We start from the raw sequence: 60,994 nt of genomic DNA on the forward strand, positions 1-60,994 counted from the left end.
TGTGTTCACACAGTAACATCGGTTTTGTTTTAGTTTTCGACAACCATGGGATCCAAAACAATCTCATCCATCCTAAGGCCCAAACGATATACCCTTTATTAAACAATTGGTTTTATATCAAACCCAATTAACTAAAAAGCCCAAGCATAATTAAAACCCAATTAATTATAAACACCCCCAAAATTGATAAATACCATTTCAATATTTCATTAATAAAAAAAAGCTCATTATACACATATATATATATATATAACCAATAAACACGCCAACCTTATTAATATCATACGTACTTCCACGTCCCCTAACTCGTTAAAAAGTAACAAGATTAATTTGGTCGACAAGTTAATCCAAATTGAGGTGCTCAATAGATTAACAGGGGTTTCCCCGCATGTGGGCTTAAGGGGTACTGCTTTCACGGTGGGCCAGGCTGCTTTAAAGGTTGCTTCGAGCAAAGTGACCAAACATGAGAAAGCGTGCCTTGACAACCAGCACGTGTTTATCCCCTTTGCTTTTGCTACTTTCGGTTTCTTGGCGCCAGAGGTTATGGACCTACTTAGTCGAGTTAAAAGGGTCATGCATAGTAATGTTATGACCCCGAGATCTATGGGCGTAGCTTTTAAAAGACTTAGTTTTGCTATTCAAAAAGGGGTAGCGGCGCAGCTTGTTGCTCGTTTACCATCTATCTCGATGTAAATTCATAACACGATAATATTATTAAATTTGTTTAAGAAGTTAACTACGATGTATGCGATTTATTAAACCAACCGGTTGGGCTAGATGGTTACCTTAGCAGAAGCTTGGTATAATACCATCATATTGTTATTAAAACTACTCCCTTTAAGGTAATTCATAGACAACCTCCTCCACTTCTGGTGATAGTATTAGTGAAAAATTATATAGACCGATTCGAGATGGTCAATCTTCCAAGACCCGTAAAATGGGTTAAACTCCAAAGAAAACAAGATAAGCAATAGAACAATCCAAAATTTTCTGCTTTTTAATTCTTTTCTACTAAAAACAAACTTTAATTTAAATACCAGAAAGAATGTCCAAGAAACGTAACACGATAATGGTTGGTGAAATGGAAGCCTACTTCACCTGCTATCAGTGGCGCACCCAGGAATTTTTCCATAGGGGTGTGGAACATTTTTAAAAAATTTAGGCCCCTAGGTATATAAGTAAAAAAATCGGTTCGTATCAGGTCGGGTCATGTAAAACAAACGAACATCAAACTAAATTTATATAATCATCAAAAACATGTCAAATCTTGTTACAAACATAATTAAAACGTGACGCCCTACGGGTTTTCATTTTTTGAAATCTATCCAAAACATCATCTAAACTAATTTCTTAAGCAATTCTTTCTCTATATAACATAAGTTCATCGCTCCATAAAATAATGTTTCAATTTTAGTTTTAATTTTCAACTATTCAAGCCCTAGAAATCATAACGTAAGTTGTAATCACCCTAAAAATATATAAACAACATAATCACCCTAAAAATCATCTAAACAACCATAAAAAACGTCAAAACACACAAAATTTCAAACCTATTTAACAACTTTATTACCCTTTTTTCTCCTATAATATCAACCAAAATCATCAAAATAACAAAGAAACTTACCCGTGTTCGGATTCCGGTTAGATTTGGTGTCAAACGACGGTGGTATGGTGGCTGATTACAGTGGTCGCCGGCTGCTGGACTGTTGTCATTGGGTGATGTTGTTCGTTGGCAGTGCATGGACGCAAGAGAGAGAGAGAGAGCGGGAGAGAATTTCTAAAGGTTTTTGACTTTAATTATGTTATTATAGTTTAAAATATTGTTGCGTTTGGTTAATGGGCTAATACTTAGTGGGCTAGCTAGTTAGGAATTATAAGTGGGTAAAGGTATGTGTATTTGGGTTTAGTTAGTTAGGTATTAAAAATTATATAATTTAGGTAGTTTTTTTTTAATAAGAGTTTACTAAAAAATTTTAAATATAAACTGATAACACTTTTTACCTAAGGGGTGCGGGCGAAAATTTTCAAGGGTGCGATCGAAAAACTCCAAGGGGTGCGGACGAAAAATTCCAAGGGGTGCGGACGGGATTTTCGACGGAACTTAGCACTAAATTTTTTTTTTCTCCGGGGGAACTTAGCACCTTGGACTGGGCTTGGGTCCGCCCCTACCTGTTACTTGGGAAAATGTAGAGTTAGTTACCACTTGGTTTCCTTCATTTGATCCTTGGTTACAAGGATCTTTTATGTGTATATCGGTTTATTGAGTTCTTAGAACTCTGTCATGAACTCAAGGTAATGTTCCTTTCTAACTTCAAAGTATACATCGATTAATATGTATTAGAAACAGTGTACAAGTCGATTAGGTGAGCTTTTAAGTGTCCATAGTATGTACTGATTACGGACTAGTTCCTGTATCAATATTGTAATTTTCGGGATAAAAGATTAAAGTACACGGATGGCCCTCTAGTTTATTAAAACATTGAATTTGCTCCCTAGCTTTCCTAAAAGTAAACAGATGGTCCATGTAGTTTGCACTTTGTAATGCTTTAGTCCCCGGCTTTTTCCAAAAGTGCATGGATGATCCATGTGGTTTGCACTTTCTTGGCCTGTAAACGAACCAAACGACCACGAACATATAATCAAACACAATTTTGTTTGTGTTCGTTCATTAAGAAATTGGGCATGTTCGTGTTCATTTATGTTTGTTCGTTTAAAAACTAAACGAACAGTTCACAAAGATAAACAAACACAAAGGAACATATACAAAAAAAAAATTAACTGAACATATTTGAATAAACATAAACGAACATAAATTAACATGACTAAAAAACATAAATGAACACAAATGACCGTGATTAAACAAATATAAACAAACAAAATTGAACATTAAACAAACAAGTCTAATATATTACAATTCATCCGAAAACATATCTAAGTTAGGGTTCATAGATATACTAAAATTAAGTAGTTTTTTTATATAAATATTAAGTAAGTGATCAGTTACAATCAAATTTTAATTTTTTTATTTTTATTTTTTATTACTAGAAAACTCAATTACTAATTAGTTATATTTATATAAGTAGTTAAAAAACCTAATATTTATACAAATATAACCATTTATGTATTTATTAAAATTTAAACGAACGGACATTCACGAACATAAATGAACGAACACAAGGTATGTTCATGTTCGTTCATTTAATTAAACGAACTTCCCGCCCAACAAGTTCACAAACAGTTCATGAACGTCCGGTTCATTTACAGGCTTAACACTTTGTAATGCATATAGACCCTAACTTGGATCTGGTAAAACCTTTAGATTTGTTGGCTGAGAAATAAATGTAAAGGGTTAATCTTGATATAGGAAGGAGTAATTAAATAGTTAGAGATATTATTAGTTTAAAGTATTATGTTTATCTAGTTACTTTATTAATTGGTTAATAAGTATTAGAGTTGGTATTGGTTTAGGATACCTTGTTTAGCAAGTAATTAGTTTAGTATAAATGGATGGGTTAGGTTATGTAATTACTTGGATGTTTTGCTTTGTTCTTTAATAATATATAAAAGAGTCGGGAGGAGTTCTCACAAAATCGTTGTGTTGCTGCGTTTTTGATCCAGTTGATTCCAACAATTGGTATCAGAGCGTGTAACGATCAAGGGGGAGCAAGAAGAATCAAAGCAAATCAACCGGTGAAGTCGAAAACCTTCGTGGATCGACAAGGAGAAAGAAGTCGAAAACCTTCGTGGATCGACAGAGAGAAGAAGACTCGAAACCTAAGTGGATCGAGCAAGAAAGTCGAAACCTAAGTGGATCCACAAGGAGAAGATCGAAGACTCGAAATCTGAGTGAATCGAGCAGAGACGAAGACTCAAAATCTTAGGGAATCGAGTAGAGTGGTCGAAATCTTAGTGAATCGACGGAGAGGTGTGAAGGTAGGTTGCAATCTTACTGAAAGCAACCAAAGAAGAATGACTACTGTGTATGGCGGAGATATTTTTGAGTTTGACGAGGACGACGAAATCAATCCTCTTAAGTTTGTGATAAAACTAGGTGTTTGAAATTGTTGTTGATGTGAGTATCTTGTCGCTCACGTAAGTATAGAAAAAGGAATAATAGTGGGATTCTATTGTGAACGTGTCTTTTGGTCAACGTGAAGGAAAAAAAACCTAAAAGACAAAAGCAACAGAATTAGAATAAAAGGAAGCTATTGTTTTGAAACATATAAACGAAGAACAAGCGGTGTGATTTCAGTGTGGTTTTCAACAATCGATCAAAGTAAAAAAGGTGACAAAGATGGCAGGAGAACAACCAGTTAATATAGGGATTGTTCAAGTACGAGAAAACAACAATACCTCGTTTCAAGTTCCACGATTGACGTCAAAGAATTACAACACTTGGACTATCTTGATGGAGTCGGTATTAGACGCTCAAGGACTTTGGGAGGTGATTGATCCGGTAAAAGGTGATGCCGTGGATGAGAAGAAAAACAAAGTTGCTAGGGCGGTTATTTTTCAAGCGCTACCGGAAGACATACTTTTACAAGTTGCTAAAAACCAAAGTGCGAAAGATATTTGGGAAGCTTTACGAGTAAGATTTCTTGGCGCTGACAGGGTTCAAAAGGCTCGATTGGCTACGTTAAGGAGAGAATTCGAGCAGCTTCGAATGAAAGAGACAGATTCTATAGAAAACTTTGCTGGAAAGATTAGCGGATTTGTTTCAAGATATAGCAGTCTTGGGTCAAGTCTTGATGATGAAGCATTAGTTCGAAAGTTGTTAGATTCTGTACCAAAGAAGTATCTTCAAATTGTTGCTTCTATTGAGCAGTATTCGGATATCGAAAGCATGCCATTTGAAGAAGCAATAGGCAGGTTGAAGGCCTATGAGGAACGAATCAAAGAGCAAGACGAGACGAGTGATAATGATCAAAGTAAGGTATTATTATCTAAAACTGATGGTCAAAGTTCTAATACCAATGGACAAGACTCTAAAACCGATGGTCAAGAGAAGAATGAAGAGTCTGTTTGTAAGTATTGTGGACGAGGATGGTCTACCCAAAGTGATCGTGGTCGTGATCGTGGTCGAGGAGGACGATACCAACGGGATAAAAGGTATATCGTATGTTATAATTGTCAAGAAAAAGGTCATTATGCAAGTGAATGTCCTAAGAAGGAGTCAAAGGAAGAAGTAGCAAACTTGGCTCAAGAGTATGACTCGTCACTATTTTGAAGAATAACGTGTCCATATCAAGATTAAGGGGGTGAATAAAGGATTAATCTTGATATAGGAATGAGTAATTAAATAGTTAGAGATAATTATTAGTTTAAAGTATTATGTTTATCTAGTTACTTTATTAATTGGTTAATAAGTATTAGAGTTGGTATTGGTTTAGGATACCTTGTTTAGCAAGTAATTAGTTTAGTATAAATAGATGGGTTAGGTTATGTAATTACTTGGATGTTTTGCTTTGTTCTTTAATAATATATAAAAGAGTCGTGAGGAGTTCTCACAAAATCGTTGTGTTGCTGCGTTTTTTGATCCAGTTGATTCCAACAAAATGTGTTACAAAGTGCAAACTACATAGACCATTTATGTACTTTTAAAAAGTTAAGAACCAAAATCCAAAATGTTGGTAAACACAGGAACCATCCGTGCTCTTGATAAAAAGAACAGATTTGGGTGGATTTGATTGAATGCAAGTCAATGACTGATTTCCATGATGCAGATAAGTAGTTAAATGTTTATAGAGAAAAAGAAAGGTGTGAGACATGGGGTTTAATCATATATGGGCATGTGCTTTACAGTTATAATATAACTTTAGAATCAATTGGCATGTGCTTCACAGTTGCCTTTTCTTCCTTTGTATTACTTTTTTATTTCAAAGCTCCTAAGAAGATAATATAAACAATTTTTTTGTAGAGCGGAAATTTTCAGCGTTAAGATGTATATCATTTGATTTTAACATTTTTGGGTCAGGTCAAAAATAATATACCAAATCTATTTTGAAACGCTTTGGGTCGGGCAACAAAGAAGAGACGAGTACATAGTTTAATTCTACAACTAAGGGGTTAAATTGGGTAAACTAAAAGGTAAACGGGATAGAAATAACCAGTTTTCTAGTTAGAGCAAGAGATCACAATCATAAAATATCATAATCATAGTCAGTAAATCTCATCAATAGTAAAGTTAAGGTAAGGTTTGAGGAGGGTAAGATAAAGACAGCCTTACCTTTACCCTGTAGGACTAGAGAGGCTGCTTCCAGTGAGACCCCCAGCTCGATAGTAGTTTTGTATCAAACATTGGACATAAGGCACATAACACTCAGCAATTGAGACAAAACCCGATTAGTGCACGTACCCCTTTGTCTTTCGGCTATCAACGCCACTACATGATGCATGATTAACCGTCCCTCGCTTTTTAACGTTGTTTTCACGAAATTAGTCAAATAACGTTAAAATTAGTGCACTTTAACTTTTGCCCCCTGAGGACCCACACATATGTACATTATATGGCCATACTGCAACGGGGCGTAGTTAGAGGAGGAGATCATATCTACAAACATTGTAACAACTTTTATTGGAGGCATCAAACACATGGGCTAATAATAATCTATTGGAGTTGGGGCAGGGGCACAGCTTCCTTGGGGCGGGAGGGGGCGACCGCCCCTCCCCCCCCCCCCCCCCCGAACTTTTCGACGCGTAGTGTTATGAACAGTATCTTCGTATAGAAATTTTTAGATATATACGTTTTCGCCACCACCACCCCTCCCCCCCCCCCCCCCCCGGAATTGGGAAAAATCGTCCCCCAAACTTCGCCGATGGCTATATGATGATGACATTGCATCAGTCTATTATTGTGTTATAGATCTGATCAACACACAAGACAAGACCGCAAAATTGCCCTAAAATACCAGAAATTGATTTTCATCTCAGTTTTTAGTTTATCAAACACATGAAAAGAGTTCAACACAGCCAAATTCTCACTATTATACGCCCTTTAAAACCCTAAAAAGTCCCACTCAATGCAATTAATCTGAATACTTCAAGCTCAACAAAATCAATCAAGCAAAAGAAACGCTCACCACAATTGTATATATGTGAGTGTGTGTATAGATAATTAAATACTTTCAGTTGTAGTCAATAACTTGATTATGTAAATGATTTTTGTCAGAGAATTAAGGTTAAATTTTTATGGAAATTTAGGGGTTTTTTTGAACCTTTTTCAGTTAAGATTCTTTTTTTAATGACATGTTTCCTTTACACACCTATAATACTAAGTTATTCACCTTTGTCAAGGTTTGAATCTCGGACCTTCTTTTTAAAAGGCATGTGCTTCTAAGTTTTTATTGAACGAAATTCTAACTAATCCTAAACGTGAAAAAAAATATATTGGAATAAACGAAATAGGTAAAAAAACCCCCTCGATGGTCATACAAATTAATCAACGAGTTGGAACAATATTTTAAAAAACAACGAAAAGAACAAGGCATAATGCAAGGACTGGATCACCAGCTTCGAACAAGAAAATTTAAACATATAGCTTTTTTAACGCGTTCCGAACGAAGTTTTAAGAAGTCTCATTTCAAGAATTATAATCTTTATAGAAAATTTAATAGAGATTCGGGTTTTATAAGTTATTTGGAAGAATCGGATTTTCGTCGAGCCGTAATCAAAGATTCTATGCGTGTTCAAAGGCGTAAAATGGTTATTTGGGGACCATCTCAAGGAAATCCCCATTCCCCCCTTTTTTTGGAAAAAATGGAAGATTTTCCTTTTCCTATATCCGATTAAATGAAACTTTTTTTTAATATTAGAGATTGGTTAGGTAAAAAGTCAGAATTCGAAATTTTAGATCAACAATTCCAAATAAAAAAATAACTAGGAGAACGTAATAGAATTCTAGGAGAACATTCCATATGCACAAAAATCAAGAAGTGTTCTGTTACTAGCTCAATCATTTTTTAGAAGATATATTAAATTACCCTTATTGATAATAGCTAAGAATATTGGTCGTATTTTATTACGACGATCTCCGGAATGGTACGAGGATTTTCAAGATTGGAATAGAGAAAGTTATCTAAAGTGCAACTATAACGGTCTTCAATTCTCCAAAACGGAATTTCCTAAAAATTGGTTAATCGAAGGTTTTCAGATAAAAATCCTATATCCTTTTCATTTGAAACCTTGGCACAGATCTAAGCTACGACTCTCTGATAGAGATCGAAAGCAACAAGATGATTTTGATTCTTGTTTTTTAACAGTTTTGGGAATGGAAACGGAATATCCTTTTGGTCCTCTGCGAAAAACACCTTCCTTTTTTGAACCCATTTTTAAAGATATAGACTATAAAGTCGAAATCAGAAAATTCAATTTTAGAATTCGAAGAACTTTAAAAAAATAAAAAAAGAAGCAAAAGTCTTTTTCTTTGCAAAACAAATACTAAAAGAACTTTTAAAAGGAAAGAAAATTCCATTATTTATAACGAGGGAAATATATGAATCAAATGAAACTGAAAGAGAAAAGGATTCTATAATCAGCAATAAGATAATTCATGAATCACTTAGTCAAAATCGACCTAAAGGTTTGACAAATTATTCACAGACAGAAGAAGAAATGAAACATAGAATTAATAGAAGAAACACAATGAAATCAAATAGAAATAATGAAAAAAAATAAAAAAACAGTAACGCTGAAAAAAAAAATAAATAAAAAGAATAATGGAGAAGCACTCCCAAAAATTTGGAAAATATTAAAAAGAAATAATATTGAATTAATAGATAAAATTTTCATTGAAAAAATATACATAGATATCTTTCTATGTATCATTAATATGCGCAGAATCGCTCTATAACTTTTTATGGAATCATCAAAAAAAATTATTGAGAAATACATTGACAATAACGAAACAAATAAAGAAAAGATTAATAAAACAAAACAAAATCAAATTGACTTTATTTCGACTAGGACTATAAAAAAGGCTTTTGATAATCTTAGAATAATAAGCGGAAGTCAAATATTTTTTTTTTTTTTTTTGAGTTATCTTACTTGTCACAAAAATATGTATTTTTAAAATTATCACAAACCCAGGTTATTAACTTCGATAAGTTAAGATCCATTCTTCAGTACAATGGACCGTCTCTTTTTCTTAAGAATGAAATAAAGGATTTTTTTGGAAGACAAGGAATCTTTGATTACGAAGTAAGACATAAGAAACTTCCAAATTATGGAATGAATCCATGGAAAAACTGGTTAAGAGGTCATTATCAATACGATTTATCTCAGATTACATGGTCTAGATTAGTCCCACAAAAATGGCGAAATGGAAAAAATCAATGCCATCCATCTCAAAATAAGGATCTAAATAAATGGTATTCCTATGAAAAAGACCAATTATTTGATTACAAAAAAAAAAAATTGAAAGTCTATTTATTATCAAATAAAGAAGAGAATTTTCAAAAAACTATAGATATGATCGTTTATCATATAAATATATTCATTCTGAAACTAATAAGAAGTCCTATATTTATAGATATCAAGTGGGCTACCCTACATTGACTTTTTTCGGTTAAGATCCTAATCATAATCAGATGTGTTGTTTAGTGTTGCGTTGACTTTAGCTCATTCAGGGGTTGTTTGTTTAGCTCTTAATGATTTAGACCTTTTACTGGTTCAACACTTAATGGTTAAGCTGTTTGTTTCGCGAGCAGGTGTCTGAATGATTCAGACATTTGTCTCTGAATGGTTAAGCATTATAATGAGTTTGAATGGTTAAGACCTCTTATCTGAATTTGTCAGACGTTTGTCTCTGAACGGTTAAGCATTATACTGAATTTTAATGGTTCATACCTTTTTACTAGTTCATACCTCTTACTGGTTCAACACTTACCCATTTAGAAGTTGCCAAACAGCCCCTTAATCATGGTTTTTGTTGCACTGGTGGGTGGGGTAAGCATATGTAGATGGGAATTATTGAATTGATTAGATTGTAGTTTGTCGCTCTTTCATTTAAACAAATTCTTAACATTTTAAACGAAGAATCACTCCAAGTCGCAAGTTTGATTGGGGGCACAACATTGAAAAAACCAACTATATGTCTCCTTACTTTGCACGCTAACCCGTGAAATCTTAAAACGATGAGCCATCACAATCCTAGTGACATAAGCTCAAGCTTGTCCTGCATTTTAGTATTGGAAAAAATCACACAAATAAACATGTTGATGCCAAAATAAACATGGAACGTTTTATTGCTTGTGTAAACATTGACTAGGTGAGCCGATTAGCATTTGACAAGTAGCCTGAGTTGGCACAAATTGATCAAGTATTTCTACAACTCGACCGTAAGCAAAATACATTAGCGGGGCTTAAAGTTCAAGCCCCTTCCTTGGGCATTATCTGACATGTGTTGTCCTAGTCAGCAAAGGGGCATTACAGGTCTTGAAGTTAAAAAGTATATGTCTCCTTACTTTGCACGCTAACACGTGAAATCTTAAAACGACGAGCCATCACAATCCAAGTGACATAAGCTCAAGCTTGTCCTGCATTTTAATTTTGGAAAAAATCACACAAATAAACATGTTGACGCCAAAATAAACATGGAACGTATTATTGCTTGTGTAAGCATTGACTATGTGAACCGATCAACATTTGACAAGTAGCCTGAGTTGGCACAAATTGATCAAATATTTCTACAACTCGATTGTAAGAAAAATACATTAGTGGGGCTTAAAGTTCAAGCCCCTTCCTTGGGCATTATCCGACATCTGCCGTCCTAGTCAGCAAAGGGGTATTACAGGTCTTGAAGTTAAAAAGGGGTATAGCGGTGTAGTGGGGCTTAGAGTTCAAGCCCATTCCTTGGGCATTATTCGACATGTGCCGTCCTAGTCAGCAAAGGGGCGTTACAGGTCTTGAAGTTAAAAAGGGGTATAGTGATATAATGTCGTATAATGCCCCAACAATGAGTACTCAATTATTATTATTTTTTAGATAAATAAAACAAGTTATATTACATGGAATACTTGGAAATTTCATGTTGGCCAAAGCAAAAGTTCTCTGGCGTTTTAAAGGAGCCCCAGGGGCAGTGTACTTGGGCGTGGTGCAGCGTTTTGGGGCAAAAAACGCCCAAATCGTCTACCACTACGGGTGATCTTATATTGAAAAGAACTAAACACCAGAGGGTCTTATGAGTCATAACTCAAACACGACCGAACATGTGGTACACATATTTGTTTATTGTGTCATTATACACTATTTGTCAAATGTTGATTAGTTTGTTTTGGTAAATGCAGGGTCGTTCCTACATTTTTGGAGACCTTAAGCGAACTATGAAGTGGGGGCCCTAATTTCGCCGATAAACTCTCCTCCAATCCTGACGCCATGGGTGATTACCCTTACTTTTTTCGGCTAGTGATAGCCGATTGCCTAGAAATTGAAAGCAAGTTGCGATAGGAAGTGGGAACGATGATTGCGGCTGTATTGGGGACTTTAGGCTGCTAAATAATGATGATTAGGTCGATGGTGGTTGTGTTGTAATAGCTAGAAATCAAGGCGAAATGAGCTTTAAAACTTGGTCCTTTTTGCTAAACAATCTTTACTTTGGACTCCTTCAATGAAAAACTTATTTAGTTTTGAAATAAATGTATTTATTTGGGTCTAATACATATACTATATATAAAAACTTTGTAAAAACTTAAAGGCTCTAATTTTTTGGTGATCCTAGGGCAGTGCCTAGGTTGCCAAGCCTATGAAGTTGCCCGGGTAAATGTATACGGACTATAAAGTTGATGTTTGTTTTGATAAAAAAAAAAAAGGTTTTATTTAAATGTATAATTGATTGATTTTACCTTTTTTATTCCCACCTTTTATTTTCCATACTACCAAACCAAATAAAGAAGCAACAAGTTTGTGCATATGTTGATTGTACATATGGCTTTGGGAGTCTTTCAAAAAAAAAGAAAATTTTTATTTTTAACCCTAAAGTTTTAATGTTTGACAATTTAAGTATAAACTTCTAATCTTTGTTTCATTTTAACCCTAAAGTTTAAATATTTGATAATTTACCCTAAAGTTTTATTCTTTGACAATTTAAGTTTAAAATTTTTAATCTTTGTTTCCTTTTTAACCCTAAAGTTTTAATCTTTGACAATTTAAGTTTAAAGTTTTAATATTTGGTAATTTAACCCCTTTGATTAATTTGATTTTTTACTTCTAATTCAAAAGTTTTCATTTTTTGCGATTTAACCACTTTGATTTTTTTTACTTATGTGTTGTAATCTTGACTTTGGGGGGTTTTTAAAAAAAATGGTTATGCATATGGTTGCTGTAACCTTGGCTTTAAGGGTTTTTCAAAAAAAAAAAAAAATTTTTGATTTTTTTACTTTTCACCCAAAAGTGTTTCATAAATTACTTTTAATCCAAAACTATTTGTTTTTTTTTACTTTTAACACAAAACTTTTTATCTTTTGCAATCTATCTTGTAAGACCCTAATACGTATTTGACTAAAAGTCGCAGCGGAAGTTCAAGCCATAAACTTTCTTTCATTATAAACACCTTAACTTATTTAAAAATTATCTTTAACATAACTCTTTCACATAAATCCATCAATCGACTTATTTACTAAGTAGAAACATAGCTTATGTTTACTACATTATATACATCAACGTTCCCGTACAATCTCACTAGTGACTCGATCCTCGATCTCTGTTCCTTGATGATCCTCATGACTCGTACTACCTGCGCTCACCACATTAAATTCATAACATTAGTACGCATTATAAACATACAAGATTTATTCACGTTTGCTTTTTGTTCCGTTAATTCTTTACATCCCAGCTTTCCATTTGATCGTACATTCCGTGGAGAGACTTTCTCATTGTACCTGCGTTACACTTCGTTCACAAGGCACACTATTATTATCGTCAATACTCAATTTCATTGAATACATGCGTATATACTTTCATACATACTTACATATGTGCATCCGTTCACACATAACTGCTTACAAACCTACGTACCTACATTCATACGTACGTTCCTACATACGTGCATACCTACATACATACATGCATACATGTCTACATACATACCTATTACATGCCTTCTCACAACCCTACATACGTGCACACACTTTCGTACATACTCACTTGGATATATATATACACATACACATACTACCCACATACACACCTACATGCATACATACATACATACATTCATACATACCACTTATATTCACACATACATACATACATACCTTCATACGTATCTACTTAAGGAAATTCTTAACTTAGAATCCCACATTTAGGTACCATATTACTACATATTCTTTAGGATCCCACCTTTGGGTACCATATTACTACATATTCTTTAGGATCCCACCTTTGGGTACCATATTACTACATATTCTTTAGGATCCCACCTTTGGGTACCATATTACTACATGTTCTGTAGGATCCCACCTTTGGGTACCATATTACTACATATTCTTTAGGATCCCACCTTTGGGTACCATATTACTACATATTCTTTAGGATCCCACCTTTGGGTACCATATTACTACATATTCTTTAGGATCCCACCTTTGGGTACCATATTACTACATATTCTTTAGGATCCCACCTTTGGGTACCATATTACTACATATTCTTTAGGATCCCACCTTTGGGTACCATATTACTACATATTCTTTAGGATCCCACCTTTGGGTACCATATTACTACATGTTCTTTAGGATCCCACCTTTGGGTACCATATTACTACATGTTCTTTAGGATCCCACCTTTGGGTACCATATTACTACATATTCTTTAGGATCCCACCTTTGGGTACCATATTACTACATGTTCTTTAGGATCCCACCTTTGGGTACCATATTACTACATGTTCTTTAGGATCCCACCTTTGGGTACCCTACCCGTCGGCGACGCCCTCTAGTTTTTGCAGTTTTCTGCAGGTTCGTTACGTCGTCCGTACGCACTAAAACGCACGTAACTTTTGAACCGTTTACCCGTTTGACCTCCCGTTTCTTCCTACATGCTTGTAAATTCACATTCTATCATATGAACTTAAAATCTTACCTCCGGATTACGGAAATCCTTAACTTACATATATTCGACTTAACTATTTTCTAACTATTTGACCCGTTAAGGGTATTCGCGCATTAATTGGTCTATGACTGACCAAACCATCATCCCCACTTCCATACTTGTCCAAAACATTACTCTAATCGAATAACTTGCTTCTAAACCACTTTTAAGTTCGTTTACCCCAAAATACCCATCATGGGCATTTTGGTCAACCTTAAACCCATCATTTACGACGAAAGACTTTAACACATATTTGACCTCAAACATCATATTTAATTCATTACAACACTTTATTACTTACTTGTACTACGAAGTGATTACGGAAATCACTTACCTTGTGCATCCGTGTTCATAACCGCTTCCTTGCCTCATCTTGACCCGTTGGCCTTCCATGCTTGGTCCATGCTAGTGTGGTTCCTATTCTTTCATGCCGTCATGCCATAATAATGTTAGTATTTATACTTATTCATATTAACATACATTTTTCCAACTCTTATCTACATTGACTTCCACTAACACGCATACGACATGATTTGTCAACCACTTAGATCATATTAATGACATCATATTAATTTCATACATAATGTCGTATAACACATACAACTATATGATCGCCTAGTCGCTTACACAATATACACATACTTATGCTTTCTTAACTCTACATTCGACAACCGCATTGTTCGACATTCGCACAATCAAATTATCATCTTACATATGTACACGACATAATTCCAACATTATCACTTATCAATAAACTACGCATCACATATTCGTACACATTTGCTCTCAATCACCATGAATCAAATGCATAAAGTATATGGCGAGCATTACATCATTGGGACATAAGGTACAAGTTCCTAATGCATAATTTTACCAAACCATACATTCAAATCCGAATTCTCATAATGACTCTACCTTAAGCATACTTAACTTATTATTTTGCTAATGGCTACACCATAAGCACCTTCTATACATAATTACCCATAACTTTCATACAATTTCACAAATTTTGCTCTCTTAGGCATTTCATCGAACACTTGGCGGATGTACTACTAACAAAACATTATGTACAAGCATTCTTTGCAAATTCTTACTAACTCATATCAAGATCATCAAATTCCACTAGAATCATGTAATTTTCATACTATACCCAAATTAACTGACCATCACTCATTACATACAACATCATACATCAATCTTACACAACAAATGAACATGCATGATTATCCATATCATCATCTTCACTACCACAAGTGGGTTTCATCCAAAATCATCAAATTACTTAGAATCTTGCATAGTTCATGTTCTATAATGTGATTCTAACACATCTACATGATCAATTTCATACAATTTCATGGATTGACCATAACCCACTTCATAGCAAGATCATCAAATCATAAAATACAACTTACCACATGTTTGTTAGGGCTAGATCATCAAGAAAACGAGTTCATGCATCGGATTTGAGCCTAATTTCCTTGTCAATTTGAAGCTTTCTTGAGAACTAGGGTTTCACCCCTTTTTTCTTCTCCCTGATCGTTCTCACGCACACACCCATCTAGTGTGTGTGAGATTTTGTTTTTAATTAAATTCAGATTCGTATTTGGCAACCTTAGTCCCTCATGTTCTCTCTTATTTATTTAACCCCCATTATTTTCCATTCTCAATTGATAGCCAACACTATCTAACCAAGTTAGATAGCTTGGTTATTTGTGAAATATCCCACTTAACTAATAAATCCTACTTACTTATGCCAACCAAATAAAATGTCCAAATAAAATATTTAGACCCGAGTTTTGGGGCGTTACAAATCTACCCTCCTTAAAAGAGGTTTCGTCCCCGAAACCTTGCTCATTCTTACTCTTACCCTCCTTTCTTTGTACTCATTTAGAGTGCGTAATACAATACGAATATATTCACGATCTTGGCTAAAATTTTACTCATAATTGAGTATACTTGTACGCTTTGTCCCTACTTTCTTAAATTAAGCAAACTTTACCTTCACAAACACAGGAACGGTCAGAAACTTATCCAGAGCCCTTACTAGTGTCATTTTCACTTTTGTGATTTATTTCATTCTATTATTGTATCATATACCTTGTTTCATTCTGCTCACCACGAGCAAATCCTATCATCCCGTTACTAAAGTCCTTTCTACTTACATTTCACCTTCATAGAAGGGTCGACGTATCATTATACGCATATCATAGACTTTCGATATACCAATTCTTACTCATCTAACATAAGTTAAACTTTTTACTGACCTCATCTCATATCATCAATCGACGATCCGCAACCCAGACCGATCCGCATTCTTCCCGAGTACTAGCCATACCAGGCTAGATTTCATTCATCCGCGTAATGCGCTTTCGCCCGTGCACATCCTTCCACCAATTCATTTGGTTTCATCACATCAATAGTTCCTAACATTATAATCTAAAATTTTAGCGGTTAGCACATTTCATTCGGGCATTCATTATACTAGGTGATTACTCACCTATATTTCCTTTTTTTTTTCAACGTCCTACGTACAAACTTTAACACATTTCGCAATTCATTCCTTACATGAAATTCTTTTATTCTGGTTCCTCATTTCATCAACCTTTGCAGTTTGACCTTTCCAGGTCGGACTGTCATTTCTTACTTACCATAGATGTATTGAGGTACTCTTCATACTTCTTTCCATTCATGCTTACCTGCAAAGACATTCATTACATCATTTCGGTATACTTAACAAAACTTACCCTTCTTGTTCGTACTTAAATCATTATCCGGGTCGTAGCCCGTAATTCATTATGACTCCTAAGAGTCAATTACTAACACATTTAACACATAACTTGTTCGAACTTCTTTCTTTCGCTTTAAAATTTAGGTTTGCATGCCCACTACGATCATTCTTTTGTTTATTACTTTACATTTACCCGTATGACTCGTTTGACACAACCACGGTCAAACTGTCGACACATTGTGATGTGGACTAATTTCATCCTTTTTATATTTTAAATCCGTCCCGCGAACTCAAACGTCACCTTCATGCCTTTTATTGCTTTCATGTTTTGAATCCGTCTAGCGGTTCCAAACATACCATTCATACATTTTCTTCCTTTCGTACTTTAGATCCTTTTCGCGGATTTAAACATTTCACTTACATCATCCATTCACATCTTTCATTCATTACACGTGCTGAATCCGTCTCACAGATTCAAACATATCATTTTCTGCATTTCATTCCTTGAATCCATCTTGCGGATTCAAACATTGCATTTTACACCTTTCATTCTTTGAATCCGTCTCGCGGATTCAAACATTTCATTTATACCCTGTTGATCCATACTTTCTTACGGATTCAACATTCTTCATTTTTATCACTCATACTTTTCATTCCTACATAGTACTCTCAATTTCCCGAGAGCCTTACTACCCACTTCACCCGCACGCCCACCTGCTACCCAATTCTAACGGACACACCTGCGATAATTACCACGGTCTCACGAATGTCATATGCTTCTTGCGTACTGGCCAGGTGCGCAATTCACATACTAATTCCGTGCCATCAGGTAATCATCGCCTTATGTCCGCATTAGTGGGTCTCAGTTCGTGCTACATTTTTTTTTTAAATTTTACCAAGACAATATCATTGTCTTCCGTTTAGTACTTACCCTCCCAAGGAGACTTCTTCCTTTTTCTTTTAACAACGGTACCCATACATATCAACATTGTGTACCTGGGGTCCGTCTGTCCATTCGCATCCTTAACTGCCTTAGCATCCACCTTAGACTGCATTCACGGATCATCCTCTCCAAACTTTTAAGCTTACCTTGCACATAGCAAACCGTTAGCTTCTCCATATGAATACATACATATACGTTTTCATACCATTTCTACCTTTAGATCTTGATCGAGTCATGGATTGTACAGGTTCCTTATCACAAGAGCACATAGGTTTGAGTTCAAGTACCTACCTTCTCGTACTTGATTCCCTCAAACCAGGGCTCTGATACCAACTTGTAAGACCCTAATACGTATTTGACTAAAAGTCGCAGCGGAAGTTCAAGCCATAAACTTTCTTTCATTATAAACACCTTAACTTATTTAAAAATTATCTTTAACATAACTCTTTCACATAAATCCATCAATCGACTTATTTACTAAGTAGAAACATAGCTTATGTTTACTACATTATATACATCAACGTTCCCGTACAATCTCACTAGTGACTCGATCCTCGATCTCTGTTCCTTGATGATCCTCATGACTCGTACTACCTGCGCTCACCACATTAAATTCATAACATTAGTACGCATTATAAACATACAAGATTTATTCACGTTTACTTTTTGTTCCGTTAATTCTTTACATCCCAGCTTTCCATTTGATCGTACATTCCGTGGTGAGACTTTCTCATTGTACCTGCGTTACACTTCGTTCACAAGGCACATTATTATTATCGTCAATACTCAATTTCATTGAATACATGCGTATATACTTTCATACATACTTACATATGTGCATCCGTTCACACATAACTGCTTACAAACCTACGTACCTACATTCATACGTACGTTCCTACATACGTGCATACCTACATACATACATGCATACATGTCTACATACATACCTATTACATGCCTTCTCACAACCCTACATACGTGCACACACTTTCGTACATACTCACTTGGATATATATATACACATACACATACTACCCACATACACACCTACATGCATACATACATACATACATTCATACATACCACTTATATTCACACATACATACATACATACCTTCATACGTATCTACTTAAGGAAATTCTTAACTTAGAATCCCACATTTAGGTACCATATTACTACATATTCTTTAGGATCCCACCTTTGGGTACCATATTACTACATATTCTTTAGGATCCCACCTTTGGGTACCATATTACTACATATTCTTTAGGATCCCACCTTTGGGTACCATATTACTACATGTTCTGTAGGATCCCACCTTTGGGTACCATATTACTACATATTCTTTAGGATCCCACCTTTGGGTACCATATTACTACATATTCTTTAGGATCCCACCTTTGGGTACCATATTACTACATATTCTTTAGGATCCCACCTTTGGGTACCATATTACTACATATTCTTTAGGATCCCACCTTTGGGTACCATATTACTACATATTCTTTAGGATCCCACCTTTGGGTACCATATTACTACATATTCTTTAGGATCCCACCTTTGGGTACCATATTACTACATGTTCTTTAGGATCCCACCTTTGGGTACCATATTACTACATGTTCTTTAGGATCCCACCTTTGGGTACCATATTACTACATGTTCTTTAGGATCCCACCTTTGGGTACCATATTACTACATGTTCTTTAGGATCCCACCTTTGGGTACCATATTATTACATGTTCTTTAGGATCCCACCTTTGGGTACCCTACCCGTCGGCGACGCCCTCTAGTTTTTGCAGTTTTCTGCAGGTTCGTTACGTCGTCCGTACGCACTAAAACGCACGTAACTTTTGAACCGTTTACCCGTTTGACCTCCCGTTTCTTCCTACATGCTTGTAAATTCACATTCTATCATATGAACTTAAAATCTTACCTCCGGATTACGGAAATCCTTAACTTACATATATTCGACTTAACTATTTTCTAACTATTTGACCCGTTAAGGGTATTCGCGCATTAATTGGTCTATGACTGACCAAACCATCATCCCCACTTCCATACTTGTCCAAAACATTACTCTAATCGAATAACTTGCTTCTAAACCACTTTTAAGTTCGTTTACCCCAAAATACCCATCATGGGCATTTTGGTCAACCTTAAACCCATCATTTACGACGAAAGACTTTAACACATATTTGACCTCAAACATCATATTTAATTCATTACAACACTTTATTACTTACTTGTACTACGAAGTGATTACGGAAATCACTTACCTTGTGCATCCGTGTTCATAACCGCTTCCTTGCCTCATCTTGACCCGTTGGCCTTCCATGCTTGGTCCATGCTAGTGTGGTTCCTATTCTTTCATGCCGTCATGCCATAATAATGTTAGTATTTATACTTATTCATATTAACATACATTTTTCCAACTCTTATCTACATTGACTTCCACTAACACGCATACGACATGATTTGTCAACCACTTAGATCATATTAATGACATCATATTAATTTCATACATAATGTCGTATAACACATACAACTATATGATCGCCTAGTCGCTTACACAATATACACATACTTATGCTTTCTTAACTCTACATTCGACAACCGCATTGTTCGACATTCGCACAATCAAATTATCATCTTACATATGTACACGACATAATTCCAACATTATCACTTATCAATAAACTACGCATCACATATTCGTACACATTTGCTCTCAATCACCATGAATCAAATGCATAAAGTATATGGCGAGCATTACATCATTGGGACATAAGGTACAAGTTCCTAATGCATAATTTTACCAAACCATACATTCAAATCCGAATTCTCATAATGACTCTACCTTAAGCATACTTAACTTATTATTTTGCTAATGGCTACACCATAAGCACCTTCTATACATAATTACCCATAACTTTCATACAATTTCACAAATTTTGCTCTCTTAGGCATTTCATCGAACACTTGGCGGATGTACTACTAACAAAACATTATGTACAAGCATTCTTTGCAAATTCTTACTAACTCATATCAAGATCATCAAATTCCACTAGAATCATGTAATTTTCATACTATACCCAAATTAACTGACCATCACTCATTACATACAACATCATACATCAATCTTACACAACAAATGAACATGCATGATTATCCATATCATCATCTTCACTACCACAAGTGGGTTTCATCCAAAATCATCAAATTACTTAGAATCTTGCATAGTTCATGTTCTATAATGTGATTCTAACACATCTACATGATCAATTTCATACAATTTCATGGATTGACCATAACCCACTTCATAGCAAGATCATCAAATCATAAAATACAACTTACCACATGTTTGTTAGGGCTAGATCATCAAGAAAACGAGTTCATGCATCGGATTTGAGCCTAATTTCTTTGTCAATTTGAAGCTTTCTTGAGAACTAGGGTTTCACCCCTTTTTTCTTCTCCCTGATCGTTCTCACGCACACACCCATCTAGTGTGTGTGAGATTTTGTTTTTAATTAAATTCAGATTCGTATTTGGCAACCTTAGTCCCTCATGTTCTCTCTTATTTATTTAACCCCCATTATTTTCCATTCTCAATTGATAGCCAACACTATCTAACCAAGTTAGATAGCTTGGTTATTTGTGAAATATCCCACTTAACTAATAAATCCTACTTACTTATGCCAACCAAATAAAATGTCCAAATAAAATATTTAGACCCGAGTTTTGGGGCGTTACATATCTTCACAACTTTTTTTACTTTCAACTTTGGTCCTTTATAGTTTTCATTTTCCGTAAATTTTTCGCTTTATGCTTCGTTCAAAATTTTGTGACTTAACACATCGCAACGTGCGTCTTTGGTTTAGCGTTTTTACGTTTCATTCTAAATTTTGCGAGTTAACACGACGCAACGTGCGTGTGTGGGTGAACGTTTTTACATCGTCTATTTTTTTCCCGTTTGACAGGTTCAACATAACGTGCGCGTCCTAAATCGATTTAGTTATAACTAAAGAATCCCCGCCACATTGCGGCGGGTCGTAATTCTAGTTTGAATTTAATTATCATTTGTAAATACAAAATAATCTCTACAAGAAATGTTGCGTCAAAAATGACACCTCATAGTATTGCATGTTGATGACGTCAGGATAAATGTGGTTACGTGGAAAGCCCCATTTTAACCTTTTTATTTTGATCCTTGTTCTTGACGACTTTGAAGTTTGAACAACCAGCAAATTCACATGTGATAAACATTAAACAATAATGACCAACATATCACGTTTACATGTGACAAACATTAAATAATAAAAAAGCTTTAAATACGTGGGGTCAAATGCATCAATAAATTACTTACTTTCTTTTTTTTTTATGAATAGAATAAACAAGAATAATCTTATTCTAGAATGCAATAGAAGAGGATAATATTTTATTATAATTTTTAATTACAAGTTATTGTTTTTATCAGGAATAATGAACTAACCACACAGATAAGTTCAGAAGTTTGTTAGCAATGATATTTCTTTTTTAATTAATACAAGGCATAAATCTTTTATTTAATATTAGCAATGATATTTTTTTAATCAATATAAGTCATACAATCTGCTTAACCACACAGATAAGTTCAGAAGTTTGTTAGCAATATTTTTTTTAATTAATATAAGGCATACAATCTGTTATTTAATATATAGTTGACCTTTTAAGATATATATGACGACAGTATAGTTGCATGTAATGTATAAAATTGTATTATGTCTCTAGAAGTATCAAGTGTTATTGCGTATTATACAACGACTTGTGATATAATCTTATTCTTAAAGAAATATTATCTTAGTGGGTTTTGATTTTGATAAAAGGACACATATTATTCTTTTTTTTAGTCATAATCATTTTAAAGTAGTTTAGCGATAAGTTGTTATAATATAATAAAGTTATGCTTGCTTTTTACCTTTTAACCACAATCCTAAGGTTCGTGATTATCGTATACCTAATATTCTATCAGTTTTTGCATCGGTATCAAGAAAATGACAAACATTTTCACTTTTTAACGGACCTATGATTCACACCAACAAAGTACTTCAATAGCAATGCGACAATAAGAATCTAAAACAAATTAATGTAGGGTCATGGTAAAAATTAATGTATTAATGTTTAAGAGTCGTGTGATTTTCTTATGGTTCCGAACAAAGGTCACTTTGTTTTTAATGTTAAGTCATGTGTGATTTTCTTATTGTTCCGAACAAAGGTCACTTTGTTAAGGCTCTCCATTGTGGGTGTTATCCCCACGTTGCCTCACCTTATGACGTCCCTCAACACCAAAATATGGCTGTCAAAAGGGCGCCAAAGGGAGTGTCATCCCCATAACACCGGTTAACGCAATTGGGAGGTGGGGTTCACTACCCTCCACCAATCAGATTCGCAAACACATAAACATTATTTTTTCATCTTTTTTATTATTTAATTTTTGGTACACTGCAACGCGTTTGTTAAAGGGTTAGTTAGTTAAAGTCTACTATTTGTGTGGCAGGACGTTATACACTTTTTAATTAAATCATAACAAGAGAAACACAATATATATAACTTTGTATTATTGTAAATTAATACCAATCATACAAGCAAAAATATGATTTTACATTGATCTTACGATTATTCTTTCATAACACTCCAAAAATAAATTATTTTATGCATGAACAAATTTATAATCCTATAATAGTCATCAAAAGCCGGTATTTCCATGGCTATGATGCAATAAATTATGAGCAATGCTATCTCTAACTTGGACCGCATTTACCGATTTACCCCTTGCATTTTCCTCAACAACAATCTCATCATCAAACAAGTCAAACTTCAAATCATCGTCCATAACCTCGTTATTGATCTCACAAATGTTGTGCAAAACACAACATGCTCCTAAGACCACCGGCAAATCTTGAAGCTTGACTTCTGTCCTTTTTTGTAAACATGCCCATCTACCTTTTAGTCTCATAAATGCATCCTTTGCTATCATTTGAACCTCACCAATTTTCTCATTGAATGTATGTTGACTCCATGTTTTGTTTTGGTGCGTATACGGCACCAAAAGCCAGTCAAGTAGTGGGTAGCTGGACCCACCCACTATTGATATGTTTTTCAAGTGGCCCATACTGAATCTTTGCGACAGAGCTGATTTTTCCAAGATTTTGTCGTCGGGCATTGCGCCAGGGTAACCAATGCAGACATCGGTAAAGATACCTCGTGAGTCAACCACGCCTTGCACTGTGGTCGAGTATGACGGCTTTTGGTTCCGCTCGGTGTGCTTTTTGTTAAAGTAAGCAGCCGGAGTGGTTTTCGGCGCGATTATCGAAACATGGGTGGTGTAGATCGATCCGAAAACGTTGGGTATTCCCGAGATTTCCCCAAATTCAGCTTTGATTTGCTCAATACGTTCCGAATCAGGCCATTGGAGAAACTTCGGCATTAAAACATTTCGAATTGCGGCACAAACTTCAAGAACAAGTTTGTGACAAGTGGAGATCCCCAACCCAAACAAATTCGACACGGTTCTCAACGGGTCCCCAGTAGCCAAACGGTACAAACACACCGCGACCCGCTGACGAACCGGAATCGCCAAACGAAGCATAGTATCCTTCTTATTAACCGCCGAATCCAACTCGTCACAAATCATATTAAACGTCGCTTTACTCATCCTAAACACTTTTTTAAACTCCTCATTTGAACACTCGTCACTATTATAATGGTCCCACAACGCCTTCGACCGCTCTTTCACCCACAACCGCCGCTGCCCGCCACCGCCGCCCTGACTCGACCCCGCCTCCGTCTCCTCCACCGCCGCCACCCCGCCGCCAAATTTCCCCGCCGGCATCTTCCTCACTCTCTCATCCGACATTTCCGAAGCAAAATTCGAAGTGGGTACTTTAAATTCAAAGTCAAAATTCAAATTTGGGGTTGGGATTGGGGTTTCTTGAACCTCAAGAAACGAAAGAGCATTAAGAATTTCCTTCAGAGAGTTATCTTCGCCGGAATTCGCATCGAATTTGCGACGTTTGTTGGTCGGAATGTCGGGTGCAATGATGTTGATGTTGTTGTTGTTGTTGTTGTTTTCTTGTTCTTGAAAGAAAGTGTAGAAAAAAGAGTAATCTTCTTGGTTTGGAAATGGGATTGAAGTGATTTCCATTGGTTAATATAAGATTTGAAAGTGAGTGTGAAAAGGGGATTTGAAATGGTTGGTGTGAAAGAAAGAAGAAACAGAGGAGGATTTGAATGAGTTTGAAGTTGGAATAGAAGATGTGAAGTGAAGGTGTGGAAGATTGAGCGAATGGTATATATACGGATGGAGAGTGAAAATAAATAAGCGTGTGGGAATTAAAGATGATGTCTGAACGCGTGGAGGGGGTGAGGAGGAGGAAGGTTCATTACCGAGTATAAAGTGAGTTAGTAGAAGCAGCAGCTTGTAGTGGAAATGTGCTATTTGAACCTTGGAGAATTAGTGAATTACATATCAAGTCCTTGTTTTTTTATGGAGAAATTTACAAAGCTCACTCTTTGTTAGAGCATTCACATCCAATTCACCATATTTTCACCCTAAATTACACTAAAAAACACTACCTTTTCTCTCTCCTTCACTCACAACCACTTTCAAAATATATTAAAAAATTATAGGGGGTGAACAGTGTCCCCCCAAATATACAGATGAACAGTAACATTTTCTCTCTCCTCCACTCACAACCACTTTTTATACTTTTTATATTTTAAAAACACCATACACACAATTTGATTATTTGGATGTGAATGCTCTTAGTGTCGTATTTTTATTTTGGGTGTAAATCTTATTCTAAAGTCGGGTCTTTTTTGGAAAAAAAAAATTATATTTTGTGCTTAGGATCTAAACATGTTGGTGATTCTTTGGTGTTTTGTCAAACGCTGAAAACTAAACGAAGTTAAATTCAAAATTAGCTATTCTCATCCAATTTGTGAAAATCACCAAAAAAATCACACACGTATATTAAATAATTAACAATTCCAACTAGAAAAATCGAGAGAAAAAAAAAACAAATGTAATTGAACATAGTTAAGCCCTAAATAACTAAGGTCATCTTAAACATAGAAGCCCCAAGATTCTTTTGATTTTCATAGAGTCGAGTCGCCCATATATGTAACGAAGTGCATGGCTATATAGGTAGCAAATGCATATGTGCCAACTCTTGAAGTTCTTATATATATATATAAATAATATTTACTTTACTACAAGCAATAAGGAGGTTATGTAGAGTGTGAGCTACACTACTATCAAATGACATTTTTTGATACAAAACTTTCCAACAATTTTTCCACAACTCAACATTTACTACGACACCCTGACGACTTTCCAACAACATACTAAAACACTAAGTATTCGAACAATTTGCCACAAGTTTTCAAAAAAAAATTAGCGGCATATCTATAGTATGTCGGAAATGTCACTAACTACTAACCTTTGCGACAACTTTGTGAACATTTTTTTGATTTCTAAATGATGTTTTTTTATTAATATTAGTAAATTAATGATTAAATAAATTAAAACATAAAGGATTGTCGCAAATTTGTCGTGATTCCTGACAAATTTCCTATTATTAAATGATTTTATTTGTTTAGAAAACTAATGATTATATAAACTGAAAATTAAAGAATTGTCAAAAATTCGTTGCGACCAATTCCGACGAATTGTAATTTTTATTATTCAATAAATGATTTTTTTATTAATAGTACAAAATTAATAATCAATTACAGAGTAATGTGCAATTTGTGACCCTAAGGTATGATGGCGCGATCAACTTGCTCCCTAATTTGAAAATCTCATTATTTGTATCCATGTGGTTTCTAATTCCTAACAATATGCATCCTTCTGTCAAATTGTCGTTTATTTGATCGTCAGTTGAAAGAGTATTTTGGTAATCTTGCACACAGAACCCCTCCTACCCTTTTGGTTAAAACCCATACACCACCACCACCCCCTCTATGTGTATGTGTGTGTAAAACCACCATACGACTATCACCTCCAACTCCAACTCCAAAACCCCAACACCAACTTTCATTATTTAGATAAAACTCCCTTCAAGTTCCTTAAAGACAAAACTGACACGTCTAAGACTATACTTCGTCTCGTGGCTTGCACGTCTCGTTTGTTATTCGATAAATAAATTACGGGGTTAGAAAAAATTTGGGATGTTACATAAGTTTATTATTGAATTTAACATAATGTATGATGAATTACATAATTTAAATGAGAAAGTATAATGTACAAAAAGGCTTATCCTACATTATCATACGCGACAGAGTTATAACGTGCGTAATTAGTATCCCATGCGTGATTATCACTTTTTTTGATCAACATAACTTGCGTAATTAAGCTCCCATGCGTGATTAGGTCAAAAAAATTGATCCCATGCGTGATTAATTGCTCCCATGCGTGATTAACTGGCTCCCATGCGTGATTAACTGGCTCCCATGCGTGATTAACTGATCCATGCGTGATTTTTGGCCTAGTCCAAGGGTTACGTGCGTCGCGTACATTTTGTACGATAAGGCTTTTTGTATGTTAACATTTCCCTAATTTAAATATTATTAACTATTCTATTAAAATATATTGGCTAATTATCTAGTTAATATAAAGTTTATTTTGATTATAATCATGGAAATACATATAAAAGCTAAATTTTTATTTAGTGATACTTTTGGAATAACACTTATGTCAAAAGGAATTGGCTTGAGTGACAAAAGAGGGTAATCTGGGAATAGAACATATGTCAAAAATTTCAAATTCATTTCACCGTGTTCATAGTGTTAGATTAAGGTTTGTTTCACCATCTTCAAGAAGACCCATTACGTATTGGAATTTCTAACATGCTTTTTGTTCCTGAATTGCTTGTGCTGAATATTACTCTAATAAGAAGTAGGGGTAAGGGTTTATGAGGACATGGCGAATGATACCAATTACGTATTGGAATTTCTAAATTGTCATGCTAATGAAATTACCCTATTGAGACACCTATCTTATAACTAGGCAATCATGAACTCATTTGTAATTTGCTTGATCATTTGACACCAAATGAAATAAATGACCTAAGACATCTTTTATTACATCAAACTTCCCAATATACATTATATTCTTATCTTTTAGAGATTAGTTGCCACGGTAATTTTGCTTGGTTTCCTCTTTTTGATAACTTTCCACCATTACACGCACCTATGGAAGGTAACAATAATTTATTGTTCAGACAATTTTCTACCATTTTGCACACGATGGATGGGCAGATGGCTACACCATCATGATCGAAATCTTTTTAATCGGGTTACCCAGTGGCGGATCTTGCCCGTTGAACCTGCCAGGGCCGAAAGACACGGGCACTAAAATTAGCACTGCGGCTGAAAAACTTGCCAGGGCCGAACATAGTATATATACAAAATTTCGATTTTGAAATGCGGAAAATTAGCACTACGGCCGAAAAACTTGCCAGGGCCGTGGCCCTGCCACGGCTCTACTAAGATCCGCCCTTGGGGTTACCAGGGCTTAAAGGTTGAAAAGAATCTCACTATTCGCTTTAAGAGAGAAAACTTGAGTTGATGACGACTGGAATCTAAAATCCCTGGTGATCATACACTCAACACAATGTTTGACATTGGCAATAAGTTCATTTCTTATTGTTAATATACGTGGGTTGCCAAAGTGACTAGTATATAATCTTGTAGAATCCTTGATGTATATATTTGTTATGTTTTCCAAATGTAACATCTGAAACTATTAAGGGGTGAAAATGAATTACGTGATAGACAGGGGTTGAAATTGAACTATACACTGATGTTTTTTGGTTTAATTAAATACGGATAGCGTATACGCGGTTGGGAGCACGTTTAAAAGGAAGAATATGATTGACCAATTGACCGTCTCCTGGAAGCTTCAATAAAATAGTTAAATACATACAACATAAAATAAAACCGAAAAACGAACAGTGGATATGTGTTGCTAGTTGCTACGTCACTCATTATTTACGTATGTTGTATCAATAAGTCATTATTAATTATTTTAAGAAGATATACATAAAGCAATACGTATTATACATGTATGATTAAATTTACCATATGCAGTGGGGCAGTATTTGAACGTGAATTGCCTCAAAAAGTTCCAAAACGCCCGTGCACCGCCCCCAGGGGAGTTTCTCTTCAAAAAAATCGGTTGGGGCATGCAAAATTAAACGCCGGATGAAGATTTCGTTGGCAAATCACATGTATCATTTTTTGTTTGCCCAATACCTTATTTTTACACTTTTTTTATTAATTTAGTTTTTTACACCCCTTTTAACATAATGTCCCACAATGTCCACATTTCCACTACACTTATTTTAGAAAAACGTTCCATAATGCCTCATTGCTGACTGGACCGCCACATGACGGATAATGTCCAAAGGTCTTCCTTTACCGCTACACATGGTGGTCTAACTGATTATTGATTTCTACTAGAAAATATAAATCCAAACGTTTTTCTTATAGTTTAGTTATAAATGACTCGTCACATGTCTAAGCTTTACAATCATGAAAATCGTCAAAATATTATGTTGTGATTTGTTGTAATTTATTTTAAACATAACTTAATTTCTGTCTTTTTTTAATATCTGAAAAACTATAAAGTGAGTTATGTTTTGTAATTTTAGAAGAAAAATATGCTAAATTGTAAAAATAGAATGAATGAAAATCAAAATGAACTCATTCCTTTATTTATGGTTTTGCCTGAATGTAAAGATGCAAAAGATTTTAATTACATGATGGGTCAATTTTTCAACCAAGCAAGAGTATTCAAAACTTAACTCAATGGGATTTTCCCATAGTGATGGATTTCCTCCTTGATATTGATATGTTTATTGGTGAGTCATTGAGTCAGGTCTGGGGCGTAAATATTAATATAAACGGTTAACACCCCGTCTCAGGAAGCCTTACTCAAATAGTGAGTATAGTTCCTAACGCTGTTAAAAAAAAGACAATTTAAATGTATTTATTACGTATATTTCTTTTTATTTAAAGGGTCAAAAATAAATAATTACATTTATAAGATACCCTTTTATTCTTTTTTAGCAACGTAATATAATACTCATTAAAGTACATCTTTCTTTTTTGGTTTTAATAATTACACTAAATTTCAATTTTTTTAATGTTTGTCACGGATTTCACGTTTTTGATTAATGGTTGGTGAAGGCTCGCTCTGATATCATGTGGGTAAAATTCCTTATTGAAGGTTTAGGCTTTACATTGACCAATATTTATAGTTACAGGGTTTATAATTTAGGGTAAAATTCTTGTACAAATAATCTTAACATACTAAACATACAAATTGAAGGAAAACTCAAAAAGACAAGGTGGCATTTTTATAATTATCAATAACTATCAAAGTTACTCTACAAATACCTCTAAAAAAACCTAACCACTCCCCCCCCCCACCCCCAAAAACCTAAAAAAAACCTAACCCCCCCCCCCCACCCTCCACCCAAGCTAAAATGCTAAAAACTAAACCCCCCAAAAAACCTAAAAAAAAACCTACCCCCCCCCACCCCCAAAAACCTAAAAAAACCTAAACCCCCCTCCCCCCACCACCCTCAAAAACCTAAAAAAAACCTAACCCCCCCCACCCCACCCAAGCTAAAATGCTAAAAACTAAACCCCCAAAAAACCTAAAAAAATTAAAAAAAACACACAAATTATTTTATTTTATTTTTTTAACATTTTTTATTAAAAAATCGCTACTTTTAGTAGCAGCAACAAAAAAAAAAAAAAAAATTTTTTTTTTTTTTTTGCTAACGAAATGTAGCGATTTTTTAATAAAAATTGTGTTTTTTTAGGTATTTTTTGTTGTAACTTTGATAGTTGGTGGTAATTACAAAAATGGCACCTTGTCTTTTTGGGTTTTCCTTCAATTTGTATGTTTAGTATGTTAAGATTATTTGTATTTGATCTTTTGCCTTATAATTTAAGGGTTACATAACTACCCATACCACCATAAACATTATAAAATAACCAACAACTTATCTAATCTATCTAAAACCCAAATTCAACCTGCCACTTGTTTCTCTATATCTTCTCTGTACGTTTTATCGATCGACGTTGGCTTTCCTACCTCATGAGATCATTCAAAAATTCAGAACCCCTTCCTATATAGTTATCTTTGACCACTCATGTACAGGATATCAAGTTTAATAATGCCTCAATATTTTCCTCACAAAAGACAGAACTCATCTACTTAACCCGAGGCTCCCTTAATATGCTTGTTCGTGTTCACCGATAAACCAAAAACTGATCAGTGAGCTCCTAGTCAGGCAATAATACTAACTGGTAGGAGAAGTTAGACGTTGTATGTACTTAATTTATCGCTATAGAAACATGACCATTTGACCACATCTGAAACTATTATGCTCATTCAAGGGGTGAAATTGAATTACATGGTAGACAAGGGGTTGAAACGTACTATATAGTGGCTTTATTAAAAACACATGGATAGCGTATACGCGGTTGGGAGAACGTTTAAACAAAGAATATAATTTGACCATTTGACCAAAGAAGCTTCATTAAAATACAAAATGTCGCCACATAAAAAAAAAAAAAAAAAAAACGAACAATGACCACATCACTCGTTATTCCCATTCCCAACATAATAATACGTATGTATGTTTGCAACTTCCTACCAAAAGTGATTATTAACGCTTTAAATAATATTATTAATATAGATCTACCACTAATAAGTAATAGGTATTATGCATCTATGATTATATCTAAAGTGGGGTTTTTTTTTTTTTTTTTTTTTTTGAACGGCTAATTTGGATCACTGACGGATCACTGGAGTATCATCGTGCCACCAGCAGAACCACCCGATCATATTCATCCCCATTAGGTATAATGCCTATACACCAATTCAGGAGGTAACCCAATAAATATGGGAAAAACCCCCTTGTGAAAATCGAACCCAAGACCTATAGGTCCCAAAGTCTTATCCCACCCTCAGAATACCACTAGGCTATAAAGCCATGGATTCTAAAGTGGGTATTAAGTTTTGATAATGCATACCTGTTTTCATGATCAGTTGATCACATTTTTCTCGTGATTTCTTTTACACAACCTTTTTTTTTTTGTTTTTTTTTTAGATCGTGGAAAACTATAAAGCGATTTATGTTGAATATTTTTAGAAGAATTTTTTGCTAAAGCGATTTATGTTTTATATTTTTAGAAGAATTTTTTGCTAAATTGTAAAAGTTGAGAGTGTTGCTATTTACGTTGACTTTTACAATAAATAGTGTAATTTTAAGAAAATTTGTAATAAGAGTAAATTATAAAATCGTACTTTATGTATGTCACTTATTGCAAATTGTGTCTCTTGTCTTCAATAATTACAGAAAACATACTCGATATTTGCAAACCCTTGCAAGTTATGTCCTTTAGCCCTAACTCAGTTAATTTTTATGGTTAAATCTGACCAAATGGACCCCACATAAGGGTATTTTGGTCATTTTATTCTCATATGGGGTCTGTTTGGTCAGATTTAACCACAAAAATACCCTTATGTGTGGTCCATTTGGTCAGATTTAACCATAAAAATTAACTGAGTTAGGGTTAAAGGACATAACTTGCAAGGTTAAACATATAAGTTTTGTTTAGTATTTTTTGTAAATCAGTGTAGTATTATTAGAAACTTGTATTCATAAATCATAACATTGCATTGTTTTAGTCCCTAACTATCTAAGGCTATTGAAGGGGTATGGTCCCAGATCTCGCGTCAGCATCGACCGCGAGTGACCATTACCCTTATCAAAAACCCCACTAGCTAACAACCTACTTGTGCCCATGCGGGAACGCGTCGACACAAGGGTTGAATCCAGTCTATCTAGTAACAAAGAAGGACTTACATGGAACATGAGAACGGTAGAGTGATGCGACATAGCATCACATCTGGTGTATGAAAACGGAGGTATTCACAGCGATGCGGCATCGCACCGCATCCAGTGAACACTTCTATCAATACAGGAAAGCCTTACCTTAGGCATAGAAGAAGATGAACGTAGCGGTACGACTGACACCGCACCATACGGACATTTTCGTCACGACAAGGGATGCAGGCAAGACGACGATGCGGCTAGCACCGCATCTCGCGTATTCCTTGACCACAAGTAGGAGACGCGGTAACTTCAGATGTTACCGCACGTAGCGATGCGGCTTGCACCGCATCCTATGTACTCAAGCAAGTGGTACTGACACCACAGTGCAAGTGGCACCAATGGCAGTTACCTGTCAGAGCTACGTAAGCAATGGACTGACGTGGCGTAACCTCCATAACCGACGAGCCTGACACACCTGAAAAGGGGCAGCACGTCGTCAGTCCATCCATCATCATCCTCCTCCACTCCTCGGCTATAAATACCAACCCCAAACCAGGTTTGAGGTATCTTCTCACAACTCTCTCACTACTACTACTATCTTACTTTGCTTCCCAAGCAAACTACTGATTCTCACGCCGGAGAGTGGTAACAAGGAGCACCCCCACCCCATCCTCCTTGTTACGAGTCACGGCTTGTTTCCTTGTGCAGGAGATCAACCACCGGTGATCCAGCCAGCGATCCTCGAGAGGAAGGGATTAACCCTTCTTGACGAGACCAGTGTGTTAACCCTGCCCGGTTAACCATTGTTTCATCATTGGCGCCCACCGCTACTCTTAGCATTTTCTAATCCATCCCTTTTTCCTCTCTCACGATCATGACTGATCACCAAAACAACACTGCGGATAACCAAAATCCTCTAATCCCAAACCCGGTAGGGGTCAATGCCTCGACCTCCCAACCCGGACACATTGGCACGTCCACACAAAGGAGCCCCTCCTTTATGTTCGGACATGACTTATCACAGTTCCCATCTGTGATCCCACCAGGCACGACCATTCATGCCTGGTACGAGCAGCAGGCAGCTACGCTGACTGCAGCATACAACCGCGCTTGTACTGAAGCGAATATACGAGCTGGGCTTCCCCCAGCACCGCACACCCCTGTTGAGCGTATTTTACAATACGACGGCAGGATACATTCACGCCCGGCTTCAAGAAGCCGGCGTGAAGAACGGGGATCGTCTTACTGTTCGGTCCACACCCTCAACGAGGATGATTCCTCATACGGGTCCCACACCAGGGGACCGGTACATACCCGCCTTGGCCCCCATGGCGAGGACAGGAGGCGATCAACCTCCAGACGCGGCCCAGGCATTCAGAGCCGATTGGGCCCACAACCATACACCGAAGGGTACGGTCATACCGACCCTGACGACCACAGCTACCGCGGTGATTCACATGACACCAGTAGCAGACCGGGAGGACGCAACTATGTTCCTCCCAGTCATCCCCGCAACACATACCTTAGGGCGGCAAAGCGCCTTGCGAACGAACCATACAGGCCAAAGGCAGCGGCCGAAAATTCCAAGTTCGGCACGCGGATTGCCAACGCCCATGTCACCACGACGAAGTTCCCATTCAACGTTGGGAAATACAATGGTTCGACCGACCCGGACGACCACATGAACGTCTTCATGGGCGCGGGCATCAACGGCCAGTGGGATGAACCCACTTGGTGCAATTTTTTCCCCCAGACCCTTACGGGCCTGGCCAGGGCATGGTTCGATTCTTTGCCAGTGGGATCACTGTATTCATTCGAGGACTTGCGTACCAAGTTCCTCGCACATTTCTGCCAGCAGCGACGCCACGAACGAGATTCGTGTGACGTCATGAACATCTGGCGAAGGAACGACGAATCGCTCGAAGCATTCGTCGTCCGATATAATAAAGAGTGCCTGGAGATAGGTGACGTGGCAGACCAGATGGCACGAAACCACTTCATCCGGGCCGTCAAAGACAGAGAGATGATCATGACCATCTCTGGCAAAGAGGGCTTGCCCAAAAAATGGAAAGATGTCATGACTGCGGTCAAGAAATACGCCCAGACACAGCGGTCACTCGAACCGCATGTGGCAAAGGCAAAACCCCAAGCCGAAACATCCCAACAAGGGTCAAAGCGTAACAATAAACGCAACCGGGACGTTGGAAATCGCGATATTTCCAAGCCATACTTCCCGCAAACCAACACGTTCGACCCAAAGAACTACAACCCCGCCCGAGACAGTCGGGCGTCCAAGAAAGAATCTCGGGACCGCAACTGGACCGAGATCACCATGTCGCCAAGTGAGGTCCTCCTTGCGGACCCACAGTTCTTACGACCGGCCCAACCAATGAAGTCCAATAAAAATCAGGACCTCACACTCTACTGTGAGTACCACAAGGACTCGGGCCACACCACCAACAGCTGCATCAGTCTCCGACTGTAGATTGAGCGCGCCTTAAAGGAGGGGAAACTACAACATCTTTTGCCAGGTGGGCAAAAACCCACCAAGCGCATTACCCCTCATGGCGAAGGTACCTCCTCCGGGAAGCGAACCATGCACGTGGCTTCCACCCACATGATCCACGGAGGCAAGGGCAGGCCGCGAAAAGCGGCAAGAAGGCCGGAATGTGACTGGAAGGACGAGCAAGTCGTCTTTCCTAAAGTCCGAGGCGGACCGCGCGATAGGCGCGCTGTCGTCATTTCAGGCCAACTGGCACACTACTGCACCGAGCGTCTATTCATCGACCCGGGCGGTACATCTGATATAATCTACGAACAATGCTTCAACCAGTTCGACCAGGAGGACAAAGATCGGTTGCAAGCAGTAGATTACCCGTTAACCGGGTTCGCAGGGGAAACTGTCTTTCCCGTAGGCCAGATTACTTTCCCTGTGCGTCTTTCCAGCGGAAACCGCACAAGGACAGAAGAGGTAAACTTCATGGTTTTACCTCACACCTCCAAATATGACGTACTCCTCGGGAGAGAATCCCAAGGAGATTTCAATATGATTACGTCGGTCCCCCACTCTGCGGTTGGTTTCCCAACCGAATCGGGGGTCGCGATAATCTATGCCCGCAGGGACGTCATGATGTCGGACGAAGTACGTCCGACCAAGGTCGCAAGGCCCACCCCCAATGACCAACCAGAAAAATGGGTTCTCAACGCGAGATACCCAGAACAAAAGGTCACATTGGGTCACGCCTTGTCCCCGACCACCAAAGCGCAACTGAAACAGCTCCTCTTCAGGAACCAAGACATCTTCGCGTGGACACCCGCAGACATGACCGGGGTCCCACGTGATATTGCGCAACATCACTTGAATACCATGCCAGGTATCAAGCCAGTGATCCAAGGCCAACGCCACCTTGGGTCAGCTAAAAATCAGGCGATGCAAGAGCAGATCGAAGAACTGCTCTCCGCAGGCATCCTGCGGGAAGTTAAATACCAGACTTGGTTGTCCAACCCAGTCATGGTAGAAAAACCGTCCGGGGGCTGGCGCATGTGCGTCGATTACAAAGACCTTAACAAAGCCTGCCCCAAGGATTGTTACGCGCTTCCAGAAATCGACGAAAAGGTCGATAATCTCGCACCATTCAGGTGGAAGTGTTTCCTCGATTGCTACAAGGGATACCATCAAGTACAAATGGCAATCGAGGATGAAGACAAAATGGCATTCCGGACTCCCACCGGAAATTACTGCTATACAAAAATGTCGTTTGGGTTGCGCAACGCCGGCTCAACCTACCAAAAGTTGATGAACGACACTTTTCGCGGCCAAATAAGCAAAAGTGTCGAAATCTACATGGACGACCTGGTCGTCATGAGCATGGAAGAAGATACCATGCTCACAGATATTGAAAGAACATTCCAAACTCTGCGAAGCGTTAATATAAAGCTCAATCCAGGGAAATGCTCGTTTGGAATGGAAGAAGGCAAATTCCTTGGGTTCATCGTGACTAAAGATGGATTCAAGGTAAACCCGGAGAAGGTCCAGGCGATCGAGCGCATGCCATCGCCTTCATCGATGAAGGATATGCAACGGCTAGCCGGCAGGCTAGCGGCACTCAACAGATTCTTAGCCAACCACGCAGCTAAGTCTTATCCGTTCATCAAGACCCTGCGGAGCTGTTCAAAGAAAGAACAATTCCAGTGGACCGCAGAGGCTGAACAGGCCTTCCGGGAAATGAAGGAGTGTTTGATACAACTCCCAACTTTAACCGCACCACGCAAGGATGAGCCACTCATACTATACCTATCCGCCGCGGACAACGCGGTGGGTGCGGTACTAATTGTGGAGCGAAAGGGGGTTCAAACACCCATCTACTACATCAGCAAGATGCTCAACGACCCAGAGACGAGGTACTCAATAATGGAGAAATTGGTGCTAGCATTAGTGCACGCTTCAAGACGGTTGCGACGCTACTTCGTAAACCACGTCATTACAGTGCTAACCAATTACAGGATCGGCCCGATCCTCTCCAAACCCGACATCTCTGGGCGATTAGCGAAATGGGCCATCGAGCTGGGCGCGCACACGATACATTATAAGCCGCGCCCCGCGATTAAAGGCCAGATCTTAGCTGATTTCGCCGCCGAAGTACCGGTGAATCGCATCCAAGAATGCGAAGAAGCACAAACTCCTGCACCAACGCCACCCTCCTCAGAGACATGGGCACTCTTCACAGATGGTGCCTCCAACGACGAAGGGGCGGGTGCAGGTCTGCGACTCGTCAGCCCGGACGGCCAGGAACTTACATATGCAATCCGCCTCGAATTCAAAAGCACAAACAACGAGGCAGAATATGAGCCTCTGTTAGCGGGGCTACGTTTAGCAGTCAAAATCGGCGTGCAACATCTGGAAGCCCACGTCGACTCTTTATTAGTTGCAGGCCAAGTAGGCGGCGACTATGCCGCAAAGGGGGATATCATGATCCTCTACCTCGAGCAAGTCCTGCAACTAAAATCCAAATTCGCTTCGTTCAATATTCGCCATATCAATCGAAGCGAAAACAAGTTCGCAGATGCACTATGAAAACTTGCATCTACCAGCTTCCAACACTTGGCAAAGGAGATACGCATCGAAATCCTGCAAAATCCTTCGGTACCCCTGCGCCAAGTCAACGTCATTCAATACGGTTCAACATCATGGATGACACCTATTATCGCATATCTACAATCAGGTGTGACTCCCGAAAGCAAATCAGAAGCACGCAAACTACAATACAAAGCGTGCCATTATCAAATGGGAGACGGTATCTTATACCGCAAATCATACCTCGGGCCACTACTACGATGCGTCAACCCCCAGGATGCCACATACCTCATTCGAGAGATACACGAGGGCATATGTGGCATACACGCTGGACCACGCATGGTAGTGGCCAAAATCATGAATGTCGGGTATTACTGGCCCGACATGCACCTGGACGCCGTCAAAGAGTTGCGCAAGTGCATCGACTGTCAACGTCATGCTCCAAAAACCTTGCGGCCAAAAAACAACTTAGTCCCCGTCACAACCGCATGGCCCTTTCAGAAATGGGCAATTGACGTTGTGGGACCTTTCCCTGACGCTCCAGGTGCGGTTAAATTTATCATAGTGGCGGTTGATTACTTCACCAAATGGGTAGAAGCAAAACCACTCGCCTCAACCACCGCTATGATAACAAGAAAGTTTATTTGGGAACACATCATCTGCCGTTTCGGATTACCAATGTGCATTGTCACCGATAACGGCACCAACTTCGCTGCCGACGAATTTCAAAAATGGCTAGAGGAACTACATATTGAGCACATATTCTCATCAGTCGCACACCCGCAAGGGAACGGCCAAGTCGAGAGTATCAATAAAAGCCTAGTCGAAGGGATCAAGGCACGGTTGGGAACGGCCAGGCGTGGCTGGGTCGATGAACTCCCAAATATCTTATGGGCTCACCGTACAAGCCAAAAAACAAGCAATGGGGAAACACCCTTCAGCCTAGTCTACGGTTCAGAAGCGGTGATCCCCGCAGAAGTAGGACTCCCCTCTCCTAGAATGTTGGCTATTGAAAAACTAGACAACAACATGGAACGCAGGATCGATTTGGACCTCTTGGAAGAAAGGCGCGAAAACGCTGCCATCAATGAGGCCAAATATAAATCCAAACTTGAAAAGTACTACAACGCGCGCGTCCGCGTTTGTACTTTCAACCCAGGAGACTACGTCGTACGCGACAATGAGGCATCCAACGCCGAGCGCCCAGGCAAACTCGCCCCCAAGTGGGAAGGACCCTACCTCATCAAAGAGGTCTTAGGGAAAGGCGCGTACAGATTGCAAACACTAGAAGGCGAACCTATCGCACGCACATGGAATGCACAACAGCTTCGACGCTGTTATATGTAAGCCATGTTCTTACATTTCTCTATGTAACCTATTGGGCCGCAGGCCATTTGCAAATAAATAAATAAGCAATTTTCTACATTATTGTTTGTTATTACTATTACAAATGCGTGTTCCACTTTGTGGTATCCCAAAAACAGATTGGCAAAATCTTCATTCGTGATACCCATACAAAGTGGTAACCACACACAAATATTGTAATAGGCCAGCAAAAGGCAAAAAGACTTGCATGTTTTATCCGGCCGGATACACAAGTTTTTGTTAAACACTTAACACAGTTCCTGAGCCCAAAAAGGCAAACAATGGAATTGACGCGGACTCATACGACAAAGGTATGGAGTACACTTGACCCCATTCACAAATGGGTAGAGTTCCGGATATATATAAAGCTTTTACAAAGCTTAAGCAATTCTAAAACCCTCACACGGTAGATAGCAGAATTGATGCATACTCATACAACAACAGTATGGAGTATACTTGACCCCGTTCATAAATGGGTAAAGTTACGCATACATACGTTCAGACATGCAAGAATTAAAAACACTTGTACAAACTGAACAAAGAAACTTTATATTCAAAAAATTCAAGTGTCCACAGGATGCTTAGTGAATTTACATAAAGTTCCTATGCTATACAAGAGGAATACAAAAAGGAGGCACACTCGCCAACCTAAACCCTATTTTGTACCGCTGGTCCCCGCATCTCCTCCGGCACCACCAGCGGGTTCTTCCTCTTCCACATCCGGATAAAGCATCCGCAAGCGGTCAACATAGTCCGCAACCTCCAAACAGTCGTCCAGCTCCCCTACACAGGCAAGGGGCGTATCATAAAAGGAGGTTACGGCCGCTTTCAGACGACCTTCGGTATCCACATCACGGAACCCGGATGCCTGATCGGTATAACCGCCTGCGGATAAAACATTGATATGCCCAATGCAGCGGTTATAACCAGCTTTGAAGCCAGCATCGCGCGCACGCTCCTTAACCAGGTCCAAACCAGATGCGGTCTCAGGGGCATTCATGATAGCCTCGACAATCTGCAATAAAAGGATCATAAGTCTTGAATACTAATCCAAGCAAATGTAAAGGCAACGGATACTTACACGCGCGATGCCGTGAGTCCGCAACCACTCACGGTCAGCTTCCAGCTGGTTAAAAGAGGACACCAAGGCATCCTTGGCCTCAGCAGCAGCGTCAGCCCGCTTCTCCGCAGCAGACACGCGGGCAGTAAGGTCCGTAACCGCGACCTCCCGGGCCTGAACCTCAGCCTGTTACAAAAACAGCAAACAGTTCACTCGATAAATATTTTCAAAACAATAAAGGACGAAAGCAACAAAGTTAAAGAAACGTACCTGCAGGCTTTCAACAACTTTGCCTAAACGAATGCGCTTCGCATTCGCCTCTTCAAGAGCCTTAGAAGCACGGCTCTCCTTCTCTGCGGCCTCTTCAAGGGCCTTTAAGGCACGAGCCCCGGCTTCTTTGGCCTCTCCAAGCGCCTTCAGGGCGTCGGCCTTCGCCTGCAGCGCTTTAACAGATATGGGGTCCCCTAAGGCCCCAAGATCACCTGCATGGAATCAATCCAAAGGGTGAGTCAATAAACCAACATTATCCTCACAAGTCAAAACGCTTCCAAATTATACCTTTGCCTGGCGGCAACTCAACTGCCAATGCGGCCTCAGTAGGCACCCGGAAGTTACTACGGATGACAGCATTATGATCCTCCTCACCATCCGCACAAACTACGGTCTCAACCGTCCCATGGAAATCCGGGGCAAACATCCTCCATGCGGGAGCATGCTCTGATAACACATAAAATCAGTACCGCAAAAAAGAATAGGGAACTTAAACATATGAAGAGTACGTACCACCGCTTTTCTCCCGCACCACGGGTCTTGAGTTTTTGTTCCTCCTAGTCAACATCATATGCAACAACCACAGTTGCGTGTTGGTCAGCTTCACAGACTCAATAGTCTGAAGCTGCGGAAACCACTGCACCGATTTCAAACTGGGCATCGCAATAGTCTCCCCTATGATCGTCTCGGTCACATTCCGAAACGTCATGTCTGCAACAATAGCAGCAGCCTTGACGTAGAAGAATTTCTTCTTCCACATCGTTATCCCCTTGGGAGGAGTCATCAGCTTGGGGCTACCGTCTCGTTGACGGAAAGAAAAGAACCCCAATGACACAGTCATCTGATAAAACCGTCGGAAATCTCCGACGGTAGGCTCTATACCAAGAGCACGGAAGGTGAACTCAAAATTACGAATCCGAATCATACCAAACGGACTCATTTGAGAAATGTGGACCTTGTACCACTCCAAGACATCCACAACGAACACCGTCAATGGTAACCGGAGATTACAGTCACCAAAAAAGTCGGCCCACATGGTCACATAACCAGCCGGAGCGTCAGCACCAGTATCACCCTCCGATGGATACTGAGCCCCATACTCAGGGGGCATTTGAACGTCAAGCATAAGACGATCAAAGGTTTTTCTGGTCCACTTTAACGCCGGTAATCCACCACCGGCAGCCCCCTCCTCTTCTTCTTCAACCACTACCGGTTGTTCAGGGTTTTCACCCTCCACATTGTGTGGATTAGATGGTTCAGCCATCAAGAATATCAAAGAAACAGAAGATGGTGAACAGAAAAACTAGAAACCCTCACTGGAACTTCAAGAAATTTCGTCGGAGAAGACAAAGAACAGGTTTTCTCTCACCGGAAAATTTTTTGAAATTTCAAACAAGTGAGGGGAAACCACGAACGGTTTCCCCTTATATACCCATCGCAATTAATGCGGAGGGAGAAAACAAATGATCACGTTCAAAAAGAGCGAATCATAAGACACCACGTGTCGAGCGCCGTTTCCGCTGACGGTTATCACGCGCGTGTGGCCGCCCACGCGCCTGACACAAGAGACGTTTACACTCTTCGCTACAGTGCATTTAATGCCTCGGGCAGTGCAAACGTCCTTTCATTTCAGCACATGCCAGGAAGATCTCACCAACTTCCACCAACTCACACGTGCGTCCAGCCACGTATGCAACAAAAAGCGACTACATTATCCAATTATAAGCGGCATGCGGTTTCTCTGGTATACTGCACCATAACCCATACCGCATGTCGTTTTTTAACATACCCCTAAAAATAGGTAAAAATATATATCTCTACACTATAAGGGGGTATAATACCTATCCGCACTACCCACGAGCACACGTGGAATATGCGGACTTGCCACACACGAGCCCGTTCAGATGTGTCAGATGCTCAGAACCAGCGCTGGCCGTTGGACTGAACCGCATCTCAGACACAGGGGAACCGCATTGCCTTCATTCTCTTCAAGCTTCAAATCCCTCCTGTCCGGTTCACAACCGCAGAGGGTACACGAACACCTTCTTTAACAAAAGGAAGGAAGGGTATGCACGCGAACGCACATCAGCAACCCTGTCTCCTGAACCTTCAAGAGCTACATCCGAGCCACACCCGCTTTGAGCAAATGTGGTAATGCAAAACCACAGACACTCACGAGGAGCTACGGACATAACCATAGCTTCCGCAGAGTGGTTGCTACGGAAGAGCCAAGCTCACTCCACATCACCGAACAATGCTACTGCAAAGCAAACTCGGTATTGGAGCGGGAAGGTAAGTGGCTCCAAAACGAACGCAGAACAGCGCTCTAAATAAACTCTCATCGAACAACAAGCGTCCGAACAGTGGTAACAAGTCTGCTTATGACTTTGTTAACCCGACTATGGGCCGCATAGAATAAACAATGGTGGGCATACACTTGCCTATGACCATGTTTATTTACCCATAGTATGAATATACATTGTTCGACCAAACATGGCCAACAATGACGCAACGAGGTAACCGCAAAGAACGTGCGGTTACTAGAGAGCTATGACGATAAACACGAAAACCCCACAAAAAAGGGATCGTCGTCTCATAACTAGATGCTGAACATAGAGCTTGAGCAAAGCACTTGCAAGCATCAACAACTCTTGATCCCAGTCTCAAAGATTGGTCCAAAAGTTTCTTTTCTTCTTCATGCACCAATTCAACAATTGGTATGAAGAAAAGACCACCTTTAAAGGATGGGAAACCTCCACATACCTTCGAACCACCATCTCAGAGGTTGGTTCGAAGTTTGTGCAGCATTACTAACAAGGTCTCCAAGAGACCTTCGGCACAACAACAGGTGGCAGGCCACCTGGTGACATAAATCGGCTGAGAATCTCGCATCAGACGAGTTTCCTTCACCGATACGGAAGAGGCGTCAGATGACCCTTCCAGACCTCCAGCTTGATTTATATACAGAAAAGACCACACATGGTCTAGGATCTTCTCCAGACTCCAAACTACCTTCCAAACACCATAGTCCAGTACTCCTCCCACATACACCTTGTATGTGGCAGCAACACTAGACTGGGGGGACTTGAAGGGGTATGGTCCCAGATCTCGCGTCAGCATCGACCGCGAGTGACCATTTCCCTTATCAAAACCCCCACTAGCTAACAACCTACTTGTGCCCATGCGGGAACGCGTCGACACAAGGGTTGAATCCAGTCTATCTAGTAACAAAGAAGGACTTACATGGAACATGAGAACGGTAGAGTGATGCGACATAGCATCACATCTGGTGTATGAAAACGGAGGTATTCACAGCGATGCGGCATCGCACCGCATCCAGTGAACACTTCTATCAATACAGGAAAGCCTTACCTTAGGCATAGAAGAAGATGAACGTAGCGGTACGACTGACACCGCACCATACGGACATTTTCGTCACGACAAGGGATGCAGGCAAGACGACGATGCGGCTAGCACCGCATCTCGCGTATTCCTTGATCACAAGTAGGAGACGCGGTAACTTCAGATGTTACCGCACGTAGCGATGCGGCTTGCACCGCATCCTATGTACTCAAGCAAGTGGTACTGACACCACAGTGCAAGTGGCACCAATGGCAGTTACCTGTCAGAGCTACGTAAGCAATGGACTGACGTGGCGTAACCTCCATAACCGACGAGCCTGACACACCTGAAAAGGGGCAGCACGTCGTCAGTCCATCCATCATCATCCTCCTCCACTCCTCGGCTATAAATACCAACCCCAAACCAGGTTTGAGGTATCTTCTCACAACTCTCTCACTACTACTACTATCTTACTTTGCTTCCCAAGCAAACTACTGATTCTCACGCCGGAGAGTGGTAACAAGGAGCACCCCCCACCCCATCCTCCTTGTTACGAGTCACGACTTGTTTCCTTGTGCAGGAGATCAACCACCGGTGATCCAGCCAGCGATCCTCGAGAGGAAGGGATTAACCCTTCTTGACGAGACCAGTGTGTTAACCCTGCCCGGTTAACCATTGTTTCATCAGCTATACGATGTGGGGGTTTGGAAAGGCGTGAAATCCCCCTCCACACGGGGAACAATGCCCAATGGGGTGGCGTGGGTCCCTCCATGGCGTGGGGAGCAGGTGGTTGGTGACGTGGAGGTTGGCGGTTGGTTGTGGAAATTAGTTTGATTTTTGATTGGTTAGGTTTTTTTAAACGTCTCACTTCAAGCCCCTTCTACTTTGTGCATTTTTTGGCTTGCCCCATCTGCTGACATGGTAATCATGTGTCACTCCACGTCCTTCCTTAAACCCCTCCATACTGTGTAGTTTAAAAAGTATTGTTTTGTATATAAATTATATAAAAGTGCGACAAAAAGGTGAATAGAGTTTTGTATCTATTTCCTTAGAATTAGATTATACATATTGCATGTTATAGAAGAAAAAACTATAAAAATGTGATAAAACGTTCGTCAATTGAGAGCAGTTGGCAGGGCCGGTCCCTAGAGGGTGCGGGTGGGCAACGGCACAAGGCCCAAACCCTTCGAGGGCCCAAATCTTTTTAATTTTGTATAGAATTTACGTTGTATAAGATAGAATATATATATACTGAATCGAGAGATAACGTAAATGAGCCCTTATACTAGTGGTTATTGTCTTGCTTAAACAACAAGGATTAGAAGACGCACGTCTCTAAATTCTTTATTTTAGCTTATTTTTTGGTTTTTTTAATGATAACGTTACGATCAACCATGTGCAACTATAATATAAGGTGTAAATAATATGGGTCAAAATATAACTGGGCTTTGCATAAGCTGATGACAAATTAAAAAGTATTCTTTGGTAAATTCTGTTATTTCCTCGAAATTGAATTTCCACCAACCATATTTAACTTATTTGACCACGTGCTAATTACTCGATAAGTTACTATTTGCTTTAGAGCACATGCAATTAATGAATTATGGAATATGGAAGGTGGGTAAGGGCCTAAGACCACCCATAGTGGGGCATTATGTGGGCATTATGCTCAAAAAAAACGCCCCGCACTCTTATTACATAGGGCATTATGCTCAAAAAAAATTTGCTTTGGCGTGATATATAAAACGCCTAAAGGGGATTGTGGGAGGGTTGACTGACCAATGAGATTTTTTAGGGGTTTTTTCTTTATTTTATTTAATGCCCCAATAATGCCCCATCCCCATTACACTCTATTTTAGAAAACGCCCAATAATGCCCCTTTGCTGACTGGACCGTCACATGGCGTAAAATGCCCTAGGGTGGGGGCATTATATTCCCCTTAATGTGAAATTAAAGCTGACCCACCAGATAAGCGTTAACTTTATACACACAAAACTTTTGAGTCACTCGTACACTATTCAAGATCAGTTTGCTTAATCTTGAATTGAACCGAACATAAACGAGCTCAAACCTAAATTAATAGATAGTCTCAACCATAGGCTTCCTATACCGAGTTTAACTAGGCCCGAGAATATAAATGAGCTCATTATTTGTATAAAGATAATATTTTAATATAACAAATATACAAGAGTAGGAGTCTCTATCTCCTATTCACCTTCCCCGGCCCTATGATATTGGGGCTCCCTATTCATCCCATATCACATATTTTTTAGTGGTTTTGACCGACTCATATTTTACCCCCAACTTGGCTCTCAAGAGGCCTTGAGTTCTCAGAAGCCCATTTTTTCTACTCTAATATGGCTCTTAAGGGGCCTTGAGTTCTCAAGGACGACCCTGCTTGTGAGCGTAGATGTGAATTGGAAGCCATAGTCAATCACTTCATAATATTCCTTGTATTCTAAGGGAGCAATGGGAGAAAAAAAATGCGTGACAATGATGAGGATGCGAGCCACGACCTAAAAGGGTATACGGGGCACCAGCGCGGAAGGGGATCGGTGACCCCAGTCCCCGATCGGGAACACCGCCGCCATCACCGCGGGGACCCAAATCAGGGAGGAGACACCGCGTTGAAATTGCACAAAGATCGAGGAACGGCCCAATTTTTAAACGTTGGCAACGGTTATAAAATTAAAAAAAATCAATTTTAACCAATATAAATAACCAACTTCAATCTAATTTTTTACCACACCCATTCTCAAACTTATACTCTAAAAATCTATCAAATACAACATAAAGCCAAACCGAGCAATGGAGAACCAACCCCGCGAAGCCAAGAAAAACTCTAAGGGACGCGGCTCGCAACCGTCTCATGGTGGTTCGAGCGGTGCAAGTGCGCAACCACAACCCCCTTTCGGATATACTTCACAACCCCATTTTTTTTACCAACAACCTTCACACCCCTCCTTTTACAACACCCAACCACAACCCCCTTTCGGCTATTTTCAAAATTTGTTATCAATGGATCCTCAAACCCCCGCCTTCGACCCGTATGGTTTTCGTTCCCCACAAGTTCCATCTCCACGAGAAAATGTTGAACGTCGTCTACCTATTTACGACGACGAGGACGAGGAAGTAGTGCCCGAAACTCAAAATTTGGGCGACTATGAAGATGACACCGGCGACGATGAATACAATGTGGATGAAGACGCCGGCAACGAAGAAGATGACGCTCGGGATAAAAAGGGAAAAATGGAGAGCCAAAAATGGACAAAGGTCCAATAAGAGGCGTTGGCGAAGGCGTGGGTACATTGCTCTACCAACAAAAAGAAGGGCAATCAACAAAACCGCGATAGTTTTTGGCGTAAGATTTTAGATCATTATAACGCCACCGTTGGTGGAAGTAACCGGACCGTGCATCAAGTACGGTCTAAATGAGGCCCGATGATGACGAAAATAAACTTTTCCAACGGCCTATACCAACAAACGGTAAAAATTATATTTTTTAACGTTGTATATTTTTTAATTTTGTTTACTAAGTTCATATTTTTTTAACACTTATTATTTTATAATATGTAGGATCGCACACGAGGAAGCGGGTGTAGCGATCTCAACGTGATGAAAGTCGCTTTAAAGGAATTTAAAGATAAATATCCGAACGGTTTTCAACATGTTGAGGCATGGGAGGTCGCTCGAAAACACAACAAATGGGCCCAAGTCCCATTGTTGGGTGAGGAAGGGGAAGGTTCGGGATAAAAAAGAAAGCCCGTTGACGTGGACCCTTCCATACCCGATATGAACGAAGACCCCTCGACACAAAGAACACAACGGCGAGACAAGCGTCAAGCGACATCGTCCGAGGGGTCGACCGAGTTGGCGGCACAATTCAAAGAGTACACCGCTATGAAAGAAGCGAAGCACGCGATGGAATTGGAGGCGATTGAATTGAGGAAGAAAAGAGAGTCGGAGGCTCGCGAGCTCATAACGGAACAACGCGAGACGATGAGAAACTACGCGTACGATCGAGATATGAAAACATTCCTCAAGCCGCACGGCGATGCTCCGCCGGAAATGTTGTCGTTCATCCTCGCCCGAAAGCGCGACATCGCTAACAAGTACGGTTGGCCGTGCAATTTCTAAAATTTTTATTTTCTAGTTTGAATGTAATTTTTATTTTCTAGTTTGAATGTAATTTTAATTTTCTAGTTTAAATTTAATTTTTATTTTTATTTTCTACTTTGAAATGTCTTTTGTTAAATTTTATTTAATTTTTTTAATTTATAAACATGCATAATTACAACAAATAAAAAAACAAAAAATAAAAATAAAAAAGCAGGTCCCCTAAGAGAGGAGTGCCGCCATCAAATTAGGGTGTAAGAGGAGTTTAGGAGGGGAGTTGACGTGGCATAACCTAATTGGGTGTGCGTAAGAGAGGGGAGTGCCCCTCTCACCCTAAGGCGATGGTTTTGAAAGAAGCCGCATAAAACAACACATGTAAAAAACAAGAGAGTTAAATGCCATTTTAGTCCATGTGGTTTGGGTCATTTTGTCAGTTTAGTCCAAAAGTTTGAAACGTTGTCATTTTAGTTCAAGTAGTTTTAAACGTTGTTATTTTAGTCCACCGAGTTAAAATAAGGAATCCCAAATAGGCTCAAAGTGAAATCAACTGAGGTTTATTGTCATATAACAGTGCCCTCAAGTTTGCCAGAAATAATAGATAGATTGACCCCAGTACACACAAACAAGTGGTGATCAGAACAGAACAAACACACACTACACACTTCACAAACGCCTTCATTCATTATCCGCCATGGCTGTCCACCTTTCTTCATCTTCAACTCTTCTTCCGAGTACCACCAAGGTTTCCACACATCTTTCTCTTTTTTATTCATTCATTCATGCGCAAACAAATTCAACTTCACTTGTTTTATGATGCACTACTGATTTAATAAATTGCTTCTTCTATCTCTGAAACTTTGGATTATGAATTTCAATTCAAAATCTGAACTTGATTTGTTTTAATTTCTGAAATCTAATGTTTAGGTTAGGGTTCTTGAATTAGAATGGCTAACTATTATTTTCTTAATCACACTCTAAATTATTATTATTATTATTATTAAAAACCTTACCACAGTTATTATTCATATCTTTAAATTTCAAATCAAACTGAAAATCTTTACTTTGCCCTAAATCCCCTGGCTAACTGCTTGTAACTGAGGAGATAGGGGTGGAAACGAGCCGAGCACGAGCTTGAAATAAGGACCGATTAGATATCGAGCCCGAGCTCGAGCCTTGTATGTGTAGCTCGTTTAGGCTCGTTGAACCTTAACTAGCTTAGTATACTTTAGGGTTCAAACTATATTTTACATTTTGAAAGGTCTAAATGTTTTTTTATTTTAATTCTCAAACTGTCGAGCTCGGCTTGAGTCGAGCCTTGGCTCATTAACAGCCAAAAACGAGCTCGATCCGACCTTTAGCTTGTTTAAACTCGCGCCACAGATACTTAGATCGAACTTTCGAGGCGAGCTCGAGTTTTAAATTTTAAGTCTTAACGAGCCGAGCTCAATAAGGTAAGGCTCGGGTTCGGCTCAACTCGTTTGTACCTCTACTTGTAAGTCTGTGTATGTGTTTGTTTATGTTTTAGTTTTAGGTGTATCACAAGCTATTTAATCTCTTTTTTATGGTATTAGGTTCTGTTTTCGGTAACGTTGTAATCATTTACTGATGGCTTTTCTGCTATATGATTTTAGTTGAACCATGTTAGTATCTGCCCCGTTAGTGTAAACATACCTGCAAGGAAAAATATTATCGGAAAGGTTCCTGTAAACAGAAACAGAAACGCTCACAGGCATTTTGTGCTTACAAAAGCTAAAACATCGTTAGAGGCCGACTTACATGAAAAAGATTCAGTTACCACTGACGACGAGAATGGTAAATCTTATAATTTTTTGTTAGTTTCTAGCTGCATGATTTTAGAATGACGTGTTAACAGCTAATGTGTAGGAATGTTAAGGGCCCATTTCTTTCATTTAGTTAACGCTTTTATGAAAAACAAGGGCACCGGAAAATGGCCCAAATAAAACTGTTCTTTTAACCAATGTTTTAAATACCGGTATGTATGAACCGGCCGGTAATACCGGATACTGGACAAGGGCCCGGTACGATAAAGGACGGTAAAGCCAGAATACGATATGTCTTATGTACCGACGGTAAATCCGGTTCTACCGGTTCAAATCGTTAAACCGGCTTGCTTTATCTTAAAATTTTATTTTTAAATTTTAATAAAATACGATATTAAGGTAATACTGCCTTGCATTCCAATATGCATCGCTGTTGGAATTGTTACCCGCCTCGTCCAATGTAATATTGTTTACAATTAATAAAAATGTTTTTATAATGTTTAATATTTTACAAGAAATTAGTTGTTTTTTAGATAAAACCATGATTCGTTACATATATCCTAATTGAGATTGGATTACTTTTTAGATGAATTTGTATTTTATGAAATTACAAGGTTAACTAGTAACCCCGTTGAACCGCCCGATACAACCCGGTTCAACCAGTTGAACCATTTCAGAGCCCAACCCGGTATGATTTAAAAACCGGTTTTTAAAGCATTGCTTTTAACTGTCATAGCCATCCATGCAGATTTTGGAGTTGTAAATCTTCACCATGTGGGAATACTATGCGAAAACCTTGAGCGATCACTTGATTTTTACCAGAACCTATTGGGTACGTTGCATTTTCCTTTTCTAAACCACTATTTCATGCATCATATTTCCGGTTTATAAAAACTAACCTTTTAAAGTTGTATATAATCAGGTCTGAAGATAAATGAGGCAAGACCTCACGATAAGCTCCCGTATAGGGGTGCATGGCTCTGGGTTGGTTCCGAGATGATTCACTTGATGGAACTGCCAAATCCTGACCCTCCAACAGGCAGGCCCGAGCACGGAGGGCGAGATCGTCATACTTGCATTGCAATTCGTGACGTCTCAAAGCTAAAAACTATTTTAGATAAAGCCGGTAACTATTCTTATGTCATCTATTTTTATCTGGGTCAGGCCAAGCTGGCTTTTGAAATAAATACTCCGAGCTAGATACAAGCTTTGTAGGACCAGGCCTGAATTTAGGGGTGTAAACAAGCCCAAAGGCTCGAGAGCTACTCGTGATCGGCTCTGTGAAAATCTCGAATGAGTCCGAGCTTGAGCCTGAAATAGAGCTCGTTTAGTTATCGAGCCCAAGCTCGAGCCTGAAATACAAAGCTTGTTTAGGCTCGCGAGCCTAAATGAGCCCAAACAAAAAGTTCAGTTTTTTTTTATATATAATATAAGCATGATGATGATTATTTATAACCCATTTAAACCCAATTCTAAATAGCCCAAGTGGGTTTCAACTTAGGCCCATAAAACGAGCTTGAGCCGAGCTTTGGCTCGTTTAAGCGATATTGAAGCGAGCTCGAGCCGAGGTCTTAGCTCGTTTGAGATTGTTCTCGAAATAGCTCGAGCCGAGTTGAACGCAACTCAACTCAAGCTTTGGGTTTTACTCGCAAGCCAAGCTCGAGCTCAAATAAGTAGACTCGAACCGAGCCAAGCTCGAGCTTCATAAAAACATCATGAGCTGAGCTCAAGCCTAGTCGGGTTTGGGCTCGGCCCGATCAGGAGTTTACCAGGCCAGGATTCAACCTTTTTTAGGCCTAAGCCCATTTGTACACCTCTTTAACATCTAAGACTTTCGTTTCAGGCATTCCTTACACCCTTAGTCGCTCTGGAAGACCAGCACTCTTTACAAGAGACCCCGATACAAATGCGCTAGAATTCACGCAGATTTAATGGTGAAGGATTATGTCGAATATATGTGCCAGTATAAAACGTTTATGCGGTTTCTAAAGATATTACTCTCCACAAAATTCATGTGCATAGTAGCTTTAATGTAATCTTGATAAAGAACATGTATTTATACACACTGATGCATTCGTAATAAAGATAATCGTATATATTCAAGATAAATCATAACTGCATAAACAAATTGATTTATAAACACTTGGGTTTTAGAAAGCTGAAGCATTGTCTCAAGATGAGCTCTTTGAGGATGTTGACTGTAATCGCCAGTCTTGTATGGCTGACCGCAACGTGTGGTTGGGAGTTAACGTCTTATGTTGTAGCCGATGTTTTGTCACGGGTGATGCATTTTGTCTTTCGAGCCATATTTTTATAGCTCTGTATTCATATGTAAAACCATCAGCAGCAATGTGAGGATCCTCCATTATTTCCTACATTAACAAATTGAAATAGTACATAGAAAGACGTTATTGTGAAGAACAGATTAAACGAGTAACGCACACAACTTCCTAAATTGTTCAAAGCTATTTAAAGATTTATCTATAATATATTGATTTTGCAATAATAAAATCTTAATTTAAAAAAAAAAATGTTGGGGGGTCAACCTTAGTTGGTACATAACTAGGGCTGCAAATAAACTAAACGTTCAGCGAATAGTTCGTGAACCGTTCGGCGAGAAGTTTGTGTTCGTTTAGTTAAATGAACGAACATGGACAAAGGCTGCGTTCGTTCATTTATGTTTGTGAACGTTCGGTGACGTTTCATTTGTGTTCCATAGTTCATTATTGTTTTTAGTTTTAATATTTTGTTTAAGTATTTCAAAATTCCGGTAAATAATATCTTTAATAAGTATTAGTGTATTATATATTCTGGTCATGAACGTAGTCGTTTGTTTCCATTTGTGTTCATGAACATTAGTTTGTTTTCATTTATGTTCATAAACGTTCGTTTGCGTTGATTGCCTAAAGTTAACAAACGAACATGAACATGAACACGTTCATTTCATTAAGGGACGAACACGAACGTAAAATCTCGTTCGATAAGTGTTCCTGAACAGTTCGTGAACACGTATATTTCCTTAACAAAAGAATGCACGCTCGGTTCGTTTGCAGCCCTACTATAAGCATATAATAACATGAATACAATGCAAAGGAAACGCTCAAACAAACGGTTGTACCTGAACAATCGGACAATAAAAGTGACTCGGAGCATCATTCCTGTTTTTCGCAACCTTTCGACTCTGATCACCAAACTCATGAAGTTTCTTCAAAACCGGGAGTACTTCCGTATCAAGATCGGGTCTATCCCTGCACCGAAGACTACAACATTTAAGTCCTAACTCAGTCAACTCAGTAACTTCCGCTAACGGCCAATCGGGTATCGAGTCATCCAAGACGTCAAACAAATTGCCACAACTAACCGCCGCTTCAACTTTCGATATAACCACTTTTGGTTGAAGTAATGTTAACAACTGCAAGATTATAACCCCAAGAGCATATACGTCCGACTTTGGTCTAACCGTACCGGTTCTATGGTACTCTGGATCAATATAATACATCGTACCCGCAAGAATAGAGTCTTTGTATTCTGTAATATTATCCGGGACCACATCTGTAACGAGTTTTGCCATACCCACATCTCCGATTTTGCTTACGAAGTTTCGGTCGAGTAATATGTTTCCCGGTTTAAGATCGCGGTGTATTATAGGGTCGGGTTTTGAGTTGTGTAAGAACGCTAACGCACAAGCTACTTCAAAAGCTATACGGAAACGCGTGTACCAAGAAAGATAATATTTAGTGTTTTTTTGGGAGATAAAGTCCTCTAAGCTTCCGTTTTCCATGTACTCGTAAATTAGACAGCCTTTTTCGGGACAAGCGCCAAGAAGTTGAACGATGTGCGGATGGCTTAGTTGACTGAGAACCTCAACCTGTGTAAAACGAATGATGTAAACAATGAGTCTGCAAGAACGTTACAAGTTGATTATGGGGGGTGTTTGGATGCAGAGTTTTGAATGATAATGTAATATAGAGTTATAATAATTAGGCATGTAAATGAACCGAGTGAACATGAACATATAATCGAACACAATTTTTTGTTCATGTTCGTTTATTAGAAAATGGGCATGTTCGTGGTTGTTTATGTTCGTTCATTAAACCTAATCAAACAATTCACGAACATAAATAAAGTAACAAACAAACTTAAACGAACTTAATTTAACAAACAATAAACAACACAAATGAACATAACTGACCAAACATAAATGAACACACATGAACACAATTGGCTAAACATAAAGTAATTTTTATATAAATTAGTGATTATTTACGATAAATTCCTTTGGAAAACCCTTTTTTTATAACTAGAAAGCCCAATTACCAATTAGTTATATTTATATAGATAGTTCGAAAGTTCCTTTTATGTTTAACTTTAAATATAGGACTTACGTATTTAAATTGAAACGAACATAAATGAACGCTGATGAACGAACATAAATGAACGAACAAAACGTGTGTTCATGTTCGTTCGTTTAATTAAATGAACAACAAATTATGTTCATGTTTGTTGGTTAACATAAACGAACTTCCCACCGAACAAGTTCATGAACACTCGGTTCGTTTACAGGCCTAATAACAATAATCAGTTATAATAAGTGAAAAAAAAAGAATAATAAGTGAAGAAAAAAACCTCTCTTAAGAATTCCCGTTTCTTTTCAGACGTATCCGACGAAAGAACTTTGATAGCGACCAGCGTATGATCAAGATTACATTTGTAGACTTTACCATATGCTCCTTCACCGATCACTTTACTTTTAGAAAACGAATCAGTAGCCCTTCCCATCTCATCAAGAGTGTATCTTTTGTACCGTTTATCGCTAACAAATAACGCATCAACAATCTGTTGTTTCTCAGAAGATTCCTTCATAGCTTTGGTTTCCGCTATCTCCCTTTCATAAGCCTCCTTTTCTAGCAGAGTTCTAGCCATTTCAACTTCTTTAACTGCTTCTAGATGCTTTTGTTTTTCTTCAGCAGCAATTTTTCTATATCTTTCTTCACGTTCCACTAATGAATTAATTCTTTTCATCTCTTCAATTCTATCAAAAGAAATCATTTGTACCTGCACATTGACATTTTTATTTTGCATATGTAATTTGTCATGTTTTAGTCATTGTACTTATCTGTGTATATTTGAATCGTTAAAAGATGGGTTGAAGTTAATTCAACAAATTACCTACTACAATTAAGATTTTTTTTTTGTTATATTAATAATACAGTTTCTTATCATATTTAAGAAATTACCTACTACAATTTATTTCGAGTAAAATGCCATTTTCGTCCCAGAGGTTCGGTCAGTTTTGTGACTTTCATCCAAAGGTTTGTTTTTCCGCATCTGAATCCAAAAGGTGTGAAATCTTGCCATTTTCATCCGGCTCGTTAACTTCATTCATTTTCTCCGTTAAGTCAGGGGTATTTCCGTCTTTTTTGTTAACTTAAAGGGCAATTCGGGTTTTTTCACATTCTGTACAAGCATTTAGCATGATGTACAAGTATTCAAAAGACCAAATTGCCCTTTGAGTTAACAAAAAAGACGAAAATACCCCTGATTTAACGGAGGAAAATGGATGGAGTTAACGAGTCGGATGAAAATGGCAAGATTTCAACCCTTTTGAATCGAGATGTGGAAAAACAAACCTTTGGACGAAAATAGCAAAACTGGCCAAACCTCAGGGACGAAAACGACATTTTACTCATTTTTTATAACAAAAGTGTATGCTTTCGGGTCAGCTCAACCGAACCTTGGCTGCTTTGACCCGTTGCCAACAGACCCATTTTTACCCCTAGTTTGGTTCATGGTTCCTGCAAACGTATAAGAACAAAGCACAACACATAACCTTATTTTGTGTATGGACCAGCTCATCACACGCCTGATTGTACATACTGACAGCATTTTGTAACTCAAGTCTTAGCTTTTCTACTTCAGCATGTAAGCTTGACTGCAAAAAGATATTTTCACGTGTTAATATCAAAGTAAAAATGTTTTATTGTAACGACAAATTTATAGAGCACCTGATCAGATCGTGCAGAAGACGCAGAACTTCTATTTGTCATTTGGGTTTGCAAAATTGAATCACCTAAGGTCCTTAGGGGGCTGCTGGGTATAGTACTGGAATTGATTGAAGCTTTCGCGTGGTTTGATGTTTGAGAATTATAACGAGTAATGTCGGAAACAGATGACGGAGCGGGTGTACTTTCCATATTGTACTTGTTAGAAGAACAACTGCCGCACCATAGTTTACTTAAGCCACAAGAAACCCCGTATGTGGAACTGGTATCTGTAATTATCACCATTAGAGTGAGTAGAGGTGGCAAAATTGGCAGGTCGTGGAGGTTGGATAACGGGTCAACACATGTAACTTTAGTTACGGGCTGAAACCGGTTGGGTCAGTTGATCCTTAACACTTGTCTATTACCTCTTTTATAAATAAGAGTAAAGTACACGGATGGTCCCTGTGGTTTACCAAGATTTTGGATTTGGTACCTGGCTTGCCAAAAGTACACGGATGGTCCCTGTGGTTTGCACTTTGTTACGCATTTAGTCCCCAACTTTGCCAAAAGTACATGGATGGTCCCTGTGGTTTGCACTTTGTAACACATTTAGCCTTTACCTTGGACCAATTAAAACCTTTAGATTAGTTGGTTGGGGACTAATTGTGTTACAAAGTGCAAACCACAGGGACCACCCGTGTACTGTTGAAAAGCTAGGGACTATATACAAAATTTTTGTAATTTGCATAAAACACCAACGTAGTGTTTTAGTCATTGTGCATTTAATTTATTAAAAAGATGTTTTTGTCCTGTTTGGGTCTTTATAGGGCATTTTCATGATGGCCCAAATGGTACAAAAAGTCTACATAATAACCCAAAAGGGACAAAACCATCTTTCAATAATGCCATGTACAAAACATAACCTTCACCCATTGACCCGTTTCCCTTTATGCGATTTTTCTTTTCTAGTTTTACCCAGTTCCTGTCAAGATAATTTTTAAATATACTTGTTAGAGATATAACATGACGCAAACTGACCCATTCATATTTCATAAATTAATGGACCAAAATTGTTACATCTAAGAATGAGAGATGGCGACGAAATCATAATCAAAATCAATCAGTAACAACGATGTAGAGTTTACATTAAAGTCAACGGTGATCACCTGAATCAGAGACGAGACCGTCTCTAGAAACAACATATATATTGCAGGTACTTGGAGCGAGTTTTAGAACAGCCAAGGGTACCTCAACTCCATGTAACTTCCTAAAAACAAACATTAGAAGTTAGAATTGATTATTCAGATACAGAGGGGGTGTTTGGGATTTTGCTTTTTAAAACTTAAAACCACTTACTTTATAAGCAGAAGTAGGTAATCAGCTTACTGAAAATTTATCTCACTTAAGGATAAACTTTTAATTTAGAGTAAAATGTCATTTTCGTCCCTGAGGTTTGGCCAGTTTTGCGACTTTCGGCCAAGGGTTTGTTTTTTCACATCTAGATCCAAAAAGTTCAAAAGCTTGCCATTTTAATCCAGCTCGTTAACTCCATCCATTTTTCTTCGTTAAGTCGGGGGTATTTCCATCTTTTTTGTTAACTTAAAAGGCAATTCGGTCTTTTTTACTTATAGTACAAGCATTTAAAATACCCCTGACCGAATTCGTTAGACCGAATTGCCCTGTAAGTTAACACAAAAGACGGAAATACCCCTGACTTAATGGAGAAAATTGGATGGAGTTAACGAGCCGGATGAAAATGGCAAGATTTCAAACCTTTTGGATCCGGATGCGGAAAAACAAACCTTTGGACGAAAGTTGCAAAACTGGCAAAACCTCATGGCCGAAAATGGCATTTCTCTCTTTAATTTAAATAAACGATCCCAAACACTCCTTTATTATAGATAAATATGAAATACTCAAAATATACCTCTTGAGCCAATTGGAGGAACATGAACCGAGAACCAAACTATTGATACCGGACTCCGATGCATATCCTACAAGACCTGATGCAGGGCTATCACCTTCCAGCACCAAAGTTTCTATCTGCAAAAGTTTAAGTTTTAAGTACAAGTTAAAGATTAACTTAATGTTTCTTAGCATAATAAGTACTAGTGTGCTTTTACTTATATCGTATTTTAGAGTTGTGAGAATCGCTAGGCACTAGTCAGCCGGCGGGGTATCGACTAGCGATTAATCAGATTGGGATTTGATATGTAATTTTCAGTTTTATATGTATATACACACACTTTTATATATCTTTTTTTAAGTAGGCATGTTTTAACATCTTCTTTGACCCATATTTTCAAGTGGATAGGATTAATTGCCGGAATTTGAGGGGAATCGCTAGACTGTCGTCAATTTCTGGCCAATTAGGACTGGATCTGACCATTGTTGACCACCAACTGATTAATTAGCCGATTAGATAAAAATTACTTGGTGAACCTCCGACTAGCGACTAATCGAAAGCTATTGGGATTTTTACAACCATAATTACTGTCATTGTACTTCTTTGTACATCGAGTCATCAAAATATGTTCTTTTGGCCTGTTTGGGTCATTGTGTGGACTTGTGTTGAAAGTTTTTTGTCCAGGTTAAGTCATCAATAAACTGCCCTATAAGAACCCAAACGGGGCAATAAACCGCCTTTTAATGACTCATGTATAAAAAAAGTATAATGACCAAAACATAAAAAGTGAAAGCACTTTGGTATTTTATGCAAAAATGCGCTTTATATAAATAAGTTCAACTTGTCTCAAATTAATCATGACAAAAGAAAAATGCACCTTTTTGCCTTTGCAGAGTTTCTTGAATGGCAGAAATAATTCTTCAATTTGCGATTTCATATCTTCCATATACATGGCCACCACATTAGGATCTAGCTCCATAATAGGTACTTGTTTTCCTGCTGCAGATGATAAATGCTAAAGATTTTAACTACCAAAATCGTATTTTATTCCAATATAAACATAACTTGTTTTTCAAATGTTACATCTGGAAGTTAAATATTTCGCTTCTAAAAGATTTTCCTTTTTGTTATCATTAAAAATAAATTGGTAACATTACGTGGGATCTACCAGATTTATATATTTCTTTCTTGAGTGATACTTCGATATCCGATGAATAATCGAACAGATTTAGATGTATTTATATAATCAAACGAGATGGGTAACATTACTCCTTGTGGTAAAAAAAAAAAAAAAAAGATTTAAGAGTATGCCCCACCCATAATTTATGCTATGTATAATCTACAAAGCACAAACTGCAAAGTTGGTTCAAAAACTCGTATCAGAAGTTTTACAAACATGTTGGATGTAAAGAATACAACTATCTAAAAGAGATTCAAATGAAATTAGTCTTTCTTCAACAATTATGTTCAACATACCAACTACTAGCCTCCTTGCAAAGGTGCCAGGTTCTATCCTGAGCCACCCGGGTTTTCGTCCCACTTGTGTTACACCAGAGGGAGTTCAGCTCTTGTGGTGGCACAACGCCTGTCAAGTGGCAGTCGGCGCCTCGGCGGTATGGTTTCCCGGGGGAACGCCCAAGCCAAACTCTGAAGCCAGTGGGCCCGGTTAAGACAACATAATCTGGCCAGCGTAACGGGGAGAGGGGTGGCCTAACACAAGAAAGTTCGCCGTTCTAAAAAAAATCGCCTAAATCACATATTACACATCACAAACTCAAATTCGGTTTGAGAAAGAGAAAAACGCTGGATCTACATCTTTGTTTCAAAATACTCTTATGTCACTCAAATTTTCATCACTTAACTTAATCAGATACAATTTTGTAAACAAACTCACCAACAAACCCTAAAGCAGCATGAGCTTAACAAACTAATGGTTTAACCGCAGCAATAACAACATACTAACACTTATCTTCAACAATTATACAATCTGAAACTGTGTGTGTGTGAGAGAGAGAGAGAGAGTACATACACGGAGTAGGAATTGTAGTGATGTTAGGGATAACATGAACCAAAACGAAACGATCTGCTTTCTGAAAGAGGTTATCAACTGCCCACCGTAGAGCTCGTCTGCTTCCTTTGCCGCCAATTCCTCCGGGGTTGCCGCCCTTGACGGCGACCGCCACCACCGTGGGACCTCCGCCGCCATCGATCATAGTCGTTGACTCCATATCAGCATGGAAAAAGTATTCGATCAGAAGAAAGGGGAATTTAGATACAGATATTTAGCATTTTGACTTGTATCTTTTTATTATTATGCGGACGACTTCTAACGACCAGTTTGCCAGTTTGGGGATGGAAGATGTGTATCTTACACTTTGCACCCTTGTTCTTTACTCTTACTTCACTTTTGCTTCTTTAACCTTTTGACACGACATTATAGTAACTTGGTTACTACCTCTTGTGGAAATGCAGGGTAATAAATTTAGGGTGTAAACGTGCCGAAGGCTCGAGCTCGGCTTGTCATGTTTTCATGAAGCTCATGCTCGGCTCGGTTCGAGCCAACTTATTTGAGCTCGAGCTCGACTTGCGAGTAAAACTCAAAGCTCGAGCTCGGCTCGAGCTATGTTGAAAACAACCTCAAACGAGCTAAAAGCTCGGCACGAGCTCGCTTCCATATCGTTTAAACGAGCCAAAGCTCGGTTCGAACTCGGCTCGCCGATGTTGTTGTTATTATATTATAAAAAACTAAAATTTTGTTTGGGCTCGTTTAGCCTTGCGAGCCTAATCGAGCTTTGCATTTCAGGCTTGAGCTCGTGCTCGATAAGTAAACAAGCTCTATTTAATGCTCAGAATTTTTAAGGCTTGGCTCGTTCGAGCTTTTAACCAAGTCGATAATGAGTAGCTCTAGAGCCTCTTGGCTTTTTACAGCCCTAGTACTAATAATGTGTAGCAGGTTAGATACTAATATAGATATACATGATAATGATGTGTACCAGGTAATGATCAAGCCTAAGTTAGCCAAACACCCCCACAAACTTTGTGCATACGGAACCCTCGTGCACCAGATTAGATATTAATATGTGTGTTCATTCATACTTGCCAAGTTACATCAAAAAATAGGGGCTAGTTGATGTTAATGAAAGATTTCACGTTCCTTGTAGTATGTGAATGATGCCAAATGTTATATGTTTCATATTCTTGAGTGAATTAGAAGGATACTATTTAAGTTTGTGTTCATATAACATAAAAACATGTGTTTTTAGTTTATCGTAACATGTTTGTTCATGTCAAAAGTACATTACGATTGTTAACAACACAAAATTAAAGAAACATGTAACAAATGAAAGAAGTATCAATACTTTGAGATTCCATAATGTAAACTAAATAAAGTTTCTTTTTATTTAACTAACGAACATGGGAGAGAGGCGAAAAGATGACAAAAGAAAAG

General features: G+C 38.6%; 4 protein-coding genes across 4 annotated transcripts; 2 read left to right on the forward strand and 2 right to left on the reverse strand.

Moving 5' to 3' along the window:
- The first annotated feature begins 4,294 nt into the window (after positions 1-4,294).
- LOC110896210 lies at positions 4,295-5,227 on the forward strand. The gene has a single exon (XM_022143674.1). The coding sequence runs from the start codon at positions 4,295-4,297 to the stop codon at positions 5,225-5,227; it is 933 nt and encodes a 310-aa protein (XP_021999366.1).
- Positions 5,228-23,370: 18,143 nt separating this feature from the next.
- On the reverse strand, positions 23,371-25,061 carry LOC110893709 (protein ANTAGONIST OF LIKE HETEROCHROMATIN PROTEIN 1-like). Its single transcript, XM_022140817.2, has one exon. The coding sequence runs from the start codon at positions 24,932-24,934 to the stop codon at positions 23,477-23,479; it is 1,458 nt and encodes a 485-aa protein (XP_021996509.1). The 5' UTR covers positions 24,935-25,061; the 3' UTR covers positions 23,371-23,476.
- Positions 25,062-48,436: 23,375 nt separating this feature from the next.
- Positions 48,437-51,765, forward strand: LOC110893708. The gene is made up of 5 exons (XM_022140815.2): positions 48,437-48,617; positions 49,507-49,687; positions 50,405-50,488; positions 50,579-50,782; positions 51,500-51,765. The coding sequence occupies exons 1-5, from the start codon at positions 48,567-48,569 to the stop codon at positions 51,586-51,588; spliced, it is 609 nt and encodes a 202-aa protein (XP_021996507.1). The 5' UTR covers positions 48,437-48,566; the 3' UTR covers positions 51,589-51,765.
- Positions 51,666-59,843, reverse strand: LOC110893707 (U-box domain-containing protein 34). Its single transcript, XM_022140814.2, has 9 exons — positions 59,576-59,843; positions 58,424-58,545; positions 57,568-57,683; positions 56,807-56,907; positions 55,662-55,927; positions 55,487-55,588; positions 54,283-54,711; positions 52,775-53,524; positions 51,666-52,028 (listed from the first exon to the last, which is right to left on the reverse strand). Exons 1-9 carry the CDS (start codon positions 59,772-59,774, stop codon positions 51,828-51,830), a joined length of 2,286 nt encoding a protein of 761 aa, XP_021996506.1. The 5' UTR covers positions 59,775-59,843; the 3' UTR covers positions 51,666-51,827.
- Between the last annotated feature and the right edge of the window lie 1,151 nt (positions 59,844-60,994).

This window comes from Helianthus annuus, chromosome 12 (genome assembly GCF_002127325.2).
Source record: "Helianthus annuus cultivar XRQ/B chromosome 12, HanXRQr2.0-SUNRISE, whole genome shotgun sequence".
Classification (NCBI taxonomy): Eukaryota; Viridiplantae; Streptophyta; class Magnoliopsida; order Asterales; family Asteraceae; genus Helianthus; species Helianthus annuus.

Coding starts and splice junctions, on each gene's coding strand:
- LOC110896210 (XM_022143674.1), top strand. CDS start 4,295: ATGGCAGGAGAACAACCAGTTAATATAGGGATTGTTCAAGTACGAGAA.
- LOC110893709 (XM_022140817.2), bottom strand. CDS start 24,934: ATGGAAATCACTTCAATCCCATTTCCAAACCAAGAAGATTACTCTTTT.
- LOC110893708 (XM_022140815.2), top strand. CDS start 48,567: ATGGCTGTCCACCTTTCTTCATCTTCAACTCTTCTTCCGAGTACCACC. Junction 49,688..50,404: donor TACCACTGACGACGAGAATG/GTAAATCTTATA, acceptor CCATCCATGCAG/ATTTTGGAGTTGTAAATCTT. Junction 50,489..50,578: donor TTTTTACCAGAACCTATTGG/GTACGTTGCATT, acceptor GTATATAATCAG/GTCTGAAGATAAATGAGGCA.
- LOC110893707 (XM_022140814.2), bottom strand. CDS start 59,774: ATGGAGTCAACGACTATGATCGATGGCGGCGGAGGTCCCACGGTGGTG. Junction 55,928..56,806: donor CGGTCTCGTCTCTGATTCAG/GTGATCACCGTT, acceptor TGATAATTACAG/ATACCAGTTCCACATACGGG. Junction 55,589..55,661: donor CTTCTGCACGATCTGATCAG/GTGCTCTATAAA, acceptor ATCTTTTTGCAG/TCAAGCTTACATGCTGAAGT.